This window comes from Cyphomyrmex costatus, unplaced genomic scaffold (assembly GCF_001594065.2).
Source record: "Cyphomyrmex costatus isolate MS0001 unplaced genomic scaffold, Ccosl1.0 scaffold116, whole genome shotgun sequence".
Lineage (NCBI taxonomy): Eukaryota > Metazoa > Arthropoda > Insecta > Hymenoptera > Formicidae > Cyphomyrmex > Cyphomyrmex costatus.
The window spans coordinates 629114-689367 of NW_017275130.1; the positions used below are offsets into that span (position 1 = coordinate 629114).

Sequence of the window (60254 nt, forward strand, 5' to 3'; positions counted from 1 at the left end):
CTCTCTCTCTCTCTCTCTCTCTCTCTCTCTTCCCTCTATCTATCTTTCTCTTTCTCTTATTCTCTGTCTCTACGCGTCTCTCGGACCTAAGTCCACAACATGCAAATTTGACCCCCGCTAAATTTGCTCGAACCAGCCAATCTTCGTTGTTCGGCAAACTGCGGCAACGGGTCGAGCGACACGGAGAGATTGCTGCCTTCGTTGCAGCCGGCTTCGTCAGGATCGACTTGGAATTTCGAGGACGCGCCGCTGAATTAGGCGAATTCGATTAAATCGGATTCGTGTAAACAGCCACACCGCACGGTGGAAAGTTTGGCGCGGGTTTGCTGTAGCTGCACGCGACGCGCGTAGAGCTATCGGGAGTGGTTTCTCATGGGGAACTTTGAAGGTGCATGTGACTTCAGCAACGTTTCCGGTTAGACTTCGCCTTAACATAAGCTTAATTAAGATTTCGATGCGTAAATAAATATTGTTTAAATGCAACTGTCTATTAACAATCTTTGTGTATCGTTTGTAATGGATAATTAGTCTAATTAAAGTTTACAGTAAAATAAGGTTTAATGAAAAAACCTGATATAATATTTTTAATTGTAAGTAGAATTATTTTATTATAGCATATATTATACATTCCAGCAATAACATTTATTTAGCATTTTTTGTATGTTAAATTGACAAAAAAAATATTACAAAATCAATATTATTAAAATTTTTATTATTCGTAACACGTTCCAAGTCAATTTTAAATGACTTGATCTCTATGTTTGGTATTTTTGTTTGCATTTGTTATATTTGTTAAATAACATATTTCATAATAGTTAAAAAATTACAAAAGTATTATTATAAAAAATAAAAAATCCAGCCACATATAGATCACTTGTGATTTACGTGACACATTAATATAGAAAAAGTATTAAATTATCGTTCTACATATTTAAAGCGATAAAATAAATCTTCTCTGAAATAACAGACATAAATTAGTAATAAAATTTTTTATTTTGCAAATTATTTGAAACAATATGAATACTTTAATTGAGTTTAATCACAAATTAAGTTGTCATTTAAGAAAAAATTATTAAATCAAAATATTATATTAAGACAGAAATTAATAACTCAGTTTCTCGAAAAAGAAATTAAGTAATTTAAGCTGAACTATATAACTACGTAAAAAGTGTATGGAGATGAGGTAAGAGTAGACTAAAAAATACATTTGAAATAGATAGATAAGACAGGATTAAATATTACTCCGCGCAGCCTTCTGAAAAAATGGCAGGGTGTAACGAATGCACACAGCCATTTTGAAGAAAGACGTAATTCATCAGGACAATGTGTAATGGGGAGCGTGAGATACAATCTTTCGTTATCTTCTTAATTAGTTTCATTTGGTAATCTCCGTGAACTCCTGCAACGTTTGACAAATGACATAAGGGGTTCTTACTGGAGAGATCTTACATCTTGCCTATCCGATCATAATAGATAACATTTTTAATTAAGCAACGACGAACATGCTTAACAGAAGGATATTTATCTTATCATATGATAGAGGATGAAGAAAAAAGTTTGTTAACGAAAGATTTTACCGGAAAATGTCCTTTGCTAGAATGGACAGGTGAATTATAGACGCGACAAGAATACCTGTGTGAAAATCAATATAGAATAATATTTTATATAATTAATTTATTATAATTATAACTAATAATTCTTGAAATATAAGTATTAATTCTTGAAATGTTAAAGCAGAAACATTTTTTAATGTAAATAACAATTAGAAAAAATTATACACAATATTCTAAGATTTTTCTTTGCTAAACTATTCTTCTTTTTGACTTTCTTTATCTTTTAAACTTTTTCTGAGTTTTATTTGATATATTTCACAAATTTGATGACTGGTAGTGAATCTTCAAACTCAGAAAACTTTATGAAAATTTTAAATTAGAGATAACACACAACAAATCGCATTGTTTATACTCTGATGTGTATTATATATAAAGATGTAATGCCATATATTATAATATTTTAAAAATCTCATCTCCACTTCTAGCAAGAGATAAAATATTTTATAAATATTATTTTAATTTAATGTGTGATAGTCATTCTTATTTAAATGAATACATAGTTGTTTTCTTTCTTAAAACATACATCAAATTGAAGACTTCAACAAGATCAACGTAATCAACTTGCCATGCACTTGTCTTTTCCCTCCTCAAAGTACATAAACCAATGTATAGATTGTGCGTTTCATCCCACAAAATTTATATACTTATCATATCGCAAACCGATCAAAATCTTAGGCAGACTGCAAGTCGAAGAGCTGTAAAGAGGTCGAGTGAGTTCTGTCCGCTTTGCGAGCAACATGCTCTGCCGAGCGTCAAGTAATGCCGCAGGTCTTCAAATATACATGGATAGACTTCGTATCGGATTTCCCTAGCGGGCAAGAAAAGCGGCTCCGTCGGCGGCACTTCTCCTCGCACAAATAAGAAGTTCCTTTGGCGACGCGTCCCATACACATCCCGTTTGTCCCTGAAGCTGCGACGTGAGCTTGGCAAAAGGCAGACTTCAAGGCGTCGCACTCCCCAGTACAGATCTCCGGTGAATCCGCGCGCGGATATAGAAATCTTCTGAATTGCAAATTATACACACACAGAAATCGCCACGAGGAAACCGTAACACTCGTATGAAATACTTAGCATGAAAACGGCAAGTGTCGCAATTGAATGATTTAATCCCTTCGACACGCTCAATTTCGTACATAGAAGGTAGTCTAGATTATGAGACTCTTGCCATAATCATGTTTTTCCTGCAATCTCCCTGCAAGAAAATTCAATAAATAAGAATTTTTTTGCATTCAGCTTGTCGTGAAATTCTATAACTTTACTTACTATTAGTCGTTAGAATTACGAAAAGAATTATCCATATATTTTAAATTTTAGAAAAGAAGTGTGTATATAAAAATTAAGTAAAACTATACTCTGACCAACAAAATTAACTCAACACCTGTTTCGTTCTGCAAAAATAGACAAATTTTAAGATAGAATAACTTCGTCAAAAATCGTCGCATCGAGATGTTTAAAAAAGCATTTTACAGCTTGAAATCTTTACTTTTCAGATCGCTACTTGAAAAAAATGGTCTCACGGAGATTTTATGAAGTTACACAATCATAAATGAAGATATATTGAATCTCAACATTTTTTACGAAATTTGCGGAGTTCCACGGGGCGGACTAAAAATTGTACATAAATGCGATTTACATGATTCGAAAGAGCGAATCTTTACCTTTAATTTGATTTTTTACAAAGCTACGTACGATTTTTTTTCATCGAGTTATTCAACGTTGAAGCAAAAGGGCCAGTGTATAAAGAAAACACATGATGATGTGCTAGATATTATTTCTTATTAAGAAAATTAGTTTTAAATTTTGTATTCATATATAATGTTAATATGTATATAATAAACAAAATTAAGTAAGATTTAAAATATACTGTATTTGATTGTTATTTATCTATTAGGTATTATTTATCTATTTAAGTATTGTAAGGAGTACGAGATAATCTATTAAGTAATCAGTTTTTAATTACTCGTATTATCTCTAAAAATAATATTCCTAAGTATATATGTGTATTTTTGTTACATCTCAACAAAGAAAATATAAACTTTTCCTAATTAATTATATTAGTAAATAACTTATGTACAATTTGATTTTTTATTACATTAAAAATTAATTCGTTTTATTAATATAAATTACATTTAAGGAAAATGATATTATAAAACATATTTATAGAAATAAATGATAAATTAATAATCAAAGATAATTCTTGATCACATATACTGCTTTAATTTCAATTGCTTATAAATTAACCGAATTTATTTCACAAAACGTATAAAATTCAATTTTATCAAGAATGATACACTGATACAAATGCATTTACTTTTAATTATTTCTAATTTTATGTAAGTAACAAAAATTTACATATATTTTCATGTAAAGAAAGTGCACCTTTCGTCATAGGTATTTTTCGATCGCTGACAAACTCATCATTTATGTATTTATAATAAGTATCACTTCTTTCCAATTCCAGAAAAATTAATTCTGTTTATACAGGAAACTTATCTTAAATCATTAACGTTACAGGACTCTACAGAGATAAAGCGAGGCGTTTATCGGTCGTCGTTAATGCCATCGCGGAAAAATTGTGTATCCCTTAACTCCATAGAAATGATTTGCCATCTCCTTGTCGGTCTATTCCCTCAGCAACCCCGTGATTCTATCCCTTCTCAGATTTCTTTCCCTTCCTTGCACTCGCCTCGTCTCTGTCCGGTTGCCAAGTTCCTACGGGACTTCGGAAATCTTGCCGTTCACAAATCTCTTTCCTTGCCTCGACGGAGCAAGAAATGCAACTCTCCTTGGGGAATTAATTGCGCTGTAAAACGTAGATTCAAATCCGCGCTTCAAAGAAGAGAAGAGGCAAGATACGAGAAAGAAAGATAGTGACACCGTTTTCCTTCTCTTGCACCGTTCGAAAGATTTTCCTAAGATGGTTCTCTCATCTCGGCTGCAATCAGTGTCGTAAATTGCTTGCAATCGGTCCTGCAATTAATTCCAGCTCATCCTCTCTCCCTCTCTCTCTCTCTCTCTCTCTCTCTCTCTCTCTCTCTCTCTCTCTTTCTCTCTCGAAGATTTACTATTCTCAATAATATCATAATATTCTTAGATGATCAGACAATTTCTCGTTTTGTCTGTCGTGTTTTCTTTTCGTCAAAGACAATTTTTTATTTCTTTTTATATTTGAAATAAATTAAATAATTGTTATTTTTGTTTAAGATCCATTTTCTTTTTGTAGTATCATTCGAAACTATGACAATCTAATATCTGATATTGTAATAAAGACGAAAATGTGAACAGAGAATATAAAACTAGTCTTTATCGATAAATTTTCTAAACTAGTGCACGTGATATAAGTTGAATGAAAAAAGCTATTATTCTCTTTTTACTTCAAATTATTATATTAATGTGCACCGAAGTTTAAAGAATTCTTTTGTAAAAAACGGGCCTTATGCCAAATATCAATCAAAATTGACTAAAAGTAATAGATATAGTTTAAATTCTAAACCCTAAAGTCTCTTTTTCTCTTTTATCCTAATAACTTTCTTTTGTTCTTCAAACAAATAACCATTCATTGAAACTATGGTTAAGTTTCTAATAAGTTATTATCTTTTAATATACGCGCGCGTGTGTGCAAACATACATAATTATTTCATTTTACAATGATTTAAAAGGCTCAGAAAATATTATTAATAACACTTTGTGAAATATTTATATCTTTATAACACTTTGTATTTTATTTTTTTTTACAATTATTTTATCTCACTAATTATTTTTATAGTTTTGCATTTAGAAGTTAATAAAATAATGTTTTTTGTTGTACCTTTAGAACTGATTGATGTTTGTATATTTTTAAATTATATTTATCAGATTTTTACAATTGGAATACATATTTTACAATAAATTGTCAGAAGGAATGCATTTTGATGAATTTATCATATCTTCTCAGTAACAGCGTAGCTTTTTAATCGAATATTTAGACAGTTATAAGATAATCTGAGATAATTCCATAAAGTTATATAAATTATTTAATTAAAACATTTATTCGAAACGAATAATGTGTGCACGCAATTATTACATATGCTAATTGCAATTTTTAATACATTGTAAACGTCTCATACAATACATTTTTTAAATTTTATTATGGATAATTTTATCGAGAATTGCACACACACATACACACACATGAATTAAATATATAATTAAAATAATTATTTAAAGTGTGAATAATGTGTACACATATTTATGGCATACGCTTTTGAGCAAAAACCGTTAGTACACGATATGCGTCTAATACAGTGTTCTGATTCTTTTTTTGTTTACAGATAATATGTGTTTCTGCATATTTCCGCGCAAATCCTTTTTTAAATTCTTCTTTCTTATTGCGTGGCATATCTTCAATGAAATCAAGGAAGGACACAATAGAGGCTGTAAAAATTGTACCAAATAATTTACTCAGTAATACTTATGAGAACATGTAACGATCAAGCTGAATCTTGGATGCTTCTAATATATAATGTATATTTCATATGTAGATTTTTAATCTCGCATGGATTCGAGTTCGATTTTCGGCCAAGGTAATATTTTTCACAATATACATTAATTATTTACTAATTTTTTATATGTCATTCAACATTATTAAAATCCAACGTGCTTATATGAGCATCAAAATTGTTAAGTTGTTAGTCAATTTAACTCGTGATAGTACTGAGGTAGTTTATTTGTGTTTGCGGTGTATATAAGTCTGAAAAAAATTTCGACGCGCATTTAAGAATCTATACGTAGTATATACACAAAATTATATATTAGAAGTATCCAAGATCCAGCTTAATCGTTACGGCATGTTCTCATCGGTATTTAGTTTCACGGTCTAATAAGATTTGATATTGTTTACTCAATAATATGTAATCTAATAATGTAATCTTAATAATATAATTTAATGTTAGGATTAAATTAAATTAATTAATTAAATAAAACTAAATTAATAAATTGAAAAGAGTTAAAAATTACATTATACCTAATAATTATACAAAATGTTCTGACATTCGCAACATAAAATATTACAGCAAGATACTACACGAAAAATTGAGTATATAGCATAAAAAGATTATTTGTAAATTTCTATTTTAAGTAATAATTTTTGAATTAATAAAATTTTTATGGTTAATTACAAACTATGCTTAAATAGTCACATGATAAGTTGTATGCAGTGGTATTAAAGAATGTTAATAAACGCGCGCTTTAATGCGTTTACTAATATTCACAGATGACCTTCTAAACGTAAAATCTATTTAATTAATTAGCTATTTAATTAATTAATCATATATCCTTTATATCTCAGAATTTCTATTTTGCTTAGAACGAAGTTTATAAATAACTTCATTTTTACTTAATTTTTCGGAAACAATTCTTTATTCAATATTTCGAGTCGCTAATTTCTGAACACACATATATAATATTAAATATTAAATATTATAGTTAACACACTATATAGTTATAATTTCTCTAAAAGTTTAACTTTTATATATTTGTTTTAATAAAATTACCAAAAAATCTATCCGGATTTTCATCAAAATGGTATGTTTCTCGATGGCTGCAATGATTAACGGTAAATCCGACAGTTTCAAGCAGTTTTTTTAATTCCTTGCGAGGATTGACTGCTTTTTGAAATGGCCAAATGTACTTATTTATATCCTGTATAAATATAACATTTTATAATAAACAATGATAACAAAAAATAAATGAAATAATTGATAATATATAATTGAATATTTCAGAATGTTAATATACTTAAACAAAACATTTACTTTTATATATGATGCAAAACGAGCATTGTATGCTAAGTTTTCTAAAACCTTAAATATATTATGAGATGCTACAAAAAGTATAAGCATAGTTCCATTGGGTTGAAGCATGCGATAAATATTCTCAAATGCCTGTCTATTTAATAAAGAAAAAATTAAAACTAATTTGTGAAAAATATTTGTTCTCTAAGAATCTAAGTTATTAAGTAAATTATTGGTCTAAAATTAATTATTTATAAATTAATTTGCAATTAAATATTTTGCAGTATTATCTTGATATAATTAAAGTGCTTATTAATATCAAAAACATTGAACGGATTGTGCGTGTGCGTGTGTGTATATATTATTATAAATATAACAATGTAAGACCTTATTTCAAATTTTCATTATATGTTTATTATAAGTAGAGTAGTAACCAAACATAAAAAATACGAAGTAAATGTTTATAACTTATAAATCAATATTAAACCAACGATCTATAACTAAAAATGTAAAATCTTTTTATTGCGTATTATTATACTTATTTCAATCGTTATTTTATAATCTATATTTACATTTACAACAATATAGAAAAATATTAAAAATAAAAATTATTAATTTAAATAAAATTTTAAACATATACTGAAATATTAATTGCAAATTAATAAATATTTATTTTAAAATATGTCGTTGTTTCATTTTATAATATAGAGTTTGAGATATTATAAAAGATAGTTATGTATAATATATTTTTTAAATTACATACACATTATTAATGTCATTCTATGATGCATAATTATTGCTTATTTATAATAACTTTTTTAAATAAATTAAAACTTTTCTTACTTTATGTCATTACACCAATGTAAAGCATGGAATGAAAATACGAAATCAAATTCAGATATGTATTTTGTAGGCAAATTCTTAGTTTGTATATCTAAAACATCATATTCGAGTTTTTTCGGCACACTGTATTTTTTATTTGCATAATCAATCATGTTTTTTGACACATCTGTACCTGTATAATATAAAATTATTGAATTAATTTTACATTATGTACAGTTTTTAAGTAATAATCGTCATATGTAACAATTTATTTTAATATATTGTTCTTATATAAATTATTTTTTTTTACCAATTATTACTGCATTTGAATCAAGAGCCGGTAAAACCATATCTTTTGTTATATCTCCAGGTCCACAACCTATATCAATGCATTTTCCAGATACACTTTTTAGATATTCCTCAAATTCATCAATTAAATCAAATGCTTTTTTCCTTTGTAAGTTGTTATATAAAGTATACTTGAACAAATTATCAAAATATTTGTCCGCATCATTATAATTAGTCGTCATTGTTTAACCACAAAATATATTAAAAAATTTTTAGAAATATCTGTAACACAATCAAATGTTAAAATAATAAAGGTAGATTTTGTAAATGTAAGTATAAGTACAAGATAAATTATTGTTCAATTTAATGGCCTAGGTATGTCAAAATACATATATACATATACGTATACATATACATATATATAATATTTTATATGTATATATTTTTATGTAAGATACTATACAGAATGTTTTAATAACATGTAATTATAAATAATAAGAATCTTATTGGATCATACTTGTGAATACACAATCAATCCTATAACGATCGAAGCTGGAGTTTTAATATTTAAATAATTGCTACCATATTAAAATCCGTAAATAATTTATTGCGAAAAATATTTTCTTGGCTGGGAATCAAATCCCGATTTCGCATTCTGTGCAAGAGTCCTAAATCTGACCACCGAGTGACCTTAATAACAGTTTTTACAATGACCAGTATATATATGTACGGAAACAGACGTCTTATTTCGGGCAACGTATGTAAATAATAAGAATCTTATTTGACCCTAGATGTATACACAACCAACAGTAAATAAAGCCCATAACTGTCGAAGTTAGATCTTTAGTGCTTAAATAATTCGTTGTGAATACTATTAATATCTCTCAAATCTTGCCAAACTGCACATCAAATTAATTTTTCAGTCGTGAAACGTTATACCGACAGAACTACCTTAGTAATACACCATAAATTAAATTATTTAGCTATTTAATAATTTGATGCTCATAGGCATCTTAGAAAGATACAGATTTAATTCCCAGCCGAGGGAATGTTTTTCGGAATAAATTATTTACAGATTTTAATACATATATATTAGCATTAATAGCATTATTAAGATCCTTCTAAAATGCCTATAAGCATTAAATTATTATGTTACTAAGCAATTTATAATAATTTGTGATACTTTTGTGATAGTTTTGTCGATAAGTGTTTCAAGACCGAAAAATTAATTCGGTGCACAGTTTGACAGAATATAAGATACATAGTATAAAAGTGTACATCAAATTATTTAAGCATTAAAGATCTATCACCATTATTGGCTTTATTTCCTACTGGACGTGAGCATAACTTTAGAAATAAATTTAGAATGTAAAAGTTACGCAAATAGTTTATATAAACACATTTGTATTATCTGTTTTTGTTGCAAAATGTAAACGTTTTCGTATTTTATTCTCATTATAAACTAAGTTAGCGTAGTATTTTCACACACTTCTATTTTTAGTTGAGTAAACAATCTTTAGTTAATTATGAACATCTTTCCTTAAATGTAAATACAATAACAAAGATAGATAATCACAAAGGACTTTTGTATTTCTTAAAATTAATAATATAATTGTGTAAACAAGGGCTATAAGAGATCAATCACAGTAATTCAAAAGCTCAATACAATTTATTTTCTCAACTAATAACAATGTTTGAAATTCGAAATAAATACATATATATATATATATATTATGTATAATTTGATATACTTATATGTACATACTTACACATATACGAAATGTTTTATCAATCATCAATTTATCCTTACTGATATTATTACTGATACACGGCTGAGAACAGCTTGAACCAAAGTCGAAATAATAAAATTATATACGAGACACACAGAAATCAGTTGACGTTGTATTAGATTTGCATAAAATATTAAATGCTTACACAACATTAGTACTTTTGTATATTATTCGTAATATAATAAAGAATAAATTAAACATACTAAATTATTGTTTAAAAAAAGAAAATTTTAATTTTATTTATTATATTGCAAAATTTTAATATGAAAAGTGCATTTTTCTCATTTTGTTTGCTGTAACTATAGTTATAACATTTATATTCAATTTTTGCAATACACAACTTTATAAATACTGTTTAAAGATATTACGATATATATATGTAAGAATTACTTACCTTTTTATATATACTGTATGACGATTATATAATTTATGTAACAATTAATTGCAGCTATTGTATTATAACTTTTACGAGCTTTTGTATTTAAAGTAAATTAAATTGCGGCTTTCGTTAAAGATTTTTGTTTTTTCGTGGTGCCGTCTGTTCGTGGTGCCGTTTGCCAAATATCTGATACTGTAATGAGTGTGCGAACCGAAGTAAGGTAGAGAGTCCAAATATCATATGAAAGCTGCGTATTGTAAATGTGGCCAAGAGACTCGTCAAATATATTTGAATATCGTCATCAGTATTTAGGGGAAATGTTGATATTTCCACTGTTAGAAATTTTCTTTGCTGAGATAGGACTATTCCTCTAGATCTAATATGATCGAATCGGCGTAAGCGCTTATTAAGCGCTGATTTTTACTGAATATAGCTGTTTGACAATACAACGTACAGATATCGAGATCAAACACATACGCAATTTTTAACTAATCACTTCTTTTTTAATTTATTATTTTAATTGTACAATAATGTATAATGCTTTACTTTTAGAATATTTTTAGAATATCTTCTTAATATTCGAATCTATCAGTATACTGATAAAATAATTCTTTTAAATTAAGAAATTAAAGAGTATAAACTTTTAATTTTTACTAACCTATGTCTAATGCATAAACATATATTTTGTAGCTTTTCAATTAAATAAACTTTCATATCTATTATAAACACGATGAGGCATTTAAAACACGTTACTTGAATAAATAAAGTTTATTTATTAAAATCCCTGATCGCTTGAAAACGTCTGTTCCGGGTCGGGCCCAACTATTACTTACCTTTCCTCGTTTTTTTAACGGCTGTGACTCTTTGTTTATTTCATTCGTGAAACCTTATAGAGCAGTAGGAGCCCAGTCGATAGGCCGGTGGATTCGCAAGAGATTGGAGGAATACGAGGTGCAAGGTGACCTTCTTTCACAGCATTCACCACGCTTCCACTTCCCTCGCGGCCAGAAAGAGCGTTTCACTTGATCTAATCAAACGGGCGGCCGGGTGGTCGGGCGATTCTTTAATGTTTGCGGGGTGTTTTACAACTGCAAAATTATCAATCCGAAAGCGTTCTGCAATTCTGTTCTACTATCTTAACAGGATATAATTCTATCCTCTGGAAGGTCTAGACGCATTAGGTTTAATCAGCCTTTAGTAACATAAAGATTAAGATAAGGAAGGAAATCTTTATATTGTCTAGTATTTTTTTTCTCTTTTTAGGTATCCTATCTTAACTTTAATAACGCGTAACATAGAGTTCTTTTTTGTTTGTTCCTGATCTATTGTTCATATATATGAGTATATGTTCATATCAGGGAATGGAAAGTTACTTTTTAAAAATAACTAGTTACAGTTACTCGTTACCGAGTAAAAAATGTAACTAGTTACAGTTACAGTTATCGCTTTTTAAAAGTAACTCGTTACAGTTACCGTTACTTGAAAAATAACTTTTCGTTACTTTTCCGTTACTTTTTTAAAATCAATTTAAAAATGTACTTTTGCATTTTTTTTTTATATGTAATACTGACAAATATATAGTTTTAAACAATACAAAACTAAGAAGGGCAAAGAGCCAAATAAATCTATAGAAAATATCAAATATATAAAATTTAATAAAACGCTTTAAAAAAAAACAATGTAGAATGGCTCAAATAATAAATTAAATAAAAGTAAAATGAGAAGGGTTATGAGCCAATAATGAAACAGTTTATTTCCGATAAGAACGACGATGACAATGTAATTAAATGTATAAATATATATTAGAACAATACATAGATAAAACAAGATAAAAACAAACGACGTTTCAAAAAAGCATGCATTGTATATATCTATATAGAATATGATATATATTTATAAGAGTATATTTTCTAAAAATGTGTTGCTCTAAAGATTTTAATATTGATTGTTACCTAATTCCATCTCATTTCGATCAATATACTCCACATAGCCATTTTTAATAAAAGAGATTGTATTCACAAACTTTGTTAAAATAATGATTAATTAATTGTGGCAAAAATTTTCTAAAATGTGTTATTTTCTATGAGTACAAGGATATTGCAACTAATAATTGTAAGTCGTTGTAAACAATATATGCAATGTTCTTGATGCAAGTCATTTTTCACAACCAATTATTATTATATCAGGAATCAATAATTAAGAAAGGAGATTTTTCTGTCATGTACTGATTGAGTTATAATTTTAACAATCAATCCCGTACGACAATCGGTTTCCCTAGAATATGTTTAAATAAGTTTCATATAAAAATGTTAAATCTATTTGCAAGTAATTGAAAGAATTATTTCGAGATTTATTATTATTTTTAGTTACTTTACAAATTCGCAAATACATATCGAATATTTATAAAATAAATAATCTTGTATATATGTATTATAATATTTTGTCAAATTATTTGTAAATATTAAATTAAGATATACGCTCACATACATATTGTGATTATTATGTATAAGTTCTATACTTAAAAATTTGATTTTATAATATTACAAATATTAATCTAGATATAAAACTCACATTTAATTCTAATAATTCCAATTCTAATAAGTCCAATTCTTAATACTTTATTTTTCAATAAATTAATATAAGTATTTATTAATTAATAATATTAATATTATAATATTAGTATACATCTCTGTGCAAAATGTGTTTAAAAAATAATGTTACAATATATAAACGTGTTATTATTTTGTAGTGCATCTTGTCGTCTTATGTTTATCTTGATGTAATTATTATACATTCTTTTGTGCATACACTACTAACGCTTTACATCGATCTAATACAAGTTCTTGCTTATTATATATTGATTTATAAAAAATCTTTCTTTTCATATATTCATATGTAAGTTTATTCTTGAATTTTTTCATTAGGTCATATGGCATGTCTTCAAGAAATGTCAAGAGGCACATTAGAGAATCTATTAAAAAAAAATATATATATATAAGTATAAAATTATTCAATGTTAAATTACAATATACATAAATAAAATAGCATGAAAAAAAATTCTTTAAGAATTAGTAATATAATAACATAAAATTATTTTTTATACATCTTTATAAAATAACTTACTTAAAAATTGTTCTACCATCGGTTTTTCATCGGAGTAGATTATCTCCCGAAGACTGCAATGACGAACTGTAAATCCAATATTTTGAAGTAATTCTCTTAACTCTTTGCGAGCATTTTTTGACTCTTGATATGGCGAAATATTTTTCATTGTATTCTGCATGAATACAAAAATAATAATTATTAATTTATAATTTAAAAATTACATAGCAAATTACATAATAAAACATTATAAAAATAGTAAAATGGTAAATCAAGTAATTAAAATTTAATAATATATATTATAATTTAATAATTTAATATGTGTATATTATGAGTTACAGGTATATATTGTGCAAAGCAGACGTCTTGCTCCAAAAATTTGAGAACTTCAAATAAATCATGAGATGCTATTATATACACAAGCATAGTTGCATTAGGTTTTAGCATTTGATAAATATTCTCGAAGGCTTGTCTGTTAAATTAAAACAGGTAAACGTGTAATTAATGTTTATATATATAAAGAACACATTTATTAATATATTTTTTGATATAATCATGCAAAATAAACGATAAAATCGTCTATTTTGCTCTTTTATATTCATTGTTCTTTTTTTCAAATGTCATTATGTTCAAAAATTGTGTAATCAAAGAGACTATTTAAGTTTAGCAAGTTGTCGTGTACTATTATTATGATTTTTATTTGATAACTAATATAAACAATTTCAAACGTTTTGACCTTTAATAACGGACAACGGATCAACAACTTGGTAGGCCCAAATAGCCTCTCTTATAATATAATTTTTTAATTGTTATTTTCGTTTTATATACATTAATTATCAGTGAATTATCACTATATCGTTACGATATAGAAATATCAAGAAAATTATAAAAAACGATTACATAAGTGTGAAATAATATCTTAGGCATAAGTTTATAAGGATATTCTAAATAATCTAAGTTCATGATATTCTAAAATTTATTTGAAATGTTTCACTCTCTCTCTAAAATTGATGCACGCGCGTATACATATATATGCAAACATACATATATGTTTGCAAGAAAAAATTAATTTACTTTTATATAAAAAGATTATTAAGAAAGTTTATTCAATCAAGCTTAATAATATTTTAGCTTAAATTGCGTTTTGTATAACATTGTTTACCGAATATCGCTGCACCATTGCAAAGTTTGAAACGAAAATATATGATCAAATTCAGAAATATATTTCTTAGGCAAATTTTTAGTTTCAATGTCCAATATTTCAAATTGAAGATGTTTTTTCATAGTAAATGTCTCACTCGCATATTTGATCATGCTCTCCGAAATATCCGTACCTTCACAAAATGCAAACATTGAATTAAATATGTAATTATAACACACATCGTTTTTTGTTATTATATTTCTGTAATTTATTATTCGTTTACCAATTATATGTGCATTTGAGCCAAGAGAGGGTAATAGAAATTCTTTCGTTATATCTCCAGGACCGCAGCCAATGTCCATACACTTTCCATGTATATTTATTAAATCTTCGCCAAATTCTTCGATTATAGATGATATTCTGTTCTTTTGTACTTTATCAAACTCACTGTAAACTTTTGGATTCTCCATGATTGTTCCAACTTCAGTATAACAATTTTGGACGCAATATGCTACGATATTATCTTACAGTAAACTTATATACTCAACGCTACCACCTAGTCACCTGACCAAAAAGGTAAAATAATGACTGCTTTATAATAAAGAAAGTGACAAAAATTATCTTTGAACATTAAAACAGTATTCAAAAATATAATATTATTTATTAATTTGGAATAATTAAGATAATTTACAACATAATAAGACATAATAATTTACGCGTCTCCTGACTTGTATAGCGTCTCGCAGTTTTTGAACATGGCCGGAGACGCTACGGCGTCTCCTGATAAGCAATTCGTGTAATTAAAAAAACATTAGGCTTCAGTTTAAAAATGTATCTTGAGTTGTTTTTACAAATGTGTTAATATTTATACTTTGAATAAACTGTGTTATACATAAAAAATATGTCACAACATTCTGTTTTTATCGAACAACAAATGTTTGTAGTCCATTTATATTTTTTATATTTATTATTTTTATTTTTATAAACCAAAATTAAGGCCGTGTTCGGATATGCACTGCCACTATTGAAAATCTACAGTATACGTAACGTGCACTATAGATTTTCAGTAGTGGCAGTGCATATCCGAACACGGCCTAAGAAAGTGATAATAAAAATTAATAATATTGAGAGAAGGCTCGACAGTAATATATAAAAATTAATAAAGTGTAACGGGCAACGAGCAAAAATAAAAAACAATAAATTTCAAAAGACATAAATATAATATATTAAATGTACAATAAATAAGAAAAGCAAACGTTTCGATACCGATCGATTCATTCGTAATGTTAACAATGATTAAATTCTTAACGGAAATTTTACAGAAATTAGAATATTTAGTTTTTACAAATGATTCGAAAAGTCTTGAAAATTGTGTAATTCATTAGGATGAATGCAAAATTATAATCAAATATCATATGTAATCAAATACATGATAACAAAAATCTAAATTTTTTTGTAAGTATTATAAGTATTTAAAATAACTTATGCAAAGTTGTATTGCAATTCACAGATGACAAAAATTTTGAACACACAAATAAGTATTTTATTTATTATATTTTCTAGACTGATCCATGTATCGTGTAACTTTATATAAATAATCTTAAATATATAAACTACTTACATAAAAAAATTGAGATTTTTGTTATTTATTGTATAATATATTTCCATACATTTCTATTAAAGCACAGATTTAAAAAAACACAAAATGTGTAAAACAAATTGGATGAGATAAATTAATCATTAAACATTGAAAATTTTGAATTTCTCATTTACCTAAGAAACGGTACGGTATTATATATACTATATATAGTATAATTAAAGTATTATATTACAATAATGTATTATATATTTATACAAAATTGTAAATGATTTTTCGTACTAAACAATCCTTAGCAAGTTACATTTTATAAATTCTTTTTTTATTTATAAACGACATATATATTTATAGATATAGAATACGTATTGTAAATAAAGTAGATAATAAAGTCATTTTATGAAAAATTACGCGAAAATAAAAATGAATAATGTTATTAAAATAATAAATAAGTTAACCTGCTAAAATAATGAATTTTTTGCGTCTTACAAATTGCCATATATTGCATCAATTATCTTTTTATGTTACTGACAATAGAAATTATATAAAACTGCTATTTACAATTTCTTGAGATACTTACATTAAAAAATAATATACACTATTCATTAATTTCAGTTTTAGATTTCTTGATTTCTTTGTAAAGGATAAACGCGATACATGTGTTTTGCACAAAAATGAGTCTACCTACTGCTCTAAAGACTTAGCACTTTAGTGCACTGTATTTATATATTATTTGTATACAAATTCTTGGAAACTGTTATTTTTCGAAGGAGCAAGATTAACCGGATTAGCCGGATAATGTCCGATCTTCGTAAATAAACTAAATGCTCGTATAAGGTCACAAGGTGCTCGTAGTAATATGCCCAATGATGTTCTGAAATTAATTCATTAACATGTATCTACACAATAAAAAAATTTTATGTTTTTCACCATATAGAGTGGTATTGAGAAAACTTGTGAATACGTGTAAAGCGATATCGTAAATAACTTCCAGGGAAGAAATATCAATAAAAAAATTTATCGTAATCTCTTTGAGACATGCACGATATACTTTGAAAGGCAAACAACATCATCAGAGTTCTTTATTCACACTATATGCAGCGAAAGGATATGTTTCGTGAATCGTTCTTAAAAATTTTAATAACAACATTGTGTTATGTGTCAAATTTTGTATTGCTAGTTTTATTTGTATAAAAACTAATTGTCACATAGAACCAGCGACGTAAAATTTGATATATAGTAAAAAGATAAAATCAAACGTTATTTATATAACAATGGATAAATGACGAAAAAGGAAAAAATCCATCACAAGATTTCTAAAACGTAAAACTGTTGCAATTAATTTCATTGAAGTGATGAGCCCGGATTAAAGTTCTGAGATCACGTGCATCGTAGTTAACTCCCCCCACTTTCAATTCGCCCAAGGCTGCAACGCGCGATGTAGTATCGATAGTGGGGAACGATGATATAGCAACGGTTGTACTCGAAACGAGGAACGGAACAAGCGAGAAAAATACTAAAACATATTAGATACATTAAACAGTTACTTCCAGATTTTCCCCATCATTTCGAATACTTTTAAAATAACTTTTTTCAATATTTTGTGATAACTTTTTTATTTATAAAAGTAACACAAAATAAATTACTGAAAAGTGTAATAGAGTAAGAATTTTGTTTTTGCAAGACCTTGGAAGTCTTAAGTTGCTTTTATTGGACAAGTTTAAAACAGCAATGCGGCTAGGTATGCTTGCCGTGCGATCGAATATGATTGGTTGGATCTACCATATAAGTAATAATCAATTATGTTTATTTGCTCGGCGAGCAGGCTAGCCGTTTGTCAACTTAAACGTGCCCATTGTCTCGTAAAATTGTTGCTAATTATTCCACCGCCGCGTTCCCCCCTATTGATGCTCTACCGTAACGGCTTCGGGCATGACAAGTGAGGCAAGAAACACACACTTTTGCATAACGCATAAAGCATGTGCATAAGGAATTTCATTGGCCCATTTCCTTATGCATGAGTCAATGTACCAATCTAATTCTTTATGTATATGGTTTATGCGTTATGCAAAAGTCTGTGCTCCCCGCTTGATAGTGGGGAGCAACGTGCTACGACCAACTCGAATTGGTATATCCGTCGGCAGAAAATCCGGGCTTTAATAATGACAGTTATAATTACATATTTTTCAGAGAGAGAGTACCAAAAAAATATTCTTCTAAAATATTTAATTTGTATTTTTCTAAATAAATTTAAAATTGCGATACGTGTTAGTGTATGTGAATATGTGTATGAGCTATGAGTAAGGTACAAATATAATGGTATTTAAACAATATCAAATAAAAGAAGAAGAGTTGGAAAACGTCTTTTATTTTGTACTCATGTTATATTTGATTATATAAGGCATTATAATTGGATTCAATTTGAACTGTTTCCCAAAGTGGATCACTCGCTGTTTGTATATAATTATATGATTAATTTAATTTAATAGATAGCAGTGTAGTAATTCGTGCAGGCAATGACTCGATTCATAATTCATATTATTTATTTTGTTTGTGTAAAAACAGAAAAAACTGATACATCGTGGTCGTGACATAATATTTTGTAAGTAATTGTTTTCTATAATTATGAAAACGTGGTTATATTTCTGTAGTTTATGTTATTGTAGCTTTATATTCATATTTTACAACATTACATTTAGTTTATATATTTTTGTCACCTTTTCTTTATTATAAAAAAAAAAAGAAATCCTTTATATGAGATGTGGATCAATGTGGTTCGGACCAATGTGGGTTGGAGCACATATGCAAGTGTGACATTTGTCACAAATATGTTCATGAAGATTGTGTGGAATTAATTAAAAATGATAAATGGTTATTTTACTTGTCTAATACTCTAAGTAGATCTATAAGCATAGTTTTAAGAAGGAGAAGTTAACACAGCTATTCAATGTTTAAATTGCTTAATAGCACTTTTAAATGTTTATATATCAATGTTTATGCAATAAATTATAAACTTCTAAAAATAACATTAAATCACTTTATTTTTCATATTTCTAACATTTTTGTATGAAAAAGGGAAGACACATACTACGTAACTCACATTTTGCTAAGATGCCTTAAATGCTACATATCTTTTTTTAGATCTTTACCGCATCTATATAAATATATATGAATGTGACCATTAATTTTCAATTTTGACCTCAGCAAAAAGTTAAAATATTCTCAAAGCTTAGAGAACCTATATTGGGCCTGGTTATCCTTTATAACAATACTTATTCATATTGCCAAATTGTTATTCAAATTTCTGTTTACGTTATTAAGTAACGCATTTTTATGCTTCTACTATTATATTATTATTATACTTCTCCTTTCCTTTGTTTTAGTTTTTACTTGTTAGCTGTAAATTGTAACCATATTTAAGGAACTAAAATTCTACTATATTATATATCATTCAAACATATAATAGAATATGGGAAGCATGACTATACGGTTTGTTAAAGCAGTTCTCTGTAAAGCAATTAAATTAAATAGCCAATTTTTGGTTTTCTATAACAATAAATTCGTATTTATAACTAATAATTTTGACTATCAATATTGACACATTCATAATCTAGTTTATTATAACGAATTCTACTAGTATATGCTTATATACATATATGTTTTGTGTATGGCGCGCACGTACCCATGTGTGCGTGTGTGTGTATGTATATATATATATATATTAATTAACGTACAAATATTACTTGATATGTATATGCAATATAAATGTTTAAATGTCCTGTGTATTAGACATTTTCATGAGAATATTTACATATATGTACATTCACACACAGTATTATAAAATCAAGAATAATAAAATTTCAGTGAAAGCTTTGATTAATTGTAATAATTATAAAAACGTTTAAACATTCGTGCATTAAACAGTTTTACATGCATATTTAATCATTCAGAATTGCAAAAATCGAGAATAACAAAATTTCTGTAAAACTTAGTTTTTTAATCACAAATGTTTAAACATTCACATGCAATAGACACTTTTACAAGAATATTTATACATTAACGATATTTCAGAATCTAGAATAACAAAATTTCAGTGGACGCTTCGTTTTTTAATTGTAATCATTAAAATCTTTAAATATTGATACCAGAAGATTTATGGGTTATCGCCATGTTTTTATCCATTGTTAACGTTTCATGAATGATACTATATCAATGCGCTTCTCGCCCTGATGAAATAAACGACAAGGTTTACGAAACGTTGACATTAGCAATAGATGAGAACGTACCGATAACCTTCAAACTTTTTGATACATTTGAAGATAATACCCTTGAAAGCGTTATCTTTAAACATTTATTTTACCTGAATTTGATATTTAAATATTTAAACATTTAAAATTACAAAATCAGGAATAACAATTTCAGTGGAAGTTTCGTTTTTTAATTATAAATATCTAAATAATTATCTCCTTAGATATATTTTTTACGTAAATATTTAAACATTTGTAATTAAAAAATAAAACTTGCCTCGCAATTTTGTTATTCTTTATTTCCGTTTTATTTTTTATCGTTTAGTTTAGAATATTTCATAAACTTTCTCCATCCTGTTGCTGAACATGCTAATAAAATTTAGTTTAAGTCATCGTTTTCAGCAGCTAAAAATCTATAAAAAAAACATATTGTTTGGTTAAAAATAAATTTAGGATTTCGTAAACTCTAATGTTATCCTCGTATGTGTGTACATTATCATATGTAAAAATATATAAAAAACAAAAAATTTCTTTCATTAAATAATAAATTAAGAATAAACTACAATGCTCAGCAAATTAAATTATTATATCTTTATTGTATTAAAATGTTTGTAAATACAATTAAAGTGTTAAATATTATTTTACACAAATAAGTATTCTTTATTCGCTTATGTGCTATAAATGAAATTTGTTATACTACGTAACTGGACATAACCGACGAATTAATTCAACAATATTAAGTCTTACTGTGTATATCAGGAGACGCGATAGTGTCTCCGGCCATGTTCAAAAATTGAGAGACATTTTGATTATCACAAACTTTATATTATTTTCCATGCGTTACAAAACTTATATAACTGAAAATAATATTGTGTAAATTTTTCATTTCTTCTTCTTATAATATTTTGAACTATGTATATATACTTGTACAACAGAACGTTGCACAATTGTCATCACGTAAAGCCCGACCTACAATTGTATAAACATAGTTGTAGTTGTAAGAATTGACCAATTACAGTTGAATACAAGGAAAATATCCAACTATGATTGGAGGATTCTTACAATTACGATCACTTACAACTACGTTTACGCAATTGTAGATCAGGCTTAACATCAATTAATGTGTGAACGTTACCCACAACCCTGCATTGAATATTTAATCGCGACACAAATGTGTACTGTTCATTCGATATCGTATCAAGCACGTGTTAAGCGTCTAATGAAATTTTAAGATGTAAAATTTAAACTTTAAGCACTAAGAAATTAACCAATCACAATTGAATGTGAAAAGAACAATCGACTATAATTACGACTTAATTCGAGGGCGTAACCATTATCTGAAATATTGTCCCACAGATTACATGATTTCATTTAATTTTATATAATTTTATTTGATGACAAATAATTTTCCTCACTATATATGCGGTTATTTGGTAAAATAGACGATTTAATTTAAATATGAATAGAAATGAGCATGAAAAAAGATGTTCTAATTAACGCATCTTTTTGAAATTTTAAACATTCTTTTTTCCTCAATAATTCTTTTTCATGTAATTTGTAAATTTTAATGTTCTTTTTCTAATTCTTAATACGACCTCGTAAAAAAATATGGAATTTGGTAACTCCATATTTAATAAATAATTTAATAAAATAATAGTGATATTACTACGGTAGTTGTTTAGAGTTGCGTTTGTAAAAAGTCTGAAAATATTTCGGAGCGCGATTAAAGGAAGCTACACACGTGGTAAATAAAATTCACACATTACTGTAGCAACCTAAATTTTGTTTGACCGTCATTAGGCCTTTATTTAATCATTGTTTGAATACTAACGGTCCTACAAATATTGTAATTTAATAAATAAGATTTTCTAAAAATCGAATTAACACAATTATACACCAATATAACACAAATACATTGAATCACACATACTTCACATATAAAAAATTTTAATTTCTATAACATCATATTCATATACATGCGAACTCAAAAGTAAATTACAAAAATTTTGATTTTTGTATTTAACTTCGATTGTAAGATCATACATTGTCAACTTTTCGTATATTATCATTACATCTAACAATTCTTTTATATGTGGTATGCTATTAATTTTTATGAACTAATGATGGTCATAACTTAACCGAAACGTTTGTTTTTGTCTTCTTCTTTTTAAATATATAATATGACGCGTATGACATCTTGCGTTGTGGCTGTATATGCATTTCTATTTATGTTTATTTATCATTGAGCCAATTTCTCACATTGCTTAAGATTTTATCTAATATTACACAATTATTTTTTGTACTTGCGTATGTAATTATCGGATTATATATCGGAATTTCATATAATTGTTATAGTGATTTCAAGGACTCCATCCCACGATTACATTAAGTGATTACTCCCTCGACTTAATTACTTATAGTTAGAGGCTTCAAACTTAAATTTTATGCCTTAAAATCTCATTGTAGATGCCTTTTTTCGTGGTATTGCACTCGTGATACAATAGTACTACGCAACGTTACAGTTGTAAAATTCTATTGCTTGTGTGTACGTAGCTTTAGAATTAAAGACAACTACTAAATTAATTTTTTATTATATTTATATTTTGAAATATTTTTTAATATATCAAACAAAAGAGATTTTTTAATTCTTTAATTTATCATTATTGGAAATTAGATAAGGAATTTTTATTTATTTTGTAGATATTATTTTTATATTGAGAAACAATTTAAAGAAACTTATTTTTTTCTAAAATACCTATGTATATTAATAATAAATATATAAATTTCCATTTGCACAAATAATGTTGCTGCATTCAAATAAATTTTGATCACGATCATATCAAATAATAATAATATGAAATGTAAAATTCATAATTTATTCAATAGGTGTATATAAAATTCGTGTAATCGCTTATCTTCAAAAAGATTTTTCTTCAAAAATATTCTCGTAAAATTCACGTATTCATTATACTTTAACAAAATATTAAAATTTTCATAAAATTGAAAACATAGTAAATTTTTTAAATGTAAAAATAGATAATTTTATAATTCTTTAACGTAAACTTTGTTTTTGAACAATTATTTGAACAATTAAGCAAAATAAATAAATAAATGATTTGATGTATTAATCTAACAATTATATATAAAATATAAAATTATTTTTACTATATATTAGAGTTTTTATTCCTACATCATACCTAAAACACACGAATAATCAACATCCTATTTCTAAATCACACTTAAGAAAAAAAAGAAAAAAAATATTTGAAGAATGTTATCTTTATTTGTCTTTACCTCTTATAAATAATCATATTATTCCTGTTTACATGCATTATATGCATAGATATATGCTACTGATTTCACTATTATAGATTAAGTTATAGATTAAAATAGAGATTCTTTAAGAATATATGAAGTAGTAAAGAACTAGATATAGTACTATTCATACTATACTTAATAACAGATATCTCATTATAATCGCTTTTTCATTTTATTAATATTCTTCTATGCTTATTTTTTCATATAAAATCATCAAAAGTTAGTATTTATATAGCTATTATTACCTATAATTACTTATATTGTCTTTTCTTAAAGCTGCGTCCAGACTATCGAGCCGAAATGCGAGCCGAATCTCAAGCTGAGCCGAGCCGAGCCGAGCCTCGAGCTGATGAGCTTCGAACTGAAATTATCGAGCTGAACTTTGAGTTGAAATCAAATCGAGCTTTAACCAAATTTCACGAGCGTCATAAGCTATTCATATTGTACGTGATTTTAATTACCTGTTTTTTTATATAATTAAGTATACTCGCATATACAATGGACAATAATACAAAAATAGCTGCTGTTCTCGTTTGTTCTGTTCGGCTTGAGGCTCGCGGCTCGCGGCTCGGCTCGGCTCGAGGTTCGCGTTTCAGCTCGATAGTCTGGACGTATAGCTTTACATTATTTTACTTTTTTTAAAATACATTCTTGTTATTAAATTTTATTTTCGAATGATTTTATTATCTGAATTTATTATAGTTTAATAGTATAATATAATATGTAGTATAATAGATTATTATCATCAAAATTTGTAACCAAATACTTACACCTTTGACAGCATCTGTTTTCCGAACTGTGAACGCAATTTAAAATTTCGGAGGCTTTTACACTTGCTTTAACATTTTTATTCGCAAGAATTAACACAATTCTAGTCAACGTATAAACAATGCATTGTACAACGATATTGTTTATTTAGAGATGGTAATAACAATTATAGCAGCAACTGCTTCTTTCCTGTTACTCATAATCAGAGGAAGTACATCTACCAAAGTTGATTGGTATTTTTCACACAAAAAATCTTATTTATATTTGAAGTATTGATCTATGTACATTTTTAAAAAATTAAAAAAACAAAATTTTTTAAATAATATAATTTCATCTTCACACTTTATCTCTCATAAATCATTAATGATAAAAATTACTACACGTGGAATAAAAATGTAATTAATGATCACGCGCACACATTCTTTTTTATATATACTTCTTATATGCATGTACGTAACAGATAACAATGTTTTTCTACTACTCAAGAGTTAAGTTCAAAATTATATAATAGTATTCAAATAATTATTTGTATAATATTGTAATAAAAAATTAATATATATAATTTATCTTTAATAAAATTATGTTTATTATTAGAAATTAAAGAAGATATTATAATCTGATAAATATAATTATTTATTATAATTTTAATAGACAAATTTAACGATTTTACATGTATAGAAATGTATATTTATATTGCATACATAAATTTTTGATATTAAAATAATAAAATTATTGTTCTATTTTCATTAATTTTTAAAAATTATTGTTCTGTACACAAATATGGAGAACTCCCGTTTGGCCATAAAACGATTGCCTCGTTTGCACAAAGGATTATTGCACACAGCGTAGTACGTCGTGTGCAATATTGTCATATGTGCAATATGCTGTATACAATAATGCCGTATGTGCAATGTGCTGTGTGCAATAATGTCGTGCAATACGCTGAGTGCAATATTGCTGTGTGCAAACGAAGTTGTAAGCAATCGTTTTGTAGGCAATCGGGATCCTCCCTAAATTATACTTTAGTAGCAGTAATTTTTTTTTATTATTTCTCTATAAAGTCTATATATAAATAAAAATTGATTCACTATAAATAAAAATAGATTCCAGTGATTTAACACTATAGATCACAGATTTTTCGGATGTATGTAGATCTTTGGAATAGCAATAGGCTAAATCGAAGAATACATTTGTCATTTACACACTCATTGCTTTATTTGTATACTTGTTTTGTTACAAACCGCCATTATGATTCAGCAAATCGGCGCGATGCGCAACGCGACACGCAACATAAGCTGCTTTTTCTGCTGAACGCAGCCAATATCTAAGTAGATTCGAAAGATCATGCAGTAGCTCTGATTTATCAGTCTGCCTGATTTATTCTCAAGATAGATAAATTCGATAATGATGAATTATAGTTCACGCACATTTTAGAAAATCACATTTAAACTTAGTAAATACAATTTTATTTTTGTATTTCTCCTCAATTGTTGAAATGTACGATTTTTCTTCATAAAATAATAATTTGTACATATTTTCATTAAAAAATACATACATATAATTTTTCTAGAGAATTATGTAAAAAATTATATAAACCTACCTTCTATTAATATTTACAATAATTTGTACCATTATTACATTACAGAATACGTATCTTATGAAACAATGCAAGTTTGTTATTGAAAATTTATTATACACATAAAAATACGCACTCAAATATTCTAATGACATATAAATAAATAGAAACGTTTGCATAAAAAAGATTAAAATTAAATCTCAGAAATTAATATTTCTAATATAAAAAAAAACATGTCTTCAAAGCTATAGGAGTCCACCTCTGGTTGTTAGGTTGCGCAATAAATTATAAATCTTGTAATATCAAATCTCGTACGTTTCGACTTTATTTTTAAGTCATCCTCAGCACAATAATCGTTTCGACTTAAAAATAAAGTCGAAACGTACGAGATTTGATATTACAAGATTTATAATTTATTGCGCAACCTAACAACCAGCGGTGGACTCCTATAGCCTTGAAGATATGTTTTTTTTGATAGATGAAATTTAAGGAGTTATTTACATATGTTCAACGTAACATTAATTTAAGAATAATTTGATTGTTAATATTTCTAGTTTTTACATGTCTACATAAATCATTGTCATTCATTCTCAGTATAATGTTTCTGTAGAGTTAAAGTGGAAAATTCTGTTTTCAGAATCAATCGTATTATTCATTGGTGCGTTAAACAGAGAACATGTTGCTCTACGTGCTCTGTATATTCAGTGTAATATTTTCATTGTGCTTAACTAAAAAATCTGAACTTCGTAAGTGTTTTTTAATAATTTTTTAATATATTCTTCTATTATTATACGGTTTTTTAATCTAAATATATACAACAATTACTTTATTTAAACGCATCGTTCATATACAAAATCAATTGCATAAAAGTAGTATCAAATTATTGAGAAATTTTTAACGTATACAATAAACAAAAAAATTATTTTTGCTAAATCATGTGAAAAATTGTATAGCTTTTGTATTTATTAATCGTTCTGTTACAAATAAATAATTCTTCCTTATTAAATGTTATTTTATATTGTTTTAAGCAAGTAATAATATACATTTACATTTTTTTCTACATTTCTTAAGTATCGCAAATTGTAAATATGCACATTATTTATTGTAATAAAAATAAATAAATAAGGAGCTTTTTCTTTTCATATTCTTAACATAAATATTTGAATAACATATACAGGGTCTTTCATTAAGAAGTTTCATTTTTAAATAATAAAAAAGTTTGAAAACGTTGAATTATATTTATTCTAAAGTACACATTATGTGATCAAACGTGGAACACAATATTAGCCAAATGTCGTAATATTGGCCATTTTCTTACAAACGCTCATTTTTTAAAGAAAATATTTGGTTTCACATTTTCGCAAAATTGTGGCTCAATTTCGCCCTCAGTTCGAATATTATTTTTGAACACCTGAATCGTTTGCGTATTATTTATGTAAATCTTATCCTTCACATAATCGCAAAGGAACATATCCAGGTGTCAAATCGCATGATCTGAGCGTCCTATTAAAGTCTCCACGTTACGCGAAATGACACGTCCACGGAACTTCTCTGGGAAATTTTCACCGTGTTTGTAGTGAGTTTTGACTATTTCTATGAGTTGCTTAAGTGAATATGGATTAATTATTATTAACGGCATAGTTTCTAATCGACAACTGTAAAATGTGACAACTCCATCTATAACAATTACAAAATGCCGCAAAGTTTTGAAATGTAAACTCTTAATGGATGACCCTGTACACATATATATATATATATATAAAACTTTATTTTATTTCTACTTCTACTTAGCTGTAACCCCATGCAAGCGAGATTCAAATGATTATTCAGCTTGTTTAAGACAATCTGTGGAAGATGCATGGCCACAATTTGTAGCAGGTATATTTTGTAACAATTTAGAAGTTCTATTCTAGCTTATATATTTTATATCAAATAAAAAATATATTGATTTCTACTTATAATTATATTACTACATAAGAAAAGTTTCTGAAATTTATCAACATTAATATAGAGTGTGTGTGTGTGTGTGTGTGTGCGCGCGCGCGTGCGTGCGTGAATCAAATTATGTATAAATCAAATAAATAACAAAGAGAAGCCAATATGATCGATTCTAAATTGGTTATAATACCTATGTATAATATAGACTTCATAATACCAATATATAAACTATAAAACATCTTTTAGTTATTGTCAAACTTGTGTGTGAATTTAATTAAAAGTTGTAATTGAAATAATCAAATTTGATATATAAATTAATCGTCAATAATAATGCTAATAAACATTTTAATCCTCGACTTCAGCAAATATTTTTAAATTCGAAGAATAATTTTAGTCGGTGAACTTTAATTTAGATGTTACGATGTTCTCAATTGTATTATATAAAGAATACTTTTTTCTTTCTAATATAATCTATTTTTGTTTTTCAATTTTTTCGTAAAATTATAATTTTTAGAATAAAATACTCGTTTTAATTCTACTCCGAAAAAACGTTGCTTACATTTTTGGATGTAATTTTTAACATTTTTATCAACAATCCTTTTTAATTGCAGCATTAAATTTTATAGAATATAATTCAGCATTTTAAATAATAATAATAATAATGACAATAATAAAAAGAATAATAATAATAATTCATTGAAATTTATAGAAAGATATACAGCGTTTAATTTATGTTTGCGTTTCAAATTAGACAATAAGCAGTGTGCAACTTATATATCTAAAAAATATAAGTAATTTAGAATTTATAATAAATTAGGCACTGAGAGAGAGAGAGAGAGTAGCTGCAACCGTATTGACTCTTCATTTACACATTTGATTTATCCATATAGCTGTATAAATTAATTAATTATTGTTTGTATTATATTGGTTTTTTATAATATTTCTATTTATAATAATAGTTCTTTTTTTATACAATGTATGTACGTATACAAATTTACATAACTCGATAAAATCTTATATTTAAAAAAGTTAAAAAGAATAAAAATTGTTCTAATCAAGTAACTTAAAAATACGGATATTAATATTAATTTATTTATCTTTTGATAGGACTTCCAGAATTTGACTTCCCTCCTTTAGATCCGTTATTTTACAAATACGGAAAATTTGTAATTAATTCAGGAGACGTACACTACCAAGTAATTTTCTCAAATGTTACTATAATTGGTCTATCAAAAATTCAGTTTTTAAGTATAAGAACGAATTTTCTTGATGACTTTTTCTATTTGGAAGTTAAAGGAAACATACCGAAATTATTTGTAAAAGGTGACATAAGAGCAGATGGTAATTTAAGCGGATTCAGACTCGCTAATGAAGGTATGATAGTAAAAAGTACTAATCTCTATAATATACGATTTAAATAAACAAAGGAACAAAGTTAATACATTTTTAGTATACTATATTTATAAAACTTATATATTGATTTGTTTTTCTTTAAGAAATTAGCAAAATTTTATTATAATATTATAATTAGCTAATTATTACAATTTTAACAGGTTCATAAATTTAACAATATACTTATGTACATAGTACATATATAACTATGTATGTTTATAGTGTGTATAATTTCGTTTTTAACATGAAAATAATAATTATTGTTTTTTATAAATGTAACAATTTAAAAAAATAATCATTATTTTTTAATCATTACTATTTTATTAAAAAGTATTTTGTACTTTGATAACTAAATTAATTTATATAATAGGATATTATAATGTAACCGCGGAAGATATCAGAACAGCTGCAAATTTAACAGGACATGTAGTAAACGATACATGGATTGTAGAATACATCCATCTCGTTATGCCAATTGGAAAATTCAAATTATACTATAATGATGCAGTTAACGACAAGAAAGCATTTGGTAAATATTGAAATAATTCAGAAGCAATTCTATTTATTTATTGTATTGTCTAATGAAGTTAAAATGAGAATTAAATTATTGAAACGGAGGCTCATATCTGATTTCCAATTTAACAATAAGTATAAATTCTTTTATTACATGCAAAATTCTCTTATTATTTGATAGAAGTTTATTTCGAATAATTGAATAAATATTAATAACCCGTAATTTGTAACATCTATATAGTGCCCGTCAACTAATGAAACTGATTTTTTCCTCATATTTATAAGAATCCTGTATCACATTATCATTGATCGTGTTTGACAATAATATTTTCCAACTCCAATTGATATAGCTATACATTGTTCAAATTTTAATAACAAGACAATAATTGATTTAAAAGGAGATAATGATTAGAAGTACATATTTTATAAATTTAAATCATATTTTATAATTTTTTACCACAATATTTTTAGTTACAAATCATAAAATTTTACAATACAAAATTAATTACAATTGCACTTATATGTTGTAATCTTACATTTACCTTTCGAATGATTTTTTTGGAAGATTTATATATTGTCATTTTATATACGATAATTTTTATTTTCAGTTGATATTATTATATCTTTTGTAAATGAATTCTGGCCAATGCTTTATCGAGTATCATTGCCATTTATGATCGATGGATTGCAACCGTTTATGGTTGATATTACAAATAAATTCTTCTCGAAAATTTCCTTCTCAACAGTATTTCCATAAAATTTATATATTTATTACATGTCAGTGAAATGCAAATTTTCCAAAATTTAAAAAAAGATCATAATTTTGAACGCAAACATGTACATGTTATTTCTCTAAGATTTTATATAAATTAAACTTTATTTTTAAAATATTGTTTGTGAGCAAAATAAATATATATTTTAAATGCAATGTTAAATTATTTCTCCTTTTTCTGGTTTTTGCCTTCCTAGATATTATAATTAATCCCCAAAAATAATCAGTATAACGTATTCACAAGAAATGTTTCTTTCTAATTCAAAATATTATAGAAGAAAACGTTTAAAAAATGTTCATTATTATTTGACTTTGACTCTTATAAATTATTATTGATTAAAAAATACTACACGTGTAACGAAAAAACAATGAAGATAATAATCTTTTTTTCTATCAACTTCATATCTTTACATAATATTATAGTTGATTACTACTGTTCTATTACGAAAGAGTTAAACTCATAGCGAAATAATAAATGTATTTCTGTTAGATGAAATTTACCTAAATCTTAACACAAAAATTATAATAATTAAAAACAAATTTTATTTTATTTATATATATTAATAAATTCTCACGTTTAGAAATTTGCTATTTTCCTCTTTACAAAAAAATAATTTATATAGAATTCTATATAAAAAGATATAAATTTACTTTATCTTTAACATTATCAATACAGCACATAAATAAATTATTACAATTAGTTTATAAATAATTTAAATTATAAATAATTAAATTATAAATAATTTTTTTCTTCTTTATATACGTTTACATATGCAGACACACTGATATCAAACAAACAACAAAGAAGTATTTGCATAAAAGAAGATTTTATCATGAATTTTTTATTTTTTATGTCTACACTATTAGATCTTACGATAAATATGATACTTATATCTAGATTTAAAACAGAAGGATCGTAACGCTCGCAACATATTCTCGTAAGATCTATAAAAACTTTTTTAAATGCTTATATTTTTTCCTCACGCGCGTGCACGTAATGCCCTATACCGCAACGCTTTTGCGTGCGGTAAATAGCCAATACCTCAAGCCGTTGAGTTATTTCTCTAACCCCACGCAAAAGCGTTAAGCGGGTTCTACAATGAGTCTTTAGTCGGTAATCGGAAGTCTTTACTTAGTCATAAGACGCTATCGGTGAGTCGGAAGGGCTATCTGTGAGTCGTAATCGGTGAATCCGTAAGGTTGGCCAACAGCCAACATTTAAAATACCAACCACTAATTTTCTTACGACTGACCAATCATGTAGCTTCGGTAGCCATGTTTTTCAGGTTATACTCCCATTGAGAATAAGAATATGTCATTTGCATCAGCATAATGACTATAATTACTTCTTCATCATCCATCACTATCACTATATTACCAGTTTATTATTAAATATACAACACAAATAAATGATTTTCAATTTCAAAACTGATTGTATTCAGTGTCTTTCCAAACGATTCGCTATACAACTATGCGATTCATTGTAGATGCGAAAAATCCTAAAGTCACCGACTTAGATTAAAACTTAAGACTTCCGATTAACGACTATAGATTAAAAACTCATTGTAGAACCCGCTTTACATTATGAAAAATAACGCAACGCAGTGGTCAAGAAGACTATAGGTCTATAGCGCGCTCGCTTCGCTCGTGCGCTCCCGTGCCCGCGTCGCACAATAAACAACGAATACACATTTATTACACAATGTACTATTATACAACATTTTTGCAGACAGCTTCTTACTAGCCATAAGATTCACAAGGAATTGTAGATATTTATTAACAGTCGTACGTATATTTACTAACAATCTTACGACGTAAACGCATAAAATTAGAATACTGATCATAAACTCTTAAAGTTTTACGAGAACAAGTTACGAGTCTTACGATTCTGCTTACATTAGAATTGACCCATAAGATTCTTAAGTAATGTAAGTTGAAATTACATGTACTCTAGAATCTCATAATAGAATACGGACTCTGAACGAAGTTGTGCCTATTCCACTTCTAAATCATGAAATTCGAAACCGTATTGGAGGCCGCGATTCCATTACTACTTCTACTATCATATGTGTGGAAGGGATTTATACTGTACCGAGGTTTACTATTAAGAGATTCCAGTATAACTCAGTTTTCAGAATCAATTATATTATTCGCGGATATATTAAATAAAAAAAAATGTTTTTCAATATTTTTAGTGTATTCAGCATTGCAGTATTTGGATTATCTTTGGCAAGAAAAACTGAACTTCGTGAGTTTTTTTTAGAGAATGTACTTTAGTACGTATGTATCTTTTAAATAGAATATTATGGCTAATCCCCGAATATATCAATTGTTTTATTTACATAAATCTTGTTTATTGTATAAAGTTATTATTGTAGTAGCTCAATAATTTTATAGAATTAGAACGACTTTCATCAAACTCCGGTTAATTGAACCATTCCAGTAACTTTGCAGGATTGACCAATCGTATTTATCATTTAGTTTTAACGACAGACGCGATTGGTCAATTTTCCTATGGATTAATCGGCCGATTAAGTTAATCGGAGTTGGCGAAAGTGGCCCTTAAAGTATATTTTTAACGAATTTATGATAAGCCGAAAAACTTTTTCTCAAATACCTTACAACTTTTATTAGCAGTGATTGCTCGTGAGGAGGAAAAGATAGAAAAAAAATGAAGTGATTCTGTTCAATTTACACACACCTTTGTTCTTGATCTTTGACAAACGTATACTCAAGGACCGAGACCAAAGAAAAACGCTTGACAATAACTCGCAATGTCTTATTCGAATGTGTAATTTCGTATCCGATCGACTCTTGAGTCCGGTCGCTCATGACGTCATGACTATCTCGAATCTTCTTATGCAAAATATTGTTACATCTCATGTTATTATTTGCCGTTGTTATTATTCTCAGGATTTTAAATTATATTGTTTAGCGATCGTTTGAATATTTTTATAAGTTTTATAGCGATTGTCGCTTTTACAGCGATTGTTTACAATGCAGTTTCATATGTCTGATCATAGACGCGTTGTACCATTGTTCTATTTCGCTTTAAATGCGTGAGTGATATGAAAAAATGATAAGAGAAATTGTCAGATTTAAATGCCTTGTCTCGTGACGAGCAAAGCATGCACGTGTGTTCGAAATTCGTGTGTCTCAAGGACTCGTCGCGTATTTAGCTGACAGATTCGTGGCGACACAATCGCTACAAGACTAATAATTATAATCTTCTTAATTGTTTTAATCATTCAATTAAAAAAACATTTCTTTCTTATTAGACGTTTACTTTATATTTTGGTGTAAAGGAGTGAGTGAGAAAGAGATAGATAGATAGATAGATACATAGATAGATAGATAGATAAATAGAGAGAAAGAGAGAGAGAGAGAAAAGATAATATTTACACTCACATTCACGAGTTACAGTTTGAATTTTCATAATTTTTCTCTCTCACACTCTCTGAGTATCATAAATTACGAATCATTTTAGATGGTATATATATTATTTATTATATATAGGTATATATATATATATGTATAAACATAATATGTATAAAAGAAATAAAACAGTGAAATGATTTCTGTTCTCAACATCTGATGACACATATCATACTCGATAAAAAAGTAATTACATCCTATTTTTTTTAATTTAAAAATTATTCTAAATTATGTTTTTGTTAAAACAATCTATGTATTTCTAAATTTTTATTTCTACTTCATTTCGTTTTATTTTTACTCAGCACCAGTTACATGTAAACGAGATTCAAATGATTATTCTGCTTGCTTAAAACAAGCTTTAGAAGAAGGATGGCTATTAATTATTAAAGGTATAATTTTTAAAAATAGATAAATTTGTATTTTTGTAACTTATAAAAGTTGTAAATAATTTGTATGCATATAAATTAACATAAATTTAATTTAAAATGACATAAACTGAAAGATTTTGCTTAAAACAAATAAAAGAGCTTCATTAAAGTCTTTAATCACTTTCAAATTATGGATACTATCTCCCTGTCACTGTTATTAATCGATTTATTTTGATAGGACTTCCAGAATTTGATATTCCACCTTTGGATCCCTTAGTTTACGAAAATGGTAAATTTGAATTAAATTCTAATGAAATACGAGCAGAACTAATTTTTTCGAATCTCATTATCATCGGTTTATCAAAATTGCATTTTCCTGATGTGAGACCACACCGTCTTAATGACGTATTCCGTCTGGAAATTGACGCAATAATACCGAAATTGACTCTAGAAACTGATGTGAAAATAAATGGTACTCTAAATACACTTATGTTGAAAGTTGCTGGTGAAGGTATGATAATAAACTCTATTCATTCACCATAAACAATATATGCCATATATTTTGTTGGTCATATCTCAATTTCGCAATAATGAAATAAGTATATGTTCAGAGTGTACATGTATACTATAATACATTGTATCTTTTCTATAAAATATTAGTAAAACCTATTTTGGTATTATCCTATTAATAAGATAATTATATGATATTTATAAAAAATTCAATTTAAATATTTGCCAAACTATTAAATTAATTAACTTGATTTTCCTAATAATTATTAATTTATAAATGTTTGTGTTGTACACATTTATAAATTTATTTCTTATTATTAACTCTCCATCCGCATTATGGATTTTTCAACGGTTAAAATTTCAAGTAGCTGTTGATTGCAATAGGTTACGGAGGTGATCAAAGATCCTCAAGAAATTGGTGTAGTGAGGATATACAGACGATGATAACTATTTTAGTTTTTATTGCGAATCTTAAAGTAGGTGAAGTCGCGAGCGTTTCATGAAGAATTTACGGTGCAAACCGTGTTAACAAGAAGCACGTGACAAGTCGAGATCCGATAAGGAATTGAACGATTTTTACAATTACGAGAAACTAAAATGTTTTATAGTAAAGCTTTGGATAGTAAGGCAACCTGACAATGAGCGATGTAAATGACGTACAACATGCCGATAAAAATAACAGTTTTTTAAAATCTTTTTCTTCTAAAGAATTTCTTATAATATTACAAAATTTTTTGTACTAATATTATTTCATATTGTTGTAATATAAAATGCAGTATAAAATGAATAATTTTCCACCTACAAATTAAATGTGTTTGTTTCTTTTTAATTGCTTTGTTTTGGTGTGAAAAGGTGATAATTTTTTTAGTTCTCAAATAACTGGGGTCTTTCCAACAAGCTTCTTTAAATTATTATTTTTCGTGTAAAGTCGTTTCTTAAGAGTGCGCGAGTCTAAGCAATTCTTTTTCTTTTGACACTTTAAAAAATTATAATTTTTTAATAACTGAAATATTTCTATTTTCCCTCTGCATTTTGTTAAATAAAAAATGTAATATCTGATTGTGAGTTCAAAGACGTTTAGGATATAAAGTAGAAATATAAAACAGTAAAAATAATTTCTATTTTTTACTGTTCTGTATGAGAAATATGAATATTGCCACGAAGGGCCTACGATCGACATTAATAAACAACAGCAATGCAGATGGAGGATTAATTATTTTACACGTACATACATACATATAATACAATTTTGCAATTTTTGCAGATATATTTACAATTTTTTAAATTGTTTTAAACTATTATAAATATCAATTTTTATAACATTTTATTTAAATTATTCTTCTATTGTAAAAAGTATTCCATGTTATAATATATCATTGTTGTAATTTTTGTATTATATAGATCATTTGAATGCAACAGCACATGATGTTAGAGGAACGTGTGATTTAACAGGACACGTAATAAACGATACATGGATTGTAGAACATTTCCATATCGCTCCGTCAATTGGTACACTTAAAGTGTATTTTGATAATTTGTTTGAAGGCAATAAAGAACTCAGTAAGTATTAAACTAATTTAGATATAGGTAATTCTATTTAGGTAATTCTATTTAGGTCTACAAGTTTGCTCCCGCCGTTTTCATATAGATAGTTTTATACCTGTAAAAACGGCGGGAGCAAACTTGTAGACCTAATACTATTTTATACGTAATATATTTGTAATGTATTTAATTACCTATATAAATATTTCAGTGTTATTTAGATATCCTATTTGCTATTTCTAAATATACTGCTTAATCGTAAATATGTAAATCATGTTATTAAAAGTTTATCAAGAATCATCAGTTATTTAGGTTCTAATTAACGATTTGTATTATACATATAAAAATTGTCTTATAAAATAAGCATAATATTATCGCTTGTGAATAAGTAGAACGGATTAAATTCTTTTACTTTTTTTTTGCGGAAAATTTACTAAGAGACTAATTAATCCAGATCTGTGAATATGTATGGATTTACAATAGTAAATATAAGATTTTACTAGACTGTATTTCAATATTTGCTTCCTCAAATTCTATATAGTGCACGTAAAATAAGCTATAGATTTTTAGTGCTGGTAATAAATTTTAGATCACAGCCCTTCGACGAAAAAGAGACAGTTCAGTATCATGCACAGGTTGAGTTTTAACCACTGAAATATAATATTACTGGAACTCGCGCGGTGCTAATTTCATGATTCGACAAAGAGGGTCTCAAGTGGTATCCTTGTCCTTCTTTTAGTACAACATAGTCATGAGATTTGTTCTTTTTGCCTGCACTGTCTGAACTGGTGCACACAGTGCAATAAGTTGAAATGAAACAAACATATATCCGTTTCGCTTCAATTTATTGCACTGTAAACAGTGCAGAGAAAAAGAACAGGCCTATGAACTGTATGAGCCCCATTACTGTTTACTACACATGCGCAGTATAATTTCGAAAAGGATACCACTTGAAACGCTCTCTTGGATCGCACTGCTAACAAAGGCAAGGGTCCGCGCGCGTTTCAGTAGTATTATATTTCAGTGATTCCAACAACTGCTAATGTGTGTTTAATATTAGTTTGTTTTTTTTGCTGAATCGCACGAATACACACACGTTCATAAATCTTTATTAATTAATTATTCATTAATTATTGCCATCGCAAACTAATAAGAAAGATTTCTATTCAATTTAACAAATTTTATTTACTCACAAGCGATATGTTCGTTATATCTATTACCAAATATCGTATGCAGAATGACAGATAATATTAAAAATTAGTGTACTATCCCGTAAACTAAAAATACCTATATGATTGAAAAAATCGTATGTTAAAATGTTGATTTTCTCCAAAGAATTTATTTTCACAAATCTAAATATAAAAAATATATTTTAAAATATTTCGTGCGGCTTTCTACATATTATATTACAAATCATAATATCAAAAAATAAAATATCTACTAATTTAAATAAAAAGAAAAATTAGAAGAGTGTTTGTTTTCCAATATAGAAATACATTATTTTTTACTAATTAAAATCTTATTTTATTTTCTCTTATTTAAATAACGCGTGATATTCCTTATTTTCGCAAATATACTACAAAACAGAAGTAATTATTATCTATAAACTTATAATTACATGTATATTGTAATTTTACATTATTTGTTGTTTAAAGAGAGTAAATTAAAATACATTGTTAGATATTATTTTATTTTTAGATAATCTTGCCTTAACTTTTTTGAATGAATACTGGCCAGTATTTTATCGATTGATGTTACCATTCATTTCTGATATATTGGATCCATGGTTGGTTGGCTTTGCCAATAAGTTCTTCTCAAATGTTCCGCTCTCAAATATTTTTCCATAAAATTCATATACCTATTATACATGGATTCAAAAGAGAGCCAAATTCGGTATATATCAAATTACAAATACTTGTAAACGTAAAAGATACGTAAGATATTTTTCTGAATATATATGTACATATATGTAGTATTTTATAACTTACAATTTTTTAAATTAAAAATGTAATAAAAAATTATATAAATTATATATAAAATTATATAATTCTATAAAATCTATATTAAGTTAAGATAATGAAAAGGGTAGTAACAGTAGCAGGTATAAAATTATGTAAAGTACTGAATAGATCCTTAGAAGAGGAAATATTCCCAAACGAGTGGAAAGAAGCTATTGGTATAATTTCTATACCAAAAATACAAAAGAACAAAAAAAATAGAAGAATTTCGATCTATAAATAAATTACCGATTTATGGGAAAATACTAGAAATATGATAATAGTTCACAGTCAATTAGTTAATTATTTGGAGGATAATGAATTATTAGAAAAGTGCCAATAATTCATCCTCCAAATAATTAACTAATTGACTGTGAACTATTATCATATTTCTAGTATTTTCCCATAAATCGGTAATTTATTTATAGATCGAAATTCTTCTATTTTTTTTTCACTGTCCTTGAGTCATATCGAGTTGGAAAAAAAGTACAGGTGAAAGGAAGATGATAGGAGTTGTATTTTTAGATTTAAAAAAATAGGGATTTGAATTAGTAGATAGAGATATTTTGTTAAAGAAAATGGAAAGTTATGGGATATATACAACAGGGGTAGTAATTAGTTGCTTTAATAGTTATTTAAAAAACAGAACACAGAGAGTTAAATTTAATGGAATTTTGTCAGTATCTATTGCTGTCAAGCTGGGAGTTTTACAAGGATCAGTATTAGTACCGTTATTATTTTTACTGTATATAAAGAACTTGACGAGAGTTGTTTGTGGCAATTGTGAAATTAGATTATTCGCAGATGTTGCACTAATATATCATATACAATAGGCCATTCAAGCCAAGAAATAAATGATAATCTTAATATACAGATGTAAAAAATTAAGGAATGGTTAAAAAATAATAGACTGAAATTAAATGTAAATAAAGTAATATAAAAGTAAAATTAAAAAATATAGCATTAGAAGTCATGATTAGTGAAATTAAATACTTAGGTATCATTATAGATCAAAATTTAAATTTTACCGCACATGTTAATTATCTAGGGAAAAAGATAGGATATAAATTGGGAGCATTTCGTCGAATTGGTATGAATTTGACACCATACATGAGGTGTGTTTTATACAAAGCGATTTCTCCGTTTGAATATTGTTCGTCTATATTACTGAGTTTAAACGATTATAATGTGTATGTGCAGTATTTACAGAAATTACAAAATAAGGGAATGAGAATTATATTATCACGGTGCAATTACACAACAAGAATTGAAGACATGCTTGAGGCATTGCAATTTATGCCAATTAAGGAAAAAATTGAATACAATGTTTGTATGTTGATACATAAAATAGTAAATGGAGATTGTAGATATTGAACGTTTGGATAATTAATAAATAGGCATTATATTAAATTGTATCACACATTGTAGCTATTGAAGTTCATAAAGATCAACCAATCAATCAATCTCTCTGAGTATCATAAATTATAAATTATTTTAGATTATATATATACTACGCGCGATTATATGTATTATTTATTATGAATATAAGGAATAAAAAAAGTGAAAAGATTTCTTTTTCTCTTCTCAATATCAACATCTGATAACACATACATACTCAATAAAAAAAAAGAGTAATCCCATCCTATTCTTTTTAATTTAAAAATCGATCTAAATTATGTTTTTGTTAAAACAATTTATGTGTTTCTATATTTTTACTACTACTTTATTTAATCCTATTTTTACTTAACACCAGTTACATGCAAACAAAATTCAAATGATCATTTTGCTCGTTTAAAACATGCTTTAGAAGAAGAATGGCTCTTAATTATTAAAGGTATAATTTTAAAAAATTCATAGATTTTTATTATTGTAACTTATATATTGGATATTACCATCCGATCATACTGTGTACTAGATCCGGCGTCATTAACGCCTCTTAATTCTTTATTTTTGATTCATGACGCTTCTCTATAATTTGTTCTTCTATGTTATTTTCCACGTCTTACACTTATGGCTGTTGCCTCTATGTACGTTATTCTGTGCGTAATTAAAAACTATTATTATTCATATGTCTGGTGCTTCTGTGATTATCCAATGCGTTCGACTCACTTCCTAACATTATATAAGTTGTAAATAACTATTATTGTAACTTATATAAGTTGTAACACACTCTCTCTCTCTCTCTCTCTCTCTCTCTCTCTCTCTCTTATGTGCATATAGATAAACATAAATTTATTTTAAAATGACAAATTAAAAGATTAGATTTTGGAAATTAACGCAAATACTAAACATGTCTGTAGAAAGTGATATGAAAATAAATGGTATTTTAAATGCACTTATGTTGAAAATTACTGGTAAAGGTATGAAAATAAACTTTATTCATTCAGCATAATCAATATATGTCATATATTTTGTTGGCCATATCTTAATTTCGCAATAATGAAATAAGTATATGTTCAGTGTACATGCATACTATAATACATTACATCTTTTCTCTAAAATATTAGTAAAATCTATTTTGGTATTATCCAATTAATAAGATAATTATATTACCTTAAATTTCATTTTTAATACCATTAATCAACGGTTAAAATATTTGTTAAAAAATAAATTTATTGTCAATGACCAACCTACTAATACTCAAAACAATTCAAAGTCTGTTTCTTGGCTTACTGTACCTTTTGTTCCGTGTCACACGGAAAAATTTAAAAGATTTCATAATAATGATATCAGAGTTTCTTTTCGTAGCCCGAATAAAATGAGTAAATATGTTAAAGTACAAAAAGATTCCCTCTTGAAAAACGCTAGAAACAACGTAGTTTATAAAATTTCATGTAATGATTGTGATGCGTCTTACGTCGGCCAAACAAGTAGACAATTAAAAACGAGAATATCTGAACATCGTAACCATATTATTAAATGTAACACGACAACTCGTTCAGCGATTACCGAACATAGGTTGCAGCATGGCCATGACTTTCGATGGAATAAAGTAGAAATTCTTGATGAAGAATCTAATTACAGAAAACGCATAGTGTCTGAAATGATTAACATTAAAAAACAGAAGAACAGTTTAAATTTGCAAACAGACATTGAAAACCTTCATGAGACATACATTCCGTTGATAAACAAAATTTGACTTTGCTGTGCTGCTACCTTTTTAGATCATAGCTAATTTTTGTATCGTACAGACGTGTTAAATTTCTGCTTTCGTGTCGTCGTCTAACAGATTTATTATGTATTTCGACAAGCTTGACAACCTGTTATATGATAAACGTGTGCTGATGTATCCATTTATTAAGGCTTGGAAACTTAAAATTTTAGTTTTTGTTAATCATTTATATATTAAAAAGGTAATGTCGTATTCTTTTATAGATTTATTATCGATCTACCAATCGTTTATAATGAATTCCTTACCTTGATGACGGATGCATTTTTATTTCGTCAATGATTTATCTGTACCATGGTTTTTTGTCTGTTACTTCTGAGGAAGACTCAATCCACGAGTCGAAACATATAAAGTTTTATAGATTTTATGATTACGGTTATTTATTTTTGTATTAAGTCTGTTCTTGTTTTTTATATAAATGTATATTTTTATATCTTCGAATTTATTCTCGCTTTCCTGTCATGTTATATTATTTCATTTTACCTTTTGACTACGCGATTAAAGAAATTTTAATGTTTGACTCTTCATTTGTCTTTTTAGTTTCTATTTATATTTTAGAATAAGAGTCCTTTACTTATTTATTTATTAAGATAATTATATTTATAAAAAATTTAATTTAAATATTCGAAAAACTATTAAATTAATTAACTTGATTTTCTTAATAATTATTAATTTATAAATGTTTGTATTGTACACACATTTATATTTATTTACATAAATTTATTTTTTAACTCTTCATCCGCATCATGGATTTTTCAATAGTTAAAATTTCAAGTAACTGTTGATTGCGATAGATTACAGAGGTGATCAAAGACCCTCATCTAAAGAAGTTGGTGTAGTGAGGATATACAGACGATGATAACTATTTTTGTTAGTTTATTGCGATTCTTAAAGTAGGTGAAGTCGCGAGCGTTTCATGAAGAACCCACAGTGCAAACCGTGTTAACAAGAAGCACATGACAAGTTGAAACCCGGTAAGGAATTGAATGATTTTTACAATTACTAAAATGTTTTATAGCAAAGCTTTGGATAGTAAGGTGACATTAACAATGAGCAATGTAAATGACATACAACATGCCGATAAAAATAACAGTTTTTTTAAATCTTTTCTTCTAAAGAATTTCTTATAATATTATAAAATTTTTTTACTAATATTATTTCATATTGTTGTAATATAAAATAAATAATTTTCCAACTAAAAATTATATATATTTGTTTTTTTTTTAATTGCTTTTTTTGTGTGAAAGATGACAATTTTTACTTCTTAAATAAATTAGGGTCTTTTCAGCAAGTTTCTTCAAATTATTATTTTTCATGAAGAGGTCATTCTTCAAGAATGTGAATCTAAGCAGCTCTGTTTTCTTTTGATGCATTAAAAAATTATAATTTTTTAATAACTGAAATATTTCCATTTTTCCTCTGCATTTTGTTAAATAAAAAATATAATATCTGAGTTCAAAGACGTTTAGAATACAAAGTAGAAATGTAAAATAATAAAAGAAATTTCAATTGTTTTGTATGAGAAATATGATACTGCCACGAAAGACCTACGATGTACACAACATTAATAAAAAACAGTAATGCAAATGAAGTTAATTATTTTACACGTATACATACACACAATTTTGCAATTTTTAAAGATGTATTTACAATTTTTTTAAATGTTTTAAGCTATTTTAAATATAAGCTATTATAAATATACCGTTATAACGTTTTGTTTAAATTACTCTTCTATTGGAAAAAGTATTCCATGTTATAATATATCATTATTGTACTAGATCATTTGAATGCAACAGCACATGATGTAAGAGGAACGTGTGATTTAATAGGACACGTAATAAACAATACATGGAGATCATTTCCATAACGCTCGATTGATAAACTTAAAGTGTATTTTGATAATCTGTTTGAAGATATATAATAAAGAAATCTGTAAGTATTAAACTAATTTAGATACAACTCTGTTTACTATTTTATACGTAATATTTATCATGCATTTAATTAGCTATATAAATATTTTAGTATTATATAGATGTCATCTTATTTGTTATTTCTAATTTACTGCTTATTCGTAAACATACGTAAATCTCGTCATCTTAATAAAAGTTTATCTAGAATCAATTGTATAAGTTCTAATTTGCTGTTTGTATGGCCTTTAATTGTATTATTAAGGTCAAATAAAAATTGTAACATTTTTAAATATAAAAATTTTTTTTTATTAATTTTGATTGCATATTTTTATAACTAATCTCAAAAGCTTTTTGAAATACTATAATAAAATAATATCTCATTAAATATTTTTTAAATAAAAAATTTTTTTTTTATTAATTTTGATTGCATATTTTTATAACTGATCTTAAAAGCTTTTTGAAGTACTATAATAAAATAATATCTCATTAAATACTTTTGAATTACGCGAGACTAGAAAGTTACAATACCTATATAATATTATCAAGGTCTTTATGCTTGAAATAGCTTGCGTAAAGTTTTTTCTATTAATGCTTATTTTAACTTTTTGTGAGAAATAGGAACATAATTAGAAATATTGCATATAAACTATATAAATATTTATATTGATTGAGAGAATTAAATTAAATGCCACTACAACACAAAAATGATATTTAAACTATAAATGTAAAATTTCTTAATATCGATATATCAGTGAATGCTGAATATGAAGTGAATATAAAGAGAAAGGGAACGAAGGAAGAGGGAGAATATAAGAGTTAAGTAGAAGTGAGAATTGAGGGATTAGTTGACCTCGCTGATTCGACAAACGTAGTCTTATAGAATATAACCAGTTCTACGCCAAAATACATCGTGCAATAAAGTCTGACCAAATAACAATTTTTAAAGGATAAACGAAAACGCGAAAAATCTGTCTGGACAACAGTCTTGAAAATTTGATATCTTAGAAGTGGAATAGAGTTCATCTGAATATTTGAAAATCGGAACAAAAGATCTAGGAGTAATCAAACGTGATTTTTGGTGCTTGGGACTCAATGGCATTTGAAGGACTCGCCAGCTTTGAAAGAACTTGCCGACATTGTTAAAATTCTCTCTCAACGCCTAGACTACGACAGAGATACAGTTAAAGGTAGCAGTTAATGCAAGAGTATTGGATTTTTCTCTTTCCTTCGCGCTCTTTCCCCCTTTGTACTAAATATCATATAATTATAAGTTAGGAATAATAAATATGTCGTAAATGTATACGCGTTACGTTGTACATGTGAATATTTCAGTAACATGAACCAAATTGTAAATGCGACCTCTTTTTCAAATTAAATTCTTTTAGTATCGATTAATTTAGTTACTACTTTCTTCGACCCATTTATTTAAGTTAACTCACAATTTCAATTATGAAACTTATATTTAATTACATTTATATTTTGCTTTTTAGTTTTTGAAATTCACGATTTCCCTTCATAAAAGAATAATAATTTAACAAACATATATTTTTAAAGAATTATACTAAATATAATTTTTATAATTGTGTGCGTGAACCTTAAAATAACCTTTTCATACACGCGGAACATGTGAATACAGTGTGAATAGAGATTACAATACAATCACAGCTTCCAATACAACCTCACTTTCATAGTTTAGATTAGAAATACGGATACATTAGTCGGTATTTTTTAAATGTAAACAACTAATTCTTTAATTCGAAAAAAAATATCCAAACCAATTAAACAGCTGATTAGTCAAGCTTTATTGCATGGTGTATTTTGGCGTAGAGCTCATTAAGATTCTCTCAGATCACGTTTGTTGAATCCGCTAGCTCAAATAATTCCTCAAATAATTCTCACTTCTATTCGACTCTTATATTCTTCTCCTACTTTCGTTCCCCTTTCTCTTCGTACTCTCTATTATTCAATATATTCACTGATATATTGATTTTATCTAATTTTAATTTTATAGTTTAAATATTATTTAGTAATATAATTCACACAATTTTGTTCATACAAACTGCACTCTATTATAAGGTTATAGTAATGTATAAAATTTTTTTGTATCAACACAACAGCAATCATTAATTAACTATTTCATTGTACATGTGTAATATAAGTATAAGCAATCTTATCATTTATATAAACAAATTAATTATTAGTGCTATCAAATATATTTCATTGTTATAAATAACATAAAATATTTATGAAAATCTCTTTTGAAATTTATTTTTTAAGATTTTTTATGCTAATATTACTCTACAAATTATATTTTTTATGTCTCTCTAATTAGTGATATATTTATTTAAAAACAAAGTAACTAATAGTAAAGGAAAAATTATATAAGAAGCGTGATAAACAATATAAACATTTAAAAGGTCAATATGTAATTCAACAGATATAATTATATTTTTGTATAAAACTCATTATCAGTATCTTTCATTTTTTAGTCACTCTATGTAGCAATAATTTAAACGCGGATACTTTAATCGATATTCTTAGAACGTACATATATGTCGTCAAAACATTATGTAAGTAAACAGTTAATTCTTTAACTCAACAAAAAACATCCAATTGAACCGGTTGATTGGTAAGGCAATTATATGTCAGAACGAAGAATACTTACTATATAGACTTCTTGTAATATATGTTTTTGCTTTGCTCTTACGTTCAAGATGCATTTCAAAATCATTTTTCTAATTGGTCAATAAGATTGCTTACTCATTTAACGCTTCGACAAGATGCTTATTTTAAAAATAATTGATCAATGTATCTGCTTATTTTAAAAATAATTGATCAATGTATCTGCTCAAAATTATTATTAAAGATAGTTTAAATTTGATCCAAAACGTATTGAATTTTATTATGTAAGTATATTCAATGAATTATGTAAGTATTTCGTCTTTTTAAAATTTTTGCGCATTATTTTCTGCTTAGAATTGCTTATTACTATTACTTTGTAATTAATATTTTCAAGAGTCTCTATTTATCTTATATATTAATTAAAATTTTTTTTCCTATACAAATGACTTACACTTAAATACGTATATAACATATATGTATATACATATATATATATGTATATATATTATATGTAATATATATATATGTATATATATTATATATAATGCATTTACTATTTAAAAAATTATAAGGAGTAATTTATTCTTTAATAAAAAATTAAAAAATCAAACAGTTTAGGTATCTAATTAATTTATACGTATATTAATGTTACGTTATATTGTTTCAGAAGCCTTGAGAGCAGAAATCGTGAGATAAACGATCAACATGTTTTTCTATACACTTAATGTATTCAGTATTGTACTATTTGGATTAGCATCAGCTGAAGAACTTATTCTTCGTAAGTCTTTTTAAATAATTTTTTTTCAATTTTTTCTAATTAAATGTTGTGAATCATTATAAAATTCAATTGAAAAATATCAAACGGCGTAATCGCTTTTCTTATTTTATGTCACAAGAAATGCCAAATGAGGTTTATAACAGTAGTCACTATTGATTATGCAATTGCGATTTAGCATGCCTACGTTAATCAATTTCAGTTTAATAAATTACTTTTTCAAACACAACGATAACGCGCTGTAGAATACGAAAGTACCATTTATTGAATCTATGATGCGAGCAATTTATCGTGCTGCGCATTACTTAAGCAGTTAATATTATCGCATATTAGCATCTATAAATCTGTATGTATTGCTCTATTCGCATAAATTATTTACTGTACAAAATCAATGTCAGTTAACATAAGAATGTCTTCAAATATCAGATACATATATGGTACAATTTTTAAATAACATATGTACGAGTAAAAAGATATTCTAAGAATACAGAACTACACGATCAGCTATACAATTACTTACGCTAAAATACTTAAATATTGTAATAACTATTGTTCTGTATTTATTCTAATATAAAAACTAATTCTAATATAAAAACTTTTACGTATTAGACATTTTGCATTTTTCTGAGGAAATAATGTTCCCATTTACATTTATGAGTAATATTTGTTAATAGTACACGTACAATTCATAAGTATTATGTACACACATGAATTATATAAATCATAACATTATTAATTATATCATTTAGAAAGAAAACAGTAAACAAATCTTTGTATGTGTTCACTTTATATTATAAACATAATTGCTATGAGAAATATAATCTTTAACGGTTTTGCGGATATTAGATACTTGTGTGTATATAATTTCGTGTGAATTTATATAGATACGTAGTACGTATATAGTTCTTTAAACTACGCGTGGACATTTTTTTAATCTTGAAACACAAACTACCGCAATAATATTACGAAATAATTTCACAATAAGAATTAATTATTTACAGATTTTAATATGTTATTCAACATTACTAAGATCGATCTAAGATACTTGAAGATCATCGAAAGTTGTTAAATTGCTAATTAATTTAACTCGTGATATTATTGCAGTAGTTTAACAGAGTTTGTGTTTTAAAACCGAAAAATTTTTGGCGCACAGTTTAAAAGACTACATACGTAGTATACAAATTCACACAAAATTATACAAGCACCTAAAATCCAGTTAGTCGTTAAAGCTTCCTTTCTCATTGATTAGGTTTCTTTTATATACGAATCTATGAGATTTAATATTTAGTATTGTATAATTGATATGTATTAATAGCTTATTGTACATATGTACGTATAGCTTATTGTACATATGTATGTATGTATTGTACATATTGTCAAAAAGACAGAAAGTTACTTTTTATTAATAATAGGAAAAAGGGCTACAAATTACTTTTTAAATTTTAGTTAGAATTATATTTTGAATTATATACTAAAACAATTTATGAATTTTTATAATTTTACTACTAATTCGTTTTATTTCTCTATTCAGCTGTAACCACCTGCAAGCGAGATTCAGTTGATTATTCTGCTTGTTTAAAACAAGCTGTAATAGAAGCACTCCCACGATTTGTTAAAGGTCTGAATTTTTATTAAAAATTTATATTTTGTTGTTTTATCATTTACATATTTTTTAAATAAAATATATATGTTTGTTTATTTAAAATATTTACAATTACACTACTGCGATATAAACAGAATGTTATCAACGTTAACAGTAAATAAAATGTCATAAATCTATGAATTTATAAACTATAATATTTAAAGCAGATTAAAAAAGATTAAATATTTTTTAATCTATTTGTTTAAACATATAATGGTCTATTCATTTTTGTAGGATTTCCAGAATTTGACTTTCCCCCATTAGAACCAATATTTTACGAATACGGTAAAGTCGTATTCGATTCAGGCGATATACATGCAGAAGTTACTGTGATGAATATGAGTGCGGCCGGCTTGTCAAAAGCTCAAATTAATGACGTGAGACCACACTTTCTTGATGATTCTTTCCGTTTAGAAGTTGACGCAATAGTACCAAACTTAATTCTAAATGGTGCTGTAAAAATGAATGGTACTATAGGTATATTTAGAATTGTTAGTAAAGGTATGATAAGAAATTCTATAAAATATATAAAAATATATTTATGTATTGTACATTTAATAACGTTTTTTATTAGCAGAACTAGTGTGCACTCAGTCAGTGCACATTAAAGCCGTTGCATACTAATCTGAATCCAAAAATAGGATATCTCAAAGTTGATTGATATTATATTTTATCAAATATTACAATATAATAAAATATATTGAGAATTTTTCGGTTTAATTCGTTTCTATATTTTTGTTAAACATATATCCTTACGTTGATTTATTTACAACAGCTTTAAAGTGCGTCGAGTGTGCACCAATTCTACCAATTAAAAAAACACTATAACTCTATTTAAATAATCAAAAATCAACGGACATGTGAGAGTGCAACGTTGTTGTAGGTACGTAAATAATCCATCAAACGGATCTTCAATCAAATCTTTAATTAAGTACGTTTCGACTCATTTTCGAGTCTTCTTCAGCAATACAATCAAAACAATCTCCAATTCAATATACAAAGATAGTTCATCAATTTGACAGAAAGGATGTTGTATCTGTGAATATTATGTTATTAATATATATATCTTAGACTTAAACTAATAATTATCACATAAGAATATAATTCAAATGACAACAAACATGCAAGGTAGGACATTCTTATATTAATTTATGATAAAAATTATATTAATAACATAATATTCACAGATACAACATCCTTTCTGTCAAATTGATGAACTATCTTTGTATATTGAATTGGAGATTGTTTTGATTGTATTGCTGAAGAAGACTCGAAAATGAGTCGAAACGTACTTAATTAAAGATTTGATTGAAGATCCGTTTGTTGGACTATTTACGTACCTACAACAACGTTGCACTCTCACATGCCCGTTGATTTTTGAATGTTTTTTACGTTTTCTTCTTCAGGTTTTTGCGAAATTCTATTTAAATAGAATTCCTATAAAAATTCCTATAAAATAATAATTAATAATGAGTAATAATAACAAGTACTCTCTTTGTTTTTAATATTAAAGTATTAAATATTGTGTTATACTTATTATACTACTTTAATTTAATTGTTTAAAAAAATATATTAATAATTGTCAAAGAGTTTGTGATATAATAATCCGAAAATTCTCTAGTATCGTTGAAGTACATACCCGTAGCAACCTAAAAAACATTAAATAATTTTTACAGCCATCGTCATTTTATTCAAAAACGTTATTAACTCTTAATATATATAATGTTTATACAGGGTCTTCCATTAAAAAGTTTTATTTTAAAGATTGTGCAGTTTCGTACAATTATGATGGCTCAATTTCGCCAATTGTTCGAGTATTGTCTTTGAGCGCATGAATCATTGCGTATCATTTGTGTAAATCTTATTCTTCACTTAACCCCAAAGGAAAAAGTCGAGGGATGTCAAATCGCACGATCTGGGTGGCCAATTAAAGTTTCGGTTACGCAAAAAAATGACATTCCACGGAATTTCTCCGTAAAATTTTCACCATATTTGTAGTGAGTTTTCACTATTTCTATGCGTTGCTCAAGCGAATATCGATGCATTGTTATTATTAATCGCATAGTAGTTTTACTCGACAAGCGTCGAGTATAAAATATGACAACTCCATTTGTAATAAGTATAAAATACCACGAACTTTAAAATGAAATTTATTAATGGAAAACCTTGTATAATATACATTTAATATACATGTTTTATATCATTGTATTATAATATTATATAGGTCCCTTTAATTTGACTGCTGATGATGTAATAGGAACATGGGATCTGTCAGGACATGTAGTAAACGATACATTGATTGTAGAACATATCCGTATACTTCCATCAGTTAAAAAACTTAAACTATATTTTGATTTATTCCCAGACAGTAAAGAAATTAGTGAGTATTAAATTCATTCAGATTTAATTATTTTTTTATTATTTTTTATCCAATATTAAATTATGTTATAGAAAAAGCGCATAATTTGTCCTATAATGTAAATCTTGTAATTTTTATAAAAGTGTTTGTTTAAAATAATTTAAAAAATTGATATTAGGTAATTGATATATGTATATATATTTACTTATTAGTGTATACGTATATAATACATGTGTGTGTGTGCGTGCGCGCGTGCGTATATTATAATATGTACTTCTTAACATATACATATATATATATGAGTATATACTTTATAAAATTAATTTGATATTTATACCATGAAATTAAAAAATATATGTAATTAAACATTTTTTTATAATGCAGTTATTAAATTAATCATTGATTTAATAAAAATAGAAACATATTACAAATGGAAATATTTACAAATTAAAATCGTATTTGATTATTATTCTTTACTTTAATTATTATTATTCTTTACTGTCCTTATTTATTTTGCCTATGTTTTTAAACACTGGATTACACAATAAAAATAATTATTTATATATAATTACATTTGTGATTAAATTTTCATTATAATCATATATTTATTTGTATTTTAAGTAATATTGTTATATACCAATTTTTAATTTCAGATGATATTATCGTAAGTTTTGTAAATGAATTTTGGCCACCGTTATATCGAGTAATGTTACCAATAACGTCTAAAGCATGGGATCCATGGTTGACTGACCTTACCAATAAATTATTCTCAAAAGTTTCTTTTTCAAAACTATTTCCATAAAATTCATATATTTACTATATTATTCAGAAATATGAACAGGTAATAAAAAAATTATATTATTATATAATAAAAAACTTAAATTTATATTACTAAAACATTTTTCAAGTTCTTTAAGTCTATGCTTTTTAAAGTGAAAGAAGAGAAAAAATAAATAGAAGAGTATATTTCATTAATTAATATACAACATTAATTTTTTATATTTCTCTTATAATATTGTATTTTCTTTTGTAGATTTCACTTACAGAGAGAGAGAGAGAGAGAGACAGAGTTTTTTAAATTTTAAAATAAATTTTTTTGCAGATAAAAATTAACAATATTGAATTTCAATTTTTGCAAAGAATGGTGCATCCAATGATGTATACTCATATTCATATGATTGCGTTATTTATTTTTTCATCACCATTAATTGGTTAGAAATAGAGAGATGCAATGAAACTTTGCTTATTCAATTTACGTTCAAAATTCATTGATTAATGGAATATGTACGTAGAAGATCGTTCAATTTGTAATCTCAGTAAGGAATAAAGATCTTTTATGGATATACATATTTGGATGTATTTATAAAATTATATCTCTAAAAGAAGTTTAGTAAAATAAAAAAATGTATATATATATATATATAATACATTTTATGTATATGTTAGAAAAATAAAATAGACAACAAATCGAAGAAAGAAATTGAGAGGCACGGAATTTATCACGAATAAAAGTCAGAAAGAGAAAGTTAAAATACGCACCAAGAATGCGAGAAGTTGTCAAACTTTCGCATCAGAGAATTCTTTCCAGGCCTCTCGAAATATCCGTAATAAAGTTATAAACTTTTAGGAAGGGCCACGCCATACCTTCGTTGTATAACTGCTTACTCTGAGTTTCTCAGCGTACAACGACCGAACTAAATTTTGCTTCTTCGAGCACTGATAACTGAATCTATAATCCAATCGACAAGTTTCCGCAGCTCTTTTTACGAGTTGATAACTGACTCATTTAATCACTGAATGAATTTGTCAATATCATGAAAGATACCTTACTTTTGAAATATTGTTTATATGCAACATTTAGAAAGGAATAAGTCAATATGTTCGATTTATACACGATTTATGTATAGCGCAGTAATTACCATACGTATCTATTATTTGCCTGAATTCAATACTATATTTTAATCAAGAAATTAAATTCTATCTATTATATTGAATAAAAATATAACTATGAACAACAATTAGTCCAATTCTGTAATGTTAAAATTTTATTTGCAAATTTTTGAAAAAGTGATATTTAATATAATAATATTTTACATATTTTAATTAAAATGCGAATTATTCTGTACCAAATTATTTAAGCTATATTTAATTTCATATAAATATATTTTCAAATATTATTATAATATATATAATATAAAGCAAATATTACGAAAATAGAAACATAATGAAACATATAATGTAAAAATATGATATAAGTATTATACAAGATTTTTTGTAAATAAAATTTATAAAAGATATATTTGATAATTGTCGTATTAAAACGTCGCAACGTCAGTCAATTCCGTCATAAATACTGACAATAAGATTAACATTTTTCTGTTAATAAAGGCATTCTGTGCGCAGCTACTGAAGTGGACTTGTATGCGGATAATAATTACTTTTTTAAATACAATTTAGACCATTAAGTGATAATTATTCAATTTTACAGTATAGTTAAATTGATTCGCGATTACACTTCCAAAGGTGTATTCCGGGATTTTATTATTTGTTTTTTATTTAATTACTTTATATATATTTATCTTTATAATATATCTAATCACAGTCAAATATAACAATAAAATAAAAATATCATTTTTATATTCAATAATGAGTTAATGAATATTATCTTATTCAAAATGGCTTACAATTTAAATGCTTATTTTAAATTAAAATATACATTAATTAAAATACTTAATCAAATAAAACATAAATGTATTCACGAGGCTTAGGAGTCAAACCGCAAGTTCTGTTTTGCGCAAATTTTTTACAATTTCAAATATAATTACGTCTAAAATACTTAATATATATTTGTCGTTTCTGACATTTAAAACGGAATAATTGTATGTTCAATTCTAATATGAATATAATAGTACATATAAATATATTATAATATAATAGTACATATTTGAGAAAAAACTTAACGCACAAATATTAAATGTAAAGTTATCAAGTCGTTTTAAAATCTACTTACGCATGTACACGCATATTCATCAAAAGTTATAAATTTTTGGTTGGAAGTTTGGACGTTACCATAAATTTTTACGTGCAATCTCGCGACTTTAAACTTTATAGATTTGAAATGCAGCTTTAGTAGAAATCATATAACACCTTCAGTTTATGTATAGAAATCCGGTATATACTCATATACGCACGAAGTTATAAATTTCCGCGCGAATGGCAACCCAGAGCCATCAATCTTCAGGAAGAACTGAGTAATTTCAAATTTTAAGGTTCTCAAAGTAACTTGCCGTCAACAAAAGCTCCTGCAATTCGATTTGTCGGTGCGAAAGTGTACAGCTTCACTAAATTATGAATCATTTCTATCGATTGTTGTCATACATTGCTATATTCTTGTAATGTAAAACTAATTTGATAAAATCATAAATCTAGCTACTTAAATCCATTTAAGTATCCATATATCCCATCAAAAAAATACACAAATAAAATACGTTTCGCGTGCGCGCGCGTGTGTGTACATATCAACATAGCTTATAAAAATTATTTACTTTTAAGAAAATAGAATAAAAATTGTAAAAAATTAAATACTTATGTAAATGTTCTGCAAATATCTTGTTCATGCAAATTCGACGGCACGACAACCCTAGCTTATATCACTTTCGACAAGCGGAGCTCAGATTGACAAAACCGATATTTTGCCGTGATGGAAACCGTCAAGTTCCGCCACGCAACTGAATAAATCACAAATACATTACCTCTATGGAGACCTGCGTTAATACCCGCTACGCGTGACGAGGTGCAATTAATCCGCGATAAGTGCAATTAATTTAGAGTGATTTTCTCCGCACAGTAATCGCACCGAATTAAATCTGGCGCGATTCATCACGCTGACAGGAAAAAAAAAATAAAAAGATAAAAATATGAAGAGGTCGAGCGAAAGGCGGGAGAGGAGACTTCGTACTTCCCTTCATCGGGCGAGGCAAACCAGAATGCAGAGGTGCGCACGTGGACGGAAACATCGATCGTATGTCGGCCGGCGAAGTCGGTAGACGCGTGAATCTCAATTTGCTGGCTGGTCCCCGTGGACACGTGCCTCTACGTGTATTCGCCGAACATTTACATAAGGTACGCGGTAACACGCCGATGCGCTCCCTTCCGTGACGAGAGAGACATCGAATTCTATCCACTTTTCAAGAGATTAACTCTATATAGCTTGAAACAAGCGATTTGTGTCTAGATTTATGCCTCGATCTTCAACTGGTAATGTATAACTTTAGCAGTAATAAATTTAGCAATAATGCAATTAAATTTAATAAAAAAATATTTATTACTATTTTATGGCTGAGGGAAAAGTGTTTGTCATTTGTAATTATGATTAGGAACCCCCTTTTTATGTTTATTATTGCTATAATATTAATAATAATAACCTTATTTCTATAGTTCTTTCAAACATGAAAATTGTAATATAAATTGTGGTAATTTTTAATATTAATATAATAACATGAAAATTTAAATAGTAAATAAAATATGCATTTTTATTCAGTAAATGCAATTACAGTAAAATTATTTTCTTAAATTTATAACTTATTATTTACATAGAGTAATAATAACTGTTATAAAAAATATGTTAAAAAGAAATCGAGGAAAAGATAAAGGTTTTAAGTATAATATGTGTGATTATAAATTATCATTAATATTATATGTATAGAGTTTGCCTATATTTTATAAATTTTTCAAATAGTAAAATGGTATTAATATTTGTTCTTTTTAGGATAATAATTTAAAAAACCGAATTCTTTCAGCAGAGTATCCTTAATAACGTAGCCTTCTCTTTTCCTTTGAGTTTTTGTTTAAGCGAAATAATGGTTAGAAGAATTATGGGGAGAAACGCCAACATAGTGTAGCAACATTCGATTGGGCGGAGTAACGTCAGCTTCGTCGGCACGTCACGGTTAATTAATCAAGCTTTTATGGTCGTCGTTTAGTTGAACTCTCAACCACCGTCCAGTTTACCAGAATTCTCTTTTTCACTCTTTTACTCTGTTGCTTCATCACTTTCTCTTGCTTTTTTGTTGGTCCATCTCGCTGCCGCATTTGCTTGACCTTTCACGGATTATCGACGGAAGGAAGACAGAGAATACACCATTTGCCTTTGTACCATTTGCCAAGTTACTCGTGCGATCATGCAACCGCATAAATTATTCATGTCGCGATTAATGCGGTTAAATATTTAGGTACTCCGTTATTCTTTCACTTTAGCACGTCGCGCCTCCGTGGGTGCGAAGCACGGGGATTACCACGGACTGCCGCGCCTCGTGCAAACAAATTTCCGCGAGGAGTCGTTCCGACGCACAGCCGGCGACGTCCTTAATTGGTGCTAATTAGACGGTTATACGTTAAATGCGCGGGCGTTGCAAACACGTTTCTCTCTGTAAAGAGAATACGCCAATAGCAATGCTACATTTTCAAAATGAATACTAGGTATATGCACAAAAATTTCTTTGATTGAAATACGTTATTTCTTCAGATAATTATTTTTTGGAATTCTATTCGTTACTTCTTTATGTGAAGCAACGAATAGGATTTTTTCCTCGTGCGTAATTTTACGATATACATTTTTCCAATATTCAATATGCAACTTTAAATTTAATAATGCAAAATTGGTATATCGTGTATATTCTACACAGTTGCTCATTTTCTGAGATTGAGTATCATCTATCAGAACACATTACCGTTAGTTAATAAAGAATAACCTGCTTGATATCGCGCGTATACACATCAATCCTTCACTATTACAAATCATCGTATAGCCTCGATGTTCTGTAGGTATTTTAGAAGACATGGATGATATACATAAGCACAAACAGCTACGGGAACATGGGATAGATGGGCTGCACGTTGTGGCAGGGATATTTTCAGGAAATTCACCATTTTTAAGCTTATCCACGGTACTTATTTCTCGGGAGATACGGGAGGCCCAGGGCTTCACCCTGGCAGCAGGCGGAAGGATACAAAACGAGCGCAAGCTCGCCGGGCGTAAAGGATGAACGTGTTTTCCAACCGTAGGAACGAGATACGCTCTCGGAAAATCGGTGACCACTTTAGTACGGTAAACACGATTATCGATATTATCCTTTCGCTCTGCTATAATAGAATTTCACGTAACACAATTAGAATTACCAAATTTACTATCATTTAATGTCTTTTATATCTTTGCTATGTGTATATGTCATTGTTAACAAGATATCATTTAATTCGTTCTTCTTTTTTAAATATATTATAGTTGAAACTGAGATATTTATAAAATATGCAAAATTTACATAGAAAATGCGTATAATAAACGCAAATTTTTATCTTTAAATTCTTTCTGATATCTGAGATTTATAAAGATGACTCTTATATCGAATAGAAATTATTCACATATATGTAACAACAAGAAAATATCTCATAACTCCTTTGTGTTTTGCTACAATCCGCCCATAAATTAGTCAAGAGTGAAGGAGAGTGCCACTTAACCAGCTACAATAATTCTTCGCGGTGAGAGCTCAGTTGAACAGACGATATATGCCTCCATGAAAGATGACAACGCAATTTTCTGACAAAAGAGATTTCGATGATTTGTTCCGGGATAATTTTATCAGATATTTTAACAAAATCTAAACATATGTATAACAAACAAGTTTCTACCATTTCTAATATAACATTAGCGTAATTTTATGTATTAAATTATTTTATAAGATTTATATATATAATTAATATTTATAGCACGTCATTATTACATCTATTAACACGTTTTTATTACAAAGCATATGTATAATTTTATTATTGATATGTATAATTTATTTATAAATTTAGAAAATACTTTTTTGTAGATTTTTAAGAAAAAAAAAAGCGTAACATAAAATTAAAATTATTGTATAATTTCTATAAATTGCTAGTAAATTCTTTTTATTTGTTTGCAATTTATCTTTGTATAATATATTTGGTATATAATAAATCAACTTGACCTCTCAAACTACTTTTATCTGGTCTCAACCCTTCATAATAACCACATACACGTATTTCGCCAAAAAATAGAACTTTGTTCAGCAGTTTGTCTTTGCTTTTTTATTCTCATTCTTCACACCCTGACCTCCCTGTGCGGATAACCTTTACGGTACTTTTCCGACTTGCTGTGCACGTGTTCGATACTGTGGTACTCTGACAAACTTATATCGAGCCAATTCATTTTCACGAATAAATTCACTATATCGTACCATTTATCATTTTCATTTTCCCACAAGGAGAATATAATGACACTGTCCGTCCATAGGTATAGCGAACGAGAACGAGAAAGGAATTTTAAAGCAAACGGGAATGCTTTTAATTTTTGATTTAATGGAAAACAATTTTAAGTAGACTTATGAGTTACTATTTTCGAAATTTTACATGAATATTACTCGTGTCATTTAAACATCCGACAAAGCTATTTGATGCTGATACCTATATTACCTCGAACTGTGTGCGAAATATCGTTAAAATTCGTATGTGCACAACTGCGATCTTGGAAAACCCGTAAGTCGTAAAAATCTGACATAAAAATTAGGATTGCCCTGGAGTGTAGTGCAAAGGGGTTGGAAAGTTTATGTGAGTTTCGGAATCCCAAGGTTGTAAAAGACTCACGATTTCGAAAAGTAGATGTTAAATCCTTTGGGAAGAAGCATTTTAATTTGTTAATAAATTGGATGGAACAAAAAATCGCGATAACTCCCTCCAAATTATTAATCAAGATTCTAAACTGTTATTGTGGTCTAATCAATATAATTGTAAAAATTAATTTTCAAATGCAAAATAAAAAAAATTATGTAATTAATTACATACTCTGTTGTCAAAATAAAATTATAAGTATTTGTTATGTCATTAAAATTATGGAGAAAATATAAAGACTACAACAGCAATTAGTATAATGAATAAAGAAGTACCAAGAAAAAAATGGCATCTTTTACGTTTGATATGTCTGTTTACTGATGACGTCTAGATTAAATTTCTTGCGCATTGATGTTGTAACAAAGGTGTATCGTTATACATGTAGCACTACTGGTGAGAGTCGCAAAGAACCGCAAGAGATATCTGAATATTCACATATCATTCTCTCTCTGCCATTGTAGCTTTTATTTGCACACTGTACATTTTCTTTTATCCCGTTACAAGCAGCCCCAGGAAGAACACAGCACTAAATCATAGAATAGCGAAACTGATGAAACGCGTTTCAAAATGTAGCCCTAGGGAAAAGTGAGACGACATTACCCCATCTCGAATCGATATCCTCAATATAATGCAACTGGGCAAAGAATTATTCGATAGTTATATGAAAGTCTTCCATTCGCAAATATATTATTACAATATTAATTTTTTTTCTTTTCTCGTTACATTGGATTGTAATAGTATAGCTATTCGTGACATATACCGTATTTATGGATTTCCTCATCATTTTCGTGATACACATCGCTCTGTTTAATTATTACCTATAATTACGTTTAAGGCAACTGCATTTTTTAAGCGTACAATAAAAAATCTGTGTATTTCATTATATTAATAAAATTATTAAGATAAAGATTGTATAATAAATTGCAACACCGTAAATATACTTAATAATTAAAGTTAGTCCTTAATAATTAAAGTTCATATTAAAAGATTTCAGTAAAAATTTATGGAAGCTACGAAAAAAAATTTAATAAAAGAAAGAAGATAAGTGAAAGTAAGATTAAAAGCGCGTGCGTAACAGAAAAGCTGTAAGATAGTCAGTAAGAAATAACTTTAATAACTAATCGGAGAGAGAGAGAGAGAGAGAGAGAGAGAGAGAGAGAGAGAGAGAGAGAGAGAGAGAGAGAGAGAGAGGGTGTGGGGGGGTGTGGAAAGTGCGTA

At 27.1% G+C, this 60254-nt stretch overlaps 2 protein-coding genes across 2 annotated transcripts; one reads left to right on the forward strand and one right to left on the reverse strand.

Annotated features, from left to right (window-relative positions):
• Positions 1-5841: 5841 nt before the first annotated feature.
• LOC108777721 (juvenile hormone acid O-methyltransferase) lies at positions 5842-15446 on the reverse strand. Its single transcript, XM_018544678.1, has 10 exons — positions 15190-15446; positions 14928-15099; positions 14105-14237; positions 13787-13940; positions 13456-13634; positions 8517-8685; positions 8228-8399; positions 7406-7538; positions 7145-7292; positions 5842-6026 (listed from the first exon to the last, which is right to left on the reverse strand). The coding sequence occupies exons 1-10, from the start codon at positions 15374-15376 to the stop codon at positions 5842-5844; spliced, it is 1632 nt and encodes a 543-aa protein (XP_018400180.1). The 5' UTR covers positions 15377-15446.
• An 11631-nt stretch (positions 15447-27077) lies between these two features.
• On the forward strand, positions 27078-38726 carry LOC108777730 (uncharacterized). The gene is made up of 10 exons (XM_018544689.1): positions 27078-27155; positions 28201-28287; positions 29455-29721; positions 30110-30268; positions 30861-30945; positions 33220-33272; positions 34762-34848; positions 35066-35338; positions 36739-36897; positions 38578-38726. Exons 1-10 carry the CDS (start codon positions 27086-27088, stop codon positions 38724-38726), a joined length of 1389 nt encoding a protein of 462 aa, XP_018400191.1. The 5' UTR covers positions 27078-27085.
• The last annotated feature ends 21528 nt before the right edge of the window (positions 38727-60254 follow it).

What these genes read in the sequence shown, in the direction of transcription:
- LOC108777721 (XM_018544678.1), bottom strand. Translation starts at nt 15,376, where the DNA reads ATGGAGAATCCAAAAGTTTACAGTGAGTTTGATAAAGTACAAAAGAAC. An exon ending in TAGTGTATGCACAAAAGAAT is followed by an intron (nt 8,686 to 13,455) that starts GTATAATAATTA and finishes AATTTGTTCAAG; the next exon opens with TATACTTTATATAACAACTT. An exon ending in TTCAAATGCAGTAATAATTG is followed by an intron (nt 8,400 to 8,516) that starts GTAAAAAAAAAT and finishes TATATTATACAG; the next exon opens with GTACAGATGTGTCAAAAAAC.
- LOC108777730 (XM_018544689.1), top strand. Translation starts at nt 27,086, where the DNA reads ATGTTGCTCTACGTGCTCTGTATATTCAGTGTAATATTTTCATTGTGC. An exon ending in GTTGAAAGTTGCTGGTGAAG is followed by an intron (nt 35,339 to 36,738) that starts GTATGATAATAA and finishes TGTATTATATAG; the next exon opens with ATCATTTGAATGCAACAGCA. An exon ending in TGAAGGCAATAAAGAACTCA is followed by an intron (nt 36,898 to 38,577) that starts GTAAGTATTAAA and finishes TTTTATTTTTAG; the next exon opens with ATAATCTTGCCTTAACTTTT.